At 36.3% G+C, this 72089-nt stretch overlaps 1 long non-coding RNA gene and 1 pseudogene across 1 annotated transcript; both read left to right on the top strand.

Annotated features, from left to right (window-relative positions):
* The first annotated feature begins 20445 nt into the window (after window positions 1–20445).
* On the top strand, window positions 20446–20544 carry LOC132297967 (small nucleolar RNA R71; annotated as a pseudogene).
* A 24431-nt stretch (window positions 20545–44975) lies between these two features.
* Window positions 44976–47886, top strand: LOC132288012 (uncharacterized). The gene is made up of 3 exons (XR_009473377.1): window positions 44976–45185; window positions 45956–46047; window positions 47659–47886. It is a non-coding gene; the product is annotated as an uncharacterized LOC132288012 (long non-coding RNA).
* Window positions 47887–72089: the final 24203 nt, after the last annotated feature.

Raw genomic sequence — 72089 nt, forward strand, 5'->3', positions numbered from 1 at the left:
ACACGTCCCATCTCTTGAGGGCGTTTGCATTCAGGGAGTTCTATAACTTTACTTTCGAGTAAACATTCCAAGATGCCAGGGACATCAGAATCAGGGAAGGGGTATTCCTTCTTCTCTAACTCCTTTAGCGTAGGACGCTGTCTTTCCCTCCCTTGAAATTTGCGAGGCTTTTTATCATCCTTCTTGTCATCTTTAACAGATATCTTGATTGGGGTCGTTGAGATAGCTATAGAATCTTTAACAGCGGTCCTTGATGACTTATTGCCCTTCTTCCAATCTTTCTTAACCTTGCGTGGTTCTATGGCTACGGGACTTTTGCCTTCATGGGATTTCATACTGATCTCCATCTCATGGGCACATGTTGCCAATTCTTCAAATGTGCGAGGTTTTATACCTTGCAGAATGTAAAGAAGGACCCTATGCATTCCCTGCATACACATCTCCACAACAGAAATTTATGACAATTGGTCCTTACAGTCAAGACTGAGTGCTCTCCACCGATTAATGTAGTCGATTACAGGCTCATCCTTCCATTGCTTCATGTTAGTTAACTCTATCATACTAATAGTACGACGAGTGCTATAGAACCTGTTCAAGAATTCTCATTTCATTTGGTCCCAACTATCAATTGACTCTGACTTTAGGTCAGTGTACCACTCGAACGCGTTTCCTTTAAGGGAGCAGACAAACTGTTTAACTAGTAAGTCCCCCTCTGTTCCGGCATTGTTACAAGTCTCGATAAAATGGGCAATGTGTTGCTTGGGGTTACCTTTTCTGTCAAATTGCTGAATCTTCGGAGGTTGGTATCCTACATGCATCCTCATACTGTCGATTCTCCTTGTATAGGGCTTTGAGTACATGAGAGTGCTCTGTGAGACGCCTCCATATTGGGCTCGGATTGTATTCGTTATCATATCTTGCAATTGTGTGACAGATAATGAAGAGACTGAAGAATCATGATTGGTTTGACTAGCTGCCTATTCTATCACCGGCGTCTGGTTTTGATTAGCCACCTGTTCTGTGACCGGCGTCTGTTTGGGATCCTCCATGTGAGTACCTTGCGTGGTAGAATTAAGATTCTCCGTTGGTATAGCTGTGGAAGATGTAGGATTCCCAGACGGTGGTGGTGTGAAAGTTGCACGATTTCTAGTTGGCGATGGTGTGGAAGATGCAGGGTGCCCAGATTGTACCGGTGATTCACCGAAGGTTTGAACTTCCAATTTGTTCATCAGCGTAGCGATTTGTAAGTCCTTCTCTTCAACAGTCTTTGTGAGGTTCTCAATGGCACGAGACATAGTTGCTAGTTGTTCCTCCACCGTGGCAGCTCCAATCATCATAGCAGCGACCACATCTGAGTATGATAGGCCTTGAGAGTCAACGTTTCTTGAAGTGATTGAATACTCCGAAGTCTGACGTGGTGACTCTAGGGGTGAACCGACACTAGAGCGAGCATCATGGATGGAATGAGGTGAATCTGGTGGCGGAATCTCCTCTGAAACAACGTCAGGGTTCTTGACATGTTGGGTTTTCACGTTTGCTGGCTTTGTAGGATTGGTTTTCACCAAGTCTTGCTGGTGTATGGATGAAGCCATCGCCTGAGACTTGCTACATGTCACAGGGCCCGCCAAGGTACTTTCATCACTTAATTTGGCCTTCGTGCCACTTTTCATGGTGGCTTTGGCGTCGACCTTTGTGGTAGCGATGTTCTTTTGGGCTTTCTTCTCTGTCGAAGTCTTAAGGGGAGCCATAGAGTCGGATAGAGAAAAAACTTGCTGATAGGAGAAAGAGATGAGAGGCAAAGGAAGTCCCACCGGGCGTGCCAGAAATTTGTACACACAAATTTTGTAAATCTGCAATAGAAACAAAATATGGAACAAATAATATAATTTTATTAATTTGAGAAACTGAGGTACAATCCTCTGATATATTCTTTACAAAAAGAATGGTCCTCTGATCCAATCTCCTTTTTGTTGTTGGTTGGATCCAAGAGCTGCACGAGCTTGTTCTTGAATCATCTTGGAATTTGGGTAAGGAACGGCATAATTTTATGTGCTTGTTGTTGATCACCGTGGAATTTGATGAATAACGGCACGATTTAATGTGCTTGGTGTTCTTCGCCTTTGGATTTGGATGTAGGGGATGAGAGCTTCTGTATTTCTCTTTGGAATTCTAGATCTCTGAATGTAGAATTTTTGTACCCCTTCCTTCTTCCTCCAGGCCTCTATTTATAGGCTTCTTGGATTAATAGGATGATGACACATGTCATCTCCTGATAAGGATAAAATTATAACTGGGGCGGGCCGGTTATATTGTGATAATTATCCTTAAAAATAATTACTCCAAATATATTTTATTTAAGAATAATTATTCTTTTTATTTAACCATCTGGGCTGGGCTAATTAAATAATTTAAGTGGAGCAAGTGTGGGCCAATTAAATAACTTAATTAAATATTAGGCCCATATTTAATGGGTCCATTTATCCAAATCAAAGTCCACTAAAATTTTAGTGTCTACAGAGTGAGAATGAAGCAATTGAGTGTTAGCCTCTAAAGTGCCCAAAGCATTCAAAACTTTCTCTTCAAAGGCAGGAATTCTAGTATTACCTTGGGAATAAAATTAGTTGGGAAAATGAGAATTAGTAAATTGATTCCCTTGTGATTGATAAGGTTTATAACCTTGGGATCCTTAGTTTTGAAGTGGAGGTGGAATGTACTTCCCTTGAAAACCGCCATAGGAAGGGTTTGAGCCCTCTCCTTGGTTTTTCCAAGAGAAATTCGGATGATTTCTCCAACTTGGATTGTAATGAGTACCATAAGGATTTCCTCCTCGATTCACAAAAGTTGCATTGACTTGCTCATTAGGTTCACTTTGCACTTGTCCATGAGGATAATGAGAAGTAGAATGAAGAACACTAGAACAAGTCATACAAGATTCATTGGATGCACGATGAGAATGGTTAGGAAAGGAAGATACTTGGTTCACCGAGGTTTGGTTAATCAAGAATTGATCAAACCTTTGAGATAAGGATTTCATCTCGACTGCTATCTCAATAGAATTGTCGACTTGATGTAAGCCAACACTCTTCCTACCTTGTGTATTTCTACCATTCTTTGAAGACAATGTTCTATGCAATGAATTCTCACTCATGCTTTCATAGAGACGCCACACGTCGTCCTCATGCCTATCAATGTAAGAACCACCCATGGAAGCATCAACCATGCCCTTATAATTATCCGATAAGCTTTCAAAGAAATATTGGACTAATTGCCATTTTGGCATTTCCTAAGCAATTCATTGAAGCGTTCCCATGCCTCATGGAATGTTTCCCCATCCCCATGTGTAAATTCTCTAATTAAAGTTCTCATGGCATTGGTCTTAGAAACCGGATAGTACTTCTTAAAAAACTCTTGTTGCATTTCTGCCCAAGAAGTGATTGAAAAGGGCCTAAGATTGTTAAACCAATATTTTGCCTTATCCTTAAAGGTGAATGGAAAAAGTTTAAGCCTTAAGACTTCTTCCGGCATGTCCGTGTATTTCACGGTAGAACAAACTTCAAGAAACTTATCCAAATGCTTGTAAGGTTCTTCACTTGGAAGTCCATGAAAGTTAGGAAGCATTTGAATGGTTTGTGCTTTAATTTCATAATGGTGTGCTCTAAATTCAATGCATGTGGGTGCATTATACTCATTTGGCACATAATGGTCTCTCAAAGCAAGTGGTGGGTTAGCAACTTGAGGTGCAACATGAACACCTTGATTTTGAATTCCTTGATTGATAATAGGAGGTTGTGGAGCATACATTGGCCTTGGCATTCCAAATGGAACTTGGCCTTGTTGTTGTTGAGGTTGGTGAATGTTTGGCCTTGGAATGCCTAGTGGTACTTCCATGTTCTCATTGTGCACATTAGGATGAAGGACACCTTGTTGGTCTATGTGACAAAGGTCCTCAACATGATCATCATTATGGTCATCCATTGATAGGTTGGTTCTATTTGAACTTCCTCTCCTCCTAGGATTTCTAACGATGGATTCAAGATACAAATCAAGAGCGACAAGAGTTGGTCTCAATGAACGACGTCCATGCATGCACAATGCAAAACACAACAAACACAAAGAATGACAAACACTATGCCTTCACAACAATGCAATTAGACTTCTTCTATAAACACTTAATTCGTACTCCCATGCTTTAACTACAATGATGCAAGACAATAAAAAATAAGCCTCCACGAGGGCCGACGATTTAACTAAGGGATTGAGTAAAGAAAATCTCACAAAGGTCCTTTAGCACTTCAACTCCAAATTTAAAGCTTAGCTTAGCAAATTTTCAGAATCTTTAGCTTTTTACTTTCATTGCTTGCTTGAATTGAATGCTTAATAGCTCATTTGCTTGCTTCCTCTCCAACAATGCACCTAGTTAAGTAAGAACAACACAATAAGTAACCAAAAAGAAAAATAAAAATAATGTAAAGACACGATCAAAAGAGTACTAATCCTAATCAATTCCACAAATCCGACGTTGCCTAATCTAATCAATCATTCCCCGGCAACGGCGCTAAAATCTGACAACTGGTCGTTCCGATACGTCAAAATTGATGTAGTGAATGTGCGGTTCAAGAAAAGCCTTTTAGGTCAAATTCAAATTTATAAAAACCACTACCAACATTACTACTAACATAGCAAGAGTGAGTAGGAATCGTCCCAAGGGATTGTAAATGATGCAAAATGTTGAATTGGATTGTGGAATGACAAATTGAGTTAGTAGGTCGAGTGATCAAACAATTGGTTGGTTGGCTGATTGAAGAACAACTAAATTAGACTAAGTGATAGCAAAAGAATCCAATTAAGAGTAAGTAAGAGAGAAAGAGATCTTGGGGTTTAGAGATCACCACCAAGCAATGCATTTCTATATCTTTAACAAGTGATTAATGAGGGCAAATGGTGTGTTGCAATATTGGTGTGTGTGTGTGTGTGTGTTTGGTTGATTCAACAAGCAAGGATAACTAGTTAAGCATGTATTGCCTAAACATCATGTGAAAGGCACAATATATCTAAGCAATGAAGCATATATTGTCTAAATAACATGTGAAAGGTACAATAGATCAAAACAAGTTATTAATCCTTTTATTAAGCTCACAATCCAAATACAACACAAGGATAGAGACATATACTACTTGCATTCAAACAACAAGCATAGATTGTCCTCCCATTTAACACTACACTACAACTACACTACATCTACATTACTAGCATGAAAATAAACTAGGGGGGAGGCACAATCCATCAAGAAATAAGTATGAACCATCAAGAGAATCACAAGAGCATTCCTTTAAGCAAAGCACTATGTTTTGACAATCTCCAAATCTATAGCATCAATACACATAGACATGCATCAATAACACAAAATCTAGAGACAAGCACATGAACATCTATTCTAGCATGCATAGACATATGGATAGAATGAAATGATCAATTGGAAGCATTAAACTACATAAATCATTGAATAAACAAGATCTAAGTATATCAAAGAGTCAAAACATTAATTACAACACTAATCCCTCAATGATACACAAGATTAAGATATAGAAAGCATGCTTGGGGCTAACTCTAGCCCCAAGAGGATGTCTAGCCACTCATGGTGATGATGCTCCAACCCTCAAGGGCTAATTCCATGGTTGAAATCTGCTCCTTGTTGATGAAGAACTCCAATGGTGTCTCTAGCCTCCTCTCCTCTAAACGTCCTTTCCAAGAGATGATATGAAAACAATATTGGCTCCCCTTGTAAAAAGTAATCCTTATTCTTATATAGGTAGGTCAAAATGACACCCAAAATGAGCTGAGGTAATGCACACAATATTCCCTAATGATTGGATAAAGGACAACTTTCAATGAGATGGAAATTTAACTTTTTCGCACTGGAGGAAGTTCGATCGATCGGACATTGGTCTTGGATCGATTGAACTGGCTGAGATCTATCAAACTTAGGCTGGATCGATCCAACTGGCTGAGCTTTTTGGAAAAAAAAACAAATCTGAAATATTTTGGGAGATAGTTATGGGAAAAGGACAAAAGTGGTTAGTGGGTGGTACAGTTGTGGATCGGATCAATCATTTGAATAAGGACAAAAGTGTTCGATCGATTGAAGGATGGTGTTGGATCGATCAAACTTTGGACTTCATACTTTAGGTCAAGTTTTGGATCTATCTTGAAGTGCTGAGATCGATCAGTATTCGATCGATCGAACCTTGATCTTGGATCGATCGAACTTTGCTGGTTTCCACCTTTGGCTTCATTTGCTTTATTCTTTCTCCACTTTGCTCATTTCTTTGTTTAATCCCAGAATTGCTTTAATTAAGCTCTTATTTGGCTGAGTTAGCTTATTTTCAGGATAAGTGCCTGAAAATGGAAATAATACGAAATCAATCTAAAACGGTAAAGTAAGATAGATAAAGGTACTAGAATGCCTAAGCTTAAGGGGTTTAAATACGCACTTTTCAGCGCTCATCAGATGTGCAGTGGCAAAGGGAACGAGGGTTTGAGAGGGTTGGATCGATCTTTGAATCGATTTACAAACCCTCGATTTCTATTTTTAAAAACTTCCCCGAACCAGTTCGATCGATCGAATTGAGAATTCAGATCGATCGAACTGTAATGATCTCTCCTTTGAATTTTTTTATATATATATATATATATATTTTTATGGAAAATAAAAATGACAATAAAAATTAAATAATAAAATATATATTTTTATTTTTTTGGAATTTTTGAAATTAAGAAATTAAAACAAAGTCAAAACAAAGTCAAAATTGAAAAAAAAAACAAAGAACAAAGATCGATCCCCCCAAGATCAATCTCAGAATACTTTCGATCGATCGAGAATGCAAATATTTGAAAAAATGTGTGATCGATGAGACAGAGAGGCTTTTGGATGCAGGTGATGCAGGTTCAAAATTTTCTAAGTGTTGGAACTGCAGATCGATCCAAGATAAAGTTGGATCAATCGAAGAACTAAAGATCGATCTAGGAATAAGTTCGAACGATGGGACAGAGAGTTGAAATATGCAGGTTTTGTTCGAATGATTGGACAGAGAGTGATTTGGATGCAGGTTTGATGCAGGTGGGAAGTTCGATCGATCAAACTCATTTTGAGATCGATCGAACTTATGCAAAATACTTAATTTCACCATAAAAGTACATGCAATCCTAATCACAGTTCCTAGCAATGCATATGAACCCAAAGCCAATATCTAGACTTCGTAAGAAATGAAATTAAAGATAGAAATGAGGGATGAATAGGGTTTTGACACCCTACGAAATATCTTGCTAGTCTTTAACATCTCTAGCAAGACGTTGGGCTCTTTTAGCCCGGATCAAACATCTTGTAGTGTATCCCCTCTTTGTTGGGGTGATAAGTATGTTGAACTCCACCCAACAAATGGTTCTTTAAAGAACTTGTTGGATTAAGCTCAAAAAAAGCTTTTGGTCCTCGGTCAATGCAATCTTTGGGCTTCCATGCCCTTACATAGCAAGAATTTGAAACAACGCTTTTAGAATGCAGGGTTAAAGATGAAGTATTTGAAATCTTGGTCTTACACAAAAGCTCTATTCTTTCACAATTAAGATCATGACATTTTTTTACAATATTCACTTCTCCTTCATACTTGTCAAATGAGTTGGGGGTTGGATTGAAGATATTCAACTTAACCTTCATATGGCCAATGAGATATTCATTATCCCCGTCCTACAATTGATGTTGGCATTCGCGGTTGTCAAGAAAGGACAGCTAAGGATAATGAGAATTTGGCTCTTAGGATTTGGAACCAGTTCCGTGTCAATGACAACAAAATCAACGGGAAAGAAGAATTTATCAATTTTAATCAAGACATCCTCAATGATACTGATCGGTTGGTCAATTAAACATCAACCTTCGCAATAGCACGAATCATTGTAAAATAGGGCTATTGGTCGGGTAAGTCGAACCACTGGGACTGCGCTAGTCTTAAGGCAACCTAAGTATCTAGAGTTATTTAAGAATGATAAGGTGTAATAAGGAGTTGTTGATTGGTTTGTCACTAAGCTAGTAATTAAAGTGTGCATAAAACAAGAATGCTAGTAAATGTAAAGGAAGGAGATCTAGGTAGAGAGGGCTAGGGAAGTGAATCCACTACCTATCCATAAGCATGCTAAATTTCTATTAACTTGGGAAACAATTTCACTACATGGCAATGATATGTAGTAATACTAGATTGCTACATTATCCTCAAGAAAATCATAGGATCAAGATTTAAGTATAATCCCTCAAAGAGCCACATGCTAGAACTACCTAGATTAGGGTGTAGCCATAACATGCTCACTAAGCTAGGGACCATCAAACCCCTTAATCACTATGGTAATAGCACATGAAGTCAAGATACAAGATTAATCCATCAAAAGGAAGTCTTAAGCTATGGATTAACAAATTTCTCATACAACATGCCTTTAAACCCATTTCACAATTTCATTTCCATTCTCACTATGAAGATGCAAGTTATATAATCATGAGAGGATAAAATCTAAGACAAGATAAGAACTCAACATGATCATTTATAGGCATTGAAATCCATTACAACAAGTGTAAGTGCTCTAAATCATGAAACTACCATGTACATGAATCATTCCCCAAATTAGATGAAATTAAAGCATGCTTACAAGAGAGAGCTTCATCACCTCCCTAGATGGAGGTTTAGTTATCCATGGATACAAAAATGGAAGAAGGAAGCTTGGAAGAATAAGCCATTTTCGAGTTCCCTTCCTTTGGCTTCAAGAACACACCCTCCTTGCTCTCTTCTCTCTCCTCTAATCTTGCAAAATGAAGCTCCATCATATTGTGTGGCTTCCCTCTCTTATCTTCTAGAGATAAGGCTCTAGAAACCCCCCACCAACCAACATCTCCAACCAACCATTAAAGAGGGAAATTAGAATTGAGGAACCCAAGATGCAAGTGGCTGAAAATGGGCCATTTCCGGATGCAATTCTGCCCTAAGTTCGAGCACTCGAAATAAGGGCTCGAGCACTCGAAATTGGAGCAGAATGCTCCATTCTTGCCTTGCTCTGCCCAGACCTACTTCGGTTAAACAGCCATAACTTTGCGCTCCGAACTCCGAATGATGAACCGTTTGAAGATTTAGAAAGCTGATTCAGAGCTCTAAATATTTCATGTTTGGTGGAGATCCAATTCTCAAGGATGGTTGGTCGAAAATGAAGATCAAGGCAGAATTTCATTGCTGCCAGGCAGTTCTCCGCACCTCTGGTAACAAGGCCATAACTCTCTGCTCCGAGCTCCGAATGACAAACCGTTTGAAGATTTGGAAAGCTGATTCAGAGCTCTAAATCTTTCATGTTATGAGGGAAGTCCAGTTCTCGAGTTTGGAAGGTCAAAATGGCGAGCAAAGTCCAGGTTCTACTGCTGCCAGAATTCAGCATTGGCACCTTTTGTTGCTCAAGATTCCACAAGGCCTTATTCTTGTTCCATTTTGGCCAATGAACCTGAAAATGCATAAAAACATAGAAATGAAGATAATCTACATAAATTAACATACAACGGACTTTACTAATGCAATTTAGGGCGCTTGAATATATAATATTCGGCGCTTATCAGATACCCCTAGGCTTCTTAATGGATCGGTCGGCAAGTTGCAAAACCACCGACGTCGGTTTCAAGTCTCCTAAGCCTAATTTGACATACATCGAGTATGGAAGAAGATTAACACTTGCTTCTAAATCAAAGAGAGTCCGATTAATGATATGATCACCAACGATGCATGAAGTGGTAGGTGAACCGAGGTCCTTAAACTTTGGACGAGTGTTATGTTGCAAAATTGAGCTCACTTGCTCGGTTAAGACCACTTTTCTTGGTGCTTAGCTCTTGTTCTTCCTCTTTTGGGTGCACAAGTCTTTCAAGAATTTGGCATAAGCCGGAATTTGCTTGATTGCATCCAAAAGTGGAAGATTAACTTTCACTTACCTAAACACTTCCATGATTTCATTAGCTTTGGCCTTTTGCTTGTCTTTTGAAATGGATCATTTTAAGGCATCCGGAAATAGAGCTTTTTGTTCAAACACTTTTTCAGAATTTTCCTTGGAATTCTCTTCAACACAAGAATTTTTCAAATCATTTTTCAAGTCATTTTTCAACAAATCACTTTCACAATCATTCTTCAAATCACATTTTAAAATTTTCTCATTTGCAAAATCATGTATATGCAATGAAGGCTCTTCATTAGACATACCCCCTTGGTTGTCCATAATCCTACCACTTCTCAAGGTAATCACTGCATTGACATGCTTTATTGTGTGCCCTTCCGATGAAGAATGGGTTTCCATAACACATTGTTGCTTTGGTGGGGCATTTATAGGCATTTTTCCTTTCTTTGTTGCATTTAAAGTGCTAGCTATTTGCCCTACTTAGGTTTCTAGCTTTGCAATTGATTAAGAGTGAGAGTGAAGTAATTGCGTATTTGCCTCTAAAGTGCCCAAAGTGGTCAAAACTTTCTCCTCAAATGCTGGACTTCTAGCATTTCCTTAGGAATATGATTGGTTGGGAAAATGAGAATTAGAAAATTGATTCCCTTATGATTGATACGGTCTATAACCTTGGGATCCTTGGCCTTGTAGTGGAGGTGGAATGTATTTCCCTTGAAAATCGCCTTGGGAAGGGTTTGAGCCATCCCCTTGGTTTTTCCAAGAGAAATTCGGGTGATTTCTCCAACTAGCATTGTAATGATTGCCATAAGGATTACTCCCTTGGTTCACAAAAGCTGCATTAACTTGTTCATGAGGTTCATTTTGCACATGTCCATGGGAACAATGGGAAGTAGAATGTAAAACACTTGAACAAGTCATACATGTCTCATTAGATGCATGATGAGAATGGTTAGGGAAGAAAGATACTTGATTTGCTGAGTTTTGGTTGATCAAGAATTGATCAAACCTTTGAGATAATGATTTCATCTCGGTGGCAATTTCATTGGAATGGTCGACTTGATAAAAGCCAACACTCTTCCTACCATTAGAATTTCTACCATTCTTCTAAGATAAAGTTCGATGCAAAGAATTTTCACTCATGCTCTCATAAAGACGCCACACATCATCCTCATGCCTATCAATGTAAGAGCCACCCATGGAAGCATCAACCATGCCCTTGTAATTGTCCGATAAGCTCTTGAAGAAATATTGAACTAATTGCCATTTGGGCATGTTATGATGTGGACTGACGAGCAATGGCTGTTCCTACATGCCAAAATTGATGTAGTGAATGTGCGGTTCAAGGAAAGCCTTTTTGGGTCAAGTTTAAATTTATAAAAACCACTACCAACACTACTACTAACGTAGCAAGAGTGAGTAGGGATCGTCCCAAGGGATTATGGTGATTGAGCAATGTCAGAGTTGATTGTGGAATCGTAATTAGGGCTAGTAGGTCGAGTGATCAAACAATTGGTTGGTTGGTTGCTTAAAGAGCAACTAAATTAAACTAAGTAATAGCAAAAGAGTGCAATTAAGAGTAAGTAAGAGAGAGAAGAGTCTTGGGGTTTAGAGATCACCACCAAGCAATGCATTTCTATATTATTGACAAGTGATTAATGAGGGCAATTAGGGTGTTGCGATATTGGTGTGTGCGTATTTGGTTGATTCAACAAGCAAAGATGACTAAATAAGCATGTATTGTCTAAATATCATGTGAAAGGCACAATATATCTAAGCAATAAAGAATATATTGTCTAAACAACATGTGAAAGGTACAATAAATCAAAACAAGTCATTAATCCTTTCATTAGGCTCACAATCCAAATACAACACAAGATTAGAGACATATGCTAATTGCATTCAAAAGCTTGGATCATCAAACAACAAGCATAGATTGTCCTCCCATTTAACACTACACTACAACTACATTGCATCTACACTACTAGCATGAAAATAAACTAGGGGAGAGGCACAATCCATCAAGAGATAAGCATGACCATCAAGAGAATCACAAAAGCATTCTTTTAAGCACAATGTTTTGACAATCTCTAAATATATGGCATCAATACACATAGACATGCATCAATAACACAAAATCTAGAGACAAGAACATGAACATCAATTCTAGCATACATAGACATATGAATAGAATGAAATAACCAATTGGAAGCATTAAACCACACAAATCATTAATTAAACAAGATCTATATATATCAAAGTGTCAAAACATTAATTACAACACTAATCCCTCAATAATACACAAGATTAAGATATAGAAAGCATGCTTGGGGCTACTCTAGCCCCAAGAGGATGTCTAGCCACTCATGGTAAGGATGCTCCAACCCTCAAGGGCTAACTCCATGGAAGAGGTTTGCTCCTTGCTGATGAAGATCTCCAATGGTGTCTCTAGCTCCTCATCCTCTAAGATTCCTCTCCAAGAGATGATATGAAAAAAAATAATGTTTTTTTTCTTCTTGAAAAAGCAATCCTTATCCTTATATAGGTAGGTCAAAATGACACCCAAAATGAGCTGGGGTCATGCACACAATATTCCCTAATGATTGGATAAAGGATAACTTTCAATGAGATGGAATTTTAACTTTTTCGCACTGGAGGAAGTTCGATCGATCGAAAGTAAGTGAAATCGATCAAAAGTAAGTGAGATTGATCGAACTTAGGCTGTATCGATCCAACTGGCTGAGCTTTTTGGAAAAAGACAAATCCGAGATATTTATGGGAAATATTTATGGAAAAGGACAAAAGTGGTTAGTAAATGGTACAGCTGTGGATAGGATCAATTATTTGGATAAGGACGACAAAGGTGTTCGATCGATCGAAGAATGATGTTGGATTGATCGAACTTTTGGACTTAAGTGCTTTGGGTCAAAGCTTGGATCTATCTTGAAGTGCTGAGATCGATCAATGTTCAATCGATCAAACCTTAGACTTGGATCGATCGAACTTGCTGCTTTGCTTCATTTTGCTTCTTTCTTTCTCCACTTTGCTCCTTTCTTTGTTTAATCTCATAATTGCTTCAATTAAGCTCTTATTTGGCTGAGTTAGCTTATTTTCGGGATAAGTGCCTGAAAATGGAAATAATACGAAATTAATCTAAAACGGTAAAGTAAGATAGATAAAGGTACTAGAATGCCTAAGCTTAAGGGGTTTAAATACACACTTTTCAGTGTTCATCACACCCCCAAACTTAAATATTGCCAGTCCCTTGCAATGAACTAGAAAATAAAGGAATGAAATGAACAACTATACAACTATACAACTATAAACTAGAAAACAATAAATGGATAACGCCACTTTCGTAGGGAGCACGATTACATTTAGCATATGCAATAAGCCTTTTAAACCCCTAGGTTACCCCTAGTGGACGAGTGAAGTCTTGTGAGGGTTTCCAAAAATAGTACCCACAAACATTAAACTCATTTTTTCAAAAGAGGTACCAATATTACAAACAAGCATTGGGAAAAAACTACCTCAAATATGCTATTTTTCAACCCTTTCCAAGCAATCTCCCAAAATCTCAACATTAAGCAAGCAAGTATGGTCCTCCACACATCAAGAAAATGATCATGCAAATCAAAACAACCCTAGAATTCTTTTGAGTGGACCGACATCAATGTGTTGCTATCTTAGCCAACTAAAGAATTAATCACATCCTTACCCTCAAACTAGCACACAAATCTAGTACCGATCATCAAGACAAAAAGTGGGCCTTTTATTAAAGCTTTATTGTTCTAGGTGCGCTTATTCTTTTCACTCATTTTTTTTTTTTTAGAGGATCAAAGATGGAAGCATAGTGCAATGTATTGATCTATTAAGCTTTCTAGTGATTCATGAGATCGAGCGTTAGGTCAATGACTCCCAAACTAGACGGCTTTAGGGCATTAGGTGTTCAAACACCCCTACGGACTTACAAGCTCAAATCAATTAGGTTACAAATAAAGACAACAACCATCTAATCATTTCCCACTTCTCAATTTTTGAGAGAAGTTCTCACTTTTTTTTTTTTTTTTTTTTTTTGGATTAAACAATTATTAACCTAGAGTTTGGGCCCTCCACCTTTCGGCGCGAGAAGTTCAGTGCTTGATGAGGCTAGAATCCCGGCTACTTAGTGAAAAGGGGTTGTTATCCACCTTTATCAAGAATGAAAGCTTTCAATGCACTACTAGCTCAATTGGGATATAACCAATTCAATAATTAACAAAGCATGTACCCCACAAATGAATGCTAGTGTGCGCCGGTGCTAGTGTAGAAGACTAGAGTGAATCTCAAAACAATCACAAAATCAAGATGATGTGGACCACAAGTGCGAACAAGATATCAATCTTTCGAAAATTTACTCCTAAATGGCATTCATAAGGCATACAAGGAGTATTGGCCTCTCAAGTCAAGCAATTTTTAAATTTTAAGCAATATAATCCTCAAAAGATCAAAATCATAGCTAAGTATGGACCAATCGTAGAAATATCCCTCAAATACACGAGTCATGCTAAAAGTTTGAATTTAAAACTATCACTGTAGAGCACCATTCCACCCAAACTTAAATTGTACAATGTCTTCAATGTGCAAAGAGAACAAAGGAAAGAGTATACCGGTGCAACTGAGCAAGAATGATCGGGATTGAAGTATCCGAAGTGAGTGGCATTGCCCCCCCCAAACTTAGGATGAACTATGGTCCTAAAATTGGCACTTGGATAAACTTATCAGATAACAAAATGGGATAATCAGTGCACAGTGATCATGCAAGTGTAAATGGGATAAACAGATAACGAAATGAGAGAGGTATAAGGGTGGTCCTGAAAATTGGGTAGCACTCTCTCACTGAAGTCATTGTGATGCACCTGATGAAGTCAAATATATAGATATGAGAATACAATCATATGACATCCATAGAAAAAATAGATATATAAAATAGAGAAAGTGCAGGTACAACAAAAATATCAAAGCCGACAGACCGGCTGTAAAAATAATACAGTGACAATAATAAAATGTCAAAAGGAGAGAAGGATCATAAGATAGGAAAGACTGGGAGCTTAGGAAGATAAGGAAGGATGGGCAGGTCTGGCTCCGTGGATGTCTCTGGATAAATCTCTGAACATAGTCACGACATCCTTGCGAAAGGTAGTGAACTCCGCTCTGTGGGCCGTGAGGTTAGCTCTGATGGCAACAACAGCGTCCTCGAGCGCCTGCAGATGCACTCTAAAGCCGGGGGTCAAGTCTGGTATGGATGAGGCAGAAGATAGCTCCTGGGTCTGCTCCTGCTCGTGGATAGGTGACCTGGCTGGAGAATGATGAGCTGCATCATCTGCTGAGTGCTCCAAGTCAATGTCTATATCAATGTCATCATGCTCGACAGCTAGATCGACTGGTGCATCGTCCGCTGCCGGAGCTGCTGCTGCTGGCTCTGCTGGTGCTGGGGCTGCTTGTGCTGCCGCCTCCTCCTCTAACTCCAGCTCTGCAGCCTCCAGTATGGCATAGATCTGCAGGCGAGTGATAATAGCTCTGTAGCTCTTGTCCCAGTCCTTCTTGAGGAAGTGACAGGAACCTCTCTTGGGGTCCTCCTACGGGTGGATGGGATAACGCTGGTTAATGAGAATCTGGGTGATGAGGTGGCTGAATGGAAGAGACTTGGCCCTTCCGAACGCCTCTTTGCTGACGTACTCATCGTAGAGCTTCCTCATCACATTCCAGATAAGCGCAGGAATAGACACCCAGTGGCCGATATAGAAGGCGTACAGGGCTGCTAGATAGTCGCCCCGCCTCTGAATCTTGTGTCCTGCCATGTATATGTTTTGGTATAGCACCGAATCTGTAAACCATAGGTCATCCGGCAAGAATGTCCGAGTGGCGAAGGTCTCTCCACCGGCATGGTGACCTATGAGAAAAATCGCCATATCGGCGTAAGAAGGCCTGTGGAGCCTAGGATAGGTCTCCTGAAGCTCTGGTGGGCATCGATATGGACAGCGAGTTGAACGGGCCAGAGTATCCACTGTAATGGTGATCTCATGGCCATCGATAGAGGTGATGAGCTCGGCTGTAATGTGCAGCGACGGTCGGAGGTTCTGGTAGAACAACCGTACCAGTCGCAGGTAGATCGGCTCTGTGACTGGGGCAAGAATAGTTGAGAGGCCCCGCTAAATAATGTCCTGATAGGCAGATCGAGTCAGCACCGATCTGGAGAAGAATGCGGTGTCGAATGCTGACTTGTGCTCGATAGTCATGTGTGCATATCTAGGCGCGAGCCTATCACGTTGTAGATGAGCTGGCTGAACAGGTGGAGCCGGCTAAGCTGGCTGCTCAGCACTTCTATGCGGTGGAGATGGTGATGGAGTGAATGCTGGACGAGCTGGCGACTGGGGTGGAGCAGGGTGTAATGGCTCCTCTGTATGAGAGGACTTGGGGCTAGGATCCCAGACATGAGATGGACCGGCGCCATCGTTAAGTCTGCGGCTAGAGCCGTGACGATGTCTACGTGTTACCGTCTTAACGCGAGCCATAGTCTGCAAATAGAAATTCAAGAGTTAATGCCAGCATATATAGAATATAAAGCACAATATAGAAACTTGTATGTCAAATAAGATAGACAAAACAAAATATCGCATAATTCTATGCAAGTGGCAGAATATGAAAATGCTAAACAATGTAAGTATGAAATGCATCCAATGTGGAATATCACAGTCATTGGGCGTATATAAGGTAGCTTGAACATAAGATAAGATGAATGAAGTGTGTATATGAGATCTGTGAAATTCGATCGATCAGAAAAAGAAATGAGATCCATCACAAAAGTTGAATCGATCGAAGGTTGAGTTAGATCGATCGCAAATATTCGATCGATCATAAATTTGTTTGATCGATCGAACAGTGCGACGATGAAACCTAACAGTCACAGATTTGTGACTTTTGAAGCATGGGGCCCACACGAGTGAGTTCGTGGGCCCTCCAACAACACAAATCAAGCCTAAATGCACTCCAAACGTGGCCCAAACAACCAAATCTAACAAAATCTTCAAAATCTATGCACACATATACACATATATATATATATATGGACATGGATGCTAAAGCTTTGAGAATGGAAGATTCAACATGAGAGCAATATGATTACGACATTTGAAACAAGTATTGATACATGAGAGTTCAAATCTAGGGAAGGATGTCTCGGATCTTACCTCAAGAGAGCGAGAGAATGAAGAATAAACTGAGAAGATCTGAGATGAAGAAGATGGAGATGAAGTGAGATTCGAGATGCTTGGATCTCGCCGGAGGAGTTGCCGGAGCTTGGAGAGATGATTCACAGTGAAGAGGGACGAGAGGCTAGGTTTGGTGAGTGAGATCGATCCAAATGATTGATCTTAAGACCCTTGGATCTATTTTTTAAAAACATTTCCCGACTAGTTCGATCGATCGAAGATGAGTTGTGATCGATCGAACTTTGATGAACTCCTTTCAAAGGCTTTTTTTTTTTTTTTTTTTGAATTTAATTAATCAAAAACTAAATAAATTAAAATATTTTTGAATTTTTGAAAACTTGTTAAAAATTAAAACAAAATAAAATGAGAGTGAAAATAAAAATGAAAATATTTTTGGATTTTTGAAAAGTTGAAAAGTCAAACTAAAGTTAAAATAATGAAATAAAGATTTGTGGTCGATCGAAACAAGAGTTCGATCGATCAGACAGAGAGCAAAAATATGCAGGTTTTTGGTTCAAAATTTTGGCTAAGTGTTGAAACATGAGATTGATCGAACTGGAAAGTTGGATCAATCGAAGAACTTTCAAATCAATCTTGGAATGTTTCGAATGATCAGACAGAGAGCTGAAATATGCAGGTTTATGCAGGCTCAAAAAATTTTCTAAGTGTTGGGTCCTGAGATCGATCAAACTTGGAAGTTGGATCAATCGAAGCTCTCTTGATTGATCTTGGAGTTGGTTCGAACTATGGGACAGAGAGGTGATTTGGATGCAGGTTTCTACAAGTCGAAAATTTTTCTAAGTGTTGGAGTGCAATCCACAGTTCGATCAATCGAACTCCAATGTGAGATCGATCGAACTTTGCCAAATGCTCAATTATGACATAAAAGCTTATGCAATCCTCACCAAAGTTCCTTTCACTGCATGTGAACCTAAAACAAGTATCTAGACTTCGCAAGAAACAAAATGAAAGATAGAAATGGGGGAGGAATAGGGTTTTGACACCCTACGAATGCCTTTACTAGTCTTTAACATCTCTAGCAAGACGTTGGGCTCTTTTAGCCCGGGTCAAAGATCTTGTGATGCATCCCCTCCTTGTTGGGGTGATAAATGCTTTGAACTCCACCCAACAAATGGTCCTTTGAAGAACTTGTTGGATCAAGCTCAAATGAAGCTTTTGATCATTTGTCTATGCAATTAAAACCTTTGGGCTTCCATGCCCTTTCAAAGCAAGAATTTGAAACAACACTTTGAGAATGCAAGGTTGAAGATGATCCTTTGGAAGTTTTGGTTTTACACAAAAGCTCATTTCCTTGGTAATAAAGATCATAACATTTTTCTACAACATTGACCTCTCCTTCATACTTGTCAAGTGAATTAGGTGTGGGATTAAAGATATTCAACTTTACCTTCATGTGGCCAAATGAAATCTTCATTACCCCTGTTCTGCAATTGATGTTGGCATTGGCGGTTGCCAAGAAAGGACGGCCAAGGATAACGGGAATTTGGCTCTTAAGATTGGAAACCAGTTCCGTGTAAATGACAACGAAATCAACCGAGAAGAAGAATTTATCAATCTTGATCAAAACATCCTCAATGATACCCCTAGGTTTCTTAATGGATCGGTCAGCAAGTTGCAAAACTACTGACATCGGTTTCAATTCACCTAGGCCTAATCTAACATAGACCGAATATGGAAGAAGGTTAACACTTTCTCCTAAGTCAAGAAGTGCCCGATTAATGATATGATCACCAATAATGCATGATGTAGTGGGTGAACCGGGGTCTTTAAACTTTGGAAGAGTGTTATGTTGCAAAATTGAGCTTACTTGCTCGGTCAAAACCACTTTTCTTGGTGCTTGGCTCTTGTTCTTCCGCTTTTGGGTGCACAAATCTTTCTAGAATTTAGCATAAGCCAAAATTTGCTTGATTGCATCCAATAGTGGAAGGTTAACTTTCACTTGCCTAAACATTTCCATGATTTCATTGGTTTTTGCCTTTTGCTTGTCTTTTGAAATGGATCCTTTTAAGGCATCCGGAAATGGAACCTTTGGTTCAAACACTTTTGCAGAATTTTCTTTGGAACTCTCTTTAACACAAGAAGTTTTCAAATCATTTTCAATAAAACCTTTTCAACATCATTTTTCAAACACATTTTTCAAAACTATCTCATTTGCAAGATCATGTGTATGCAATGAATGAGGAATGGGATGTGAAACGGGACGGGTGACAACTTGAGGTTGCACTGGTTCACTCTCTTCATTGGATATTTCAACTTAATTGTCCATAACTCTACCACTTCGTAAGGTAGTCACCGCATTAACATGTTCAATGGTATGCCCTTCCGATGAGGAATGGGTTTCCGCAACACATTGTTGTTTAAGTGGGGCATTAATGGGCATATTTCCCTTCTCTCTTGCATTAAGAGTGCTTGCTATTTGCCCTACTTGGGTTTCTAGCTTGGCAATGGATTGAGAGTAAGAATGAAGTAATTGTGTGTAAACCTCAAGAGTCCCCAAAGCATTTAAAACTTTTTCTTCAAAGGCGGGACTTCTAGTGTTTCCTTGGGAATAAGATTGGTTGGGAAAATAAGAATTAGCAAATTGATTCCCTTGTGATTGATAGGGTCTATAACCTTGGGATCCTTGGTTTTGAAGTGGAGGTGGAATGTATTTCCCTTGGAAACCGCCTTGGGAAGGGTTTAAGCCTTCTCCTTGGTTTTTCCAAGAGAAATTCGGATGATTCCTCCAACTTGGATTATAATAAGTACCATAAGGATTGTTCCCTTGGTTTACAAAAGCCACATTGACTTGTTCATTAGGTTCATTATGCACTTGTCCATGAGGACAATGAGAAGTAGAATGAAGAACACTAGAACAAGTCATACATGTTTCATTTGATGCACGATGAGAATGGTTAGGGAAGGAAGATACTTGGTTCACCGAGTTTTGGTTAATCAAAAATTGATCAAACCTTTGAGACAAAGACTTCATTTCGGCGGCTATTTCATTTGAATGTTTGACTTGATGCAAGCCTACACTCTTCCAACCTTGTGAATTTCTACCATTCTTGGATGATAGTGTTCTATGCAAAGAATTTTCACTCATGCTTTCATAAAGACGCCACACGTCATCCTCATGCCTATCAATGTAAGAGCCACCCATGGAAGCATCAACCATACCTTATAGTTGTCCGATAAGCTCTCAAAGAAGTATTGAACTAATTGTCATTTGGGCATGTCATGATGTGGACACTTCCTAAGCAATTCATTGAAGCGTTCCCATGCCTCATGAAATGTTTCTCCATCCCCATGTGAAAATTCTCGAATTGAGGTCCTCATGGCATTGGTCTTAGAAACCGGATAGTACTTCTTCAAGAACTCTTGTTACATTTCTGCCCAAGAAGTGATTAAAAAAGGCCTAAGATTGTTAAACCAATATTTTGCCTTGTCTTTTAAGGTGAATGGAAAAAGTTTGAGTCTTAAAACCTCTTCCGGCATGTCCGTATATTTTACGGTGGAACATACTTCAAGAAACTCATCCAAATGCTTGTAAGGTTCTTTACTAGGAAGTCCATGAAAGTTAGGAAGCATTTGAATAGTTTGTGCTTTAATTTCATAATGATGTGTTCTAAATGGTGGCAATTGAATGCATGTGGGTGCATTGTATTCATTAGGCACAAAGTGATCTCTTAAAGCAAGAGGTGGACTAGCTACTTGAGGTGCAACAAGAACACCTTGGTTATGAATTCCTTGATTAATGATGGGAGGTTGTGGAGCATACATTGGCCTTGGCATTCTATACGAAACTTGGCCTTGTTGTTGTGGTGGTTGGATGAATGGCCTTGGCATGCCTAATGGTACTTGCATGCTTTCATTATGCACATTGGGATGAAAGATACCTTGTTGGTCTATGTGACCAAGGTCCTCAATATGGTCATCCATTGATAGATTGATTCTATTTGAACTTCCTCTTCCCCTAGGATTTCTAATGATGGATTCAAGATGCAAATCAAGAGGGACAAGAGTTAGTCTCAATGAACGACGTCCATGCATGCACAATACAAAACACAACAAACACAAAGAATGACAAACACTATGCCTTCATAACAATGCAATTAGACTTCTTCCACAAACATTAAATTCATACTCCCATACTTTAACTCAATGATGCAAGACAATAAAAAATAAGCCTCCACGCGGGCCGACGATTTAACTAAGGGATTGAGTAAAGAAAACTCACAAAGGTCCTTTAGCACTTCAACTCCAAATTTTAAAGCTTAGCTTAGCTAATTTTTTTTTTTTTTTTTTAAGTTTTTAGCATTTTTCCTTTCTTTGCTTGCTTGAATTGAATGCTCAATGGCTCCTTTGCTTGCTTCCTCTCCAACAATGCACTTAGTTAAGTAAGAACAACACAATAAGTAACCAAGAAGAAAAATAAAAATAAAGTAAAAACACGATCAAAAGAGTACTAATCCTAATCAATTCCACAAATCCGACGTTACCAAATCTAATCAACAAATCCCCGGAAATGGTGCCAAAATTTGACGAGTGATAGCCGTTCCTACACGCCAAAATTGATGTAGTGAATGTGTGGTTCAAGGAAAGCCTTTTTGGGTCAAGTTTAAATTTATAAAAATCACTACCAACACTACTACTAACGTAGCAAGAGTGAGTAGGGATCGTCCCAAGGGATTGTGGGGATTGAGCAATGTCGGAGTTGATTGTGGAATCGCAATTAGGGCTAATAGGTCGAGTGATCAAACAATTGGTTGGTTGGTTGATTAAAGAGCAACTAAATTAAACTAAGTAATAGCAAAAGAGTACAATTAAGAGTAAGTAAGAGAGAGAAGAGTCTTGGGGTTTAGAGATTACCACCAAGCAATGCATTTCTATATTATTGACAAGTGATTAATGAGGACAATTAGGGTGTTGCGATATTGGTGTATGTGTATTTGGTTGATTCAACAAGCAAGGATGACTAGTTAAGCATGTATTGTCTAAACATCATGTGAAAGGCACAATATATCTAAGCAATGAAGTATATATTGTCTAAACAACATGTGAAAGGCACAATAAATCAAAACAAGTCATTAATCCATTCATTAGGCTCACAATCCAAATACAACACAAGATTAGAGATATATGCTAATTACATTCAAAAGCTTGGATCATCAAACAACAAGCATAGATTGTCCTCCCATTTAACACTACACTACATCTACACTACTAGCATGCAAATAAACTAGGGGAGAGGCACAATCCATCAAGAGATAAGCATGAACCATCAAGAGAATCACAAAAACATTCTTTTAAGCACAATGTTTTGACAATCTCTAAATCTATGGCATTAATAGACATAGACATGCATCAATAACGCAAAATCTAAAGATAAGAACATGAACATCAATTCTAGCATACATAGAAATATGAATAGAATGAAATGACCAATTGGAAGCATTAAACCACATAAATCATTGATTAAATAAGATCTATATATATCAAAGTATCAAAACATTAATTACACACTAATCCCTCAATAATACACAAGATTAAGATATAGAAAGCATGTTTGGGGCTAACTCTCGCCCCAAGAGGATGTCTAGCCTTTTATGGTAAGGATGCTCCAACCCTCAAGGGCTAACTCCATGGAAGAGGTTTGCTCCTTGTTGATGAAGATCTCCAATGGTATCTCTAGCCTCCTCCTCCTCTAAGCTTCCTCTCCGAGAGATGATATGAAAAAAAATAATGTTTTTTTTTTCTTGAAAAAGCAATCCTTATCCTTATATAGGTAGGTCAAAATGACACCCAAAATGAGCTGGGGTCGTGCACACAATATTCCCTAATGATTGGATAAAGGACAACTTTCACTGAGATGGAATTTTAACTTTTTCGCACTGGAGGAAGTTCGATCGATCGAAAGGAAGTGAGATCGATCGAAAGTAAGTGAGATCGATCAAACTTAGGCTGGATCGATCCAACTGGCTGAGCTTTTTGGAAAAAGACAAATCCAAGATATTTATGGGAAATATTTATGGGAAAAGGACAAAAGTGGTTAGTGGGTGGTATAACTGTGGATAGGATCAATCATTTGGATAAGGACAAAGGTGTTCGATCGATCAAAGAATGATGTTGGATCGATCAAACTTTTGGACTTAAGTGCTTTGGGTCAAGGCTTGGATCTATCTTGAAGTGCTGAGATCGATCAATGTTCGATCGATCGAACCTTGGACTTGGATCGATCGAACTTACTGCTTTGCTTCATTTTGCTTCTTTCTTTCTCCACTTTGCTCCTTTCTTTGTTTAATCTCATAATTGCTTCAATTAAGCTCTTATTTGGCTGAGTTAGCTTATTTTCGGGATAAGTGCCTGAAAATGAAAATAATACGAAATCAATCTAAAACGGTAAAGTAAGATAGATAAAGGTACTAGAATGCCTAAGCTTAAGGGGCTCAAATACACACTTTTCAGTGCTCATCATGAACACTTCCTAAGCAATTCATTAAAGCATTCCCATGCCTCATGAAATGTTTCCCCATCCCTATATGAAAACTCTCGAATTGAGGTTCTCATGGCATTGGTCTTAGAAACTGGATAGTACTTCTGCAAGAACTCTTGTTGCATTTCTGCCCAAGAAGTTATTGAAAAAGGCCTAAGATTGTTGAACCAATATTTTCCCTTGTCTTTTAAGGTGAATGGAAAAAGTTTAAGCCTTAAGACCTCTTCCGGCATGTCCGTATATCTTACGGTAGAACAAACTTCAAGAAACTCATCCAAATGCTTATAGGGTTCTTCATTTGGAAGTCCATGATAGTTAGGAAGCATTTGAATGGTTTGTGGCTTGATTTCATAATGATGTGCTCTAAGAGGAGGATTAACAATTTGATGTGCAACATGGGTACCTTGATTTTGATTTCCTTGAATGATGGGAGGTTGTGAAGCATACATTGGCCTTGGCATTCCAAATAGAACTTGGCCTTATTGTTGTGGTTGGTAAATGAATGGCCTTGGCATGCCTAATGGTACTTGCATGTAATCATGATGCACATTGGGATGGAGGATACCTTGTTGGTCTATGTGACCAAGGTCCTCCACATGGTCATCATTGTTCACTTCCATTGTAGAAGTAGAATGATCAAAATTACCCCTTCCCTTAGGTGTACGAACAATAGATTCTAAATTCAAATTAAGAGGGACAAGAGTAGGATTTAATGACCTACGACCATGCATGCACAAAAAGACACAACAAGCAACAAGTAATGAACAAACACTTCACCTTCACAACAAATCAATCAACAACAAACTACCTCCACATATAATGTTCCTATACTCCCATGCTTTCAAAAATATGCAAAGAACAATAAAATGCCTCCACGCGGGCTCACGATTTATCTAAGAATTGAAATACAAGCCTCCACGTGGGCCAACGATTTAACTAAAGATTGAGTAAGAAAAAGCTCACAAAGGTCCTTTAGCACTTCAACTCCAAAAAAAAAATTTAGCTTTTAGCTTAGCAATTTTTTTTTATGATTTTAACCTTTTTCCTTGCTTGCTTAGCTCCTTTGCTTGGATGCTCCTTTCCTCACCTTCTTAGCTCAATGCTCCTAGTCAAACAAGAACAAACACAATGAGTAAAGAAAAATAAAAATAAAAATAAAGTAAAGACACGATCAAAGGAGTACTAATTCTTAATTGATTCCACAAATACGACGTTGCCTTCAATCAATCCCCAGTAACGACGCCAAAAACTATGGTGCGTCGTTCACCACATAGCTTAGAGAAGTGCATTAAGGTGAGGGCCAAGTTTTACATTTATAATTGCCTCCACTACCTTTCACTAAAAATATAGTTAAGGCAAGTAGGGATCGTCCCAAGGGATTGGTAGGTTGTACAAGCTTAAGGAATCAAGATTACGGTTAGTAGGTCGAATGATCAAAATAGTGGTTGGTTGGGGAAGTTCGATCGATCGAACCTTGGACTTGGATCAAACGAACACGGCTGAGATCTATCGAACTTAGGCTAGATCAATCCTCTATGGCGGTGCCTTTTTGGATAAAAACAAACCTGAGATATTTTGAAGATATTTTTGGGAAAAGGACAAAAGTGGTTGGTAGGGTGGTACAGCTGGATAAGATCTGACATGTGGATAAAGACAAGAAAGTTCGATCAATCAGAGAATCAAGTTGGATTGATCGAACTTTGAGATCTTTGAATAAGGATAAACATGGTTCAGATCCATCTTGAAGTGCTAAGATCGATGAAAGTTGGATCGATCGAACTTTTATTGAGATCAATCGAAGTTGCTGAAATTCCACCCTTTGTTTCATTTTGCTCTACTTTGCTCCTTTCTTTGATTCATCCCAGAATTGCTTCATTTTTGCTCTTATTTGGCTCAGTTAGCTTATTTTGGGAATAAGTACCTGAAAATGGAAATAACACGAAATCAATGTGAAGCGGAAAAATAAGATAGATAAAGGTTCTAGAATATCTAAGCTTAAGGGGTTTAAATGCACACTTTTCAGCGCTCATCAGATACCTTGGCTAGATCTACAGCTATCCCCTTCTTTGACACCACGTGACCTAGAAACTTTACCTCTCATTGCCAAAATTCACACTTCTCAAACTTGGCATACAACTAATGTTCACGAAGCGTCTACAACACTATGAGAAGATGTCTAGCATGATCATCCTCTGACTTTGAATGGACCAAAATATCATTAATGAATACGATGACAAACTGGTCTAAATAAGCCCTAAAAACCCTGTTCATCAAATCTGTCAACCCAAAAGGCATGACACGGAACTCATAAGAACCATATCTAGTGAGAAACGTTGTCTTAAGGACATCTTGCTCCCTAACTCATAGTTAATGATAGGCAAAACGTAAATCAATCTTAGAGAAATAAGTAGCTCCCCTCAACTGATTAAAAAGATCATCAATCCTAGGCAAATGATACGTGTTATAAATAGTAACTTTGTTCAACTCTCTGTAATCTATACATAAGCGAAGTGAATCATCATTTTTCTTCACAACCAAAACTAGCATTCCCCAAGGCGAAATACTCCTGTGAATAAAACCCAGACTAAGTAATTGCTTAATTTGGTCCTTCAGCTCTCGTATCTCCATTGGTTCCATCCTGTATGGTGCCTTAGCAATAGGTGTAGTGCTTGAAGCTAAGTCAATCACAAAGTTTATCTCTTGACTCGGTGGCAACCCTGGAATCTCTTGAAATACGTCTAGAAATTTATGCTGAATTTGTATACTATCCAACGCTACAGTAGTTTCCTCCTTAAACTCCTCCTCAATATAGAATAAATGAGTATTAGATCCCCCGTTAGAATGTGGCATAGCAATAACATACATATCCTAACCTAGTATAGTAAACACAATAGACCTATCATAACAATTAACCTAGGCATGGTAGTGAGATAACCAATCCATCCTAAGTATCACATCATAAGAATGCATGTCCAGGACCAATAGATTGGCTAGAAATCTAAGTCTAGCAATATCTAGTGTCACAGACTCATCACTTTCATGCAAAATAGAAGTATCACTTATAGGTGTAAGAATACTATGAGGTTTATCACATAACCGCGTAGTCATCCCAGATAATGCAATAAATGAACTAGACACGAATAAATGTGTAACACCCGTATCAAATAAAACACGACCATATCTACCATGTATAGGAAACATACCCTAAATAGCCTGAGGTGCCTGAACGTCCTGTAGTATGTGATTATACACCCTTCCATAATGCAACTGCTGCGATGTCTGTCCCTGTAGCGGCTGTGGCACTAGTAAAGCTGGGAATGTCTATCCCTGAATACGTGGAATCTGTGGAACAGGTAAAGGTAATGGTGTCCTTTGTCCCTACTGCACCTGATGTCCTTATCTGGTCTTAGGACACTGCCTGGAAGTGTGTCGAAGCTCTCCATAATTATAGTAATTACCCCTGAAGGTACCAAACTGCCTTCTCTACTGGTTAGCCTGTGGCTGACCCTGTTCTACCGATAGTCCCCCATTCTGTTGTCTCTGAATAGGTGTCCCATCTTTCTAAGCATTTGAACCACCCTTATGCTTCTTCTAAGGCTACTGTCCCTAGAATCTGCCATTGTCACTGTCTATGCCCATTGTCACCCCTTTCTCAGCTGACTGATTAGCTAAGTCTAGTTGACTGAAATACTATGGCAGATATGATGTTTTATATTTTGGATAGGATATGGATTTATATATATAGATATGTGCCATGATATGAGCTATAGTTCTCAGGATCGGTGGTTAGGGAACGTATATTACCCTAGGGATGCATAACTGGATATAGTGGATTGTTGTGTACCCTGGTAGATTCATGGTACTTATTATTACCAACGGGTTTTGCATGTTACCTATTATCTAGTGCAGTCCGCCCTATAGTCTAGTGAAAGTCCTTTAATGTGTATCTATATGTATGCGGACTATGTAGCTACCGCATAAGTTAACTAGGATGTATTCGTTCCATAGGTCTTTGTGAGATGTAGTAGAAAGAACTTGTTTGTGGGCCTGACCCACTATTTATTTTTCAGATCTATGTTAGTACCAGGTGTAGATTTTGTTCGTGTAGAGCAGAGACCAGTCATCATCATTCTTCCGGTTATCTAGATAGGATTTCAGTTTATGTTTCAATATTCAGATGTAGATAGTTGTTATTGTTATTTATTTCAGTTTGGGATTTTCTAGGGGTCTATATAGTATGAATTCTCGAGTTGTATTCTAGAGGACTATTGGTATCAGAGGAGATTATTATTTAATAAAAGTACGTTTGAGGATTTAATTATTATTTTAGTTTTCTTTCAATATTTTATTTATTCTTTATTTATCTTTTTGTAATCTATGTTCGTTTATTGCCATAATGTTTCTGATATCCCCAGGTATTCGAGAGTGGGCCTAGCCAACCCGTATTCAGAAATTCTGGGGTATTACATTGGTCCTCCTCCTAAAACAAAGGCAATTATTGCTCCTTTCCAAACTGCTAACGTCGTAAGAGATTCTACTATCTACGCGTCACTCTCCTTTGTTGCCTTGTTCTCCTGATCTGCTTTCTTTCCCGTCTTCTTCCAGCGTTAACCATTTTGTTAACATAGAAAGATAGACGTCAATATGATTTTTAATAGACCTTAAAAGAATACAATGAATCCTAAACTTAAGCTTAAGTAAAAGAGTACCCAACGCAGAAGTCTTATAATGAAATAACGTACCCTAGAGACACTTGAACCTGGAGTGTTCTGAAACCAACTATGATACCCCTCGATTCTGGAACACAGGTTGATCAGGTTCACGCACAAAACCGAGGGAAATATCAAATAATTAATATTTTAAATCAAACACAGAATATAAAAAGATAAATAAATAAAGAAATAACAACGTTGAAGGGAAAACTAATAAATAAATAAATAAATCTCCTCCAATAAAACCCATTAATCCTTAAAAGTAAATAATAAAATCTTAATAGAAATAATTCTCCAAAAGAATACAACTCGGGAATCTTCATATATGGACCCCTAATAAAATCCCATAACTAAAAATAAATAACTGTCTAAAAATTGAAATAACTAATCAGAAAGTAGAATCCTATGCCGATGACACAGAAATAGTGATGATGCCAACTCTCTGATCTGTAAAAAAAAAAAAAAAAAAAAAAAAAAAAAAAAAAAAAAAAACACTAATTCTGTTACTGAGAGGACCTGAAAAAATATAACAAATGTGGGTCAAAACTCACAAACAAGTCATTTCTACGATAACCCAAACAGATACCTGAAGAAATTACACATATATAGCTAACTCATGCAATAGCTGCATAGTCGATATGTATAAATATACACACTAAAGACTCTCACTGGACTAAGGCAGACTTAACCGGATAGTGAGTATGTATCTCATGCAAAGCGCACACAAAGGTGCTCTTAAGTCCTCCTTCTACCAAGGCACTTACATCCCTAAATCCAACCACCCATCTCAATTGGCAATATACGCCTTGATAAGCGCTAGATATTGCATATTCGAGCCCCTCAATATACGTATGTTAAGACCTAAAATGATACATCTATCCTGTTTTATACTGATTGATGTTTATTTCATATTTTTAGGTGTTATCCCAAAGAAGTAGTTAAAACCGGGCCTTTATGATGAAAGAATGGTAATGAAGTTTACCGCATCATTGCCGGTCATCCGAAATAAGCCGGGAGTCAAAATGGTGAATTTTGGAAGAGTTCAAGTTCAGAAGCTCGAGCCTCAGTTCTGTGGCTCGAGCACAACAGATAAAAACAAGAAATTCCACCAAGACAAGAAAGCTCGAGGTTTGAACTACCAAGCTCGAGCCTGACCACAGGGTGCTCGAGCCTTTGCCTAAGAGCTCGAGCACATAATGCGTCAGAATTAAAAAGTTGATCTAAGCTCCCAAGACCTCGTGCCAAGCCTCGGGGATCGAGCACTAGTACCTAAAGCTCAAGCCCACATCCACAGAGCTCGAGCCCACACCTTAGTATCGAGCACCATGAAGAGAGGATTGAGCACCATCAATAAAAAGATGTTTCAGAAAAATTTTGCTTCCAGAGCTCGAGACCAACTCAGAAAGCTCAAGCACAACCACTCGGGGCTCGAGCATTGCTGAAAATTCTGGACCTACTTCAATATTTTGGGCATAACTTTTGACTCGAAACTCCAAATTGAGCAAACTTAGTGGCTATGGAAAGAAGACTCGAAGCCCAATGTTTTTGGTTCTAATAGTAATCTTGAGATTTACGCTCTAAATGGGTCAAAATCACATTACAACATCAGAACAAGTTGCTGACAGGTTAAGCTTGAGCCCTGACTCCAGAGCTCGAGCTCTGGCATCCTGGAGGTTAAAAATACATGCTGGAATTACCTAAAATCATTCCGCTTTGTTTCTTTATGGGCCCATTTGTTACCAAAAGCTGTAAAACCAATTCAAAAGGGATTGTGACTTGTTCTCCACTATAAAAGAAGAGGAGAAGGCACATTAAAGGATCCATCCATCAATCTCTCTCTCACGGCGGCTTTTAGGGTTTTGAAGAAGAAGATCCAAAAGGAGTTTTAGCAGTCCATGGCGATGAAGACCATAACAATACAGATGATATCTTGCGTCGTCATGAGTAGTTAATTCCTCTCTTAGGGCATTGATGTAGCCCGAATCCGAATATTATGGTTTGATTGTTATGTACTTTGGGAATTTAATATATTATATATTTTGATTGCATGATTATGGGCAATTGACTTAATTTAATTGGTTTTTAATGATTAAATAGTTTTTGAATGATTAATACCTTGTCTTAAATTTAATTGTTCTTAAATTATTATCAATCCATTCTTATTGGACGATATCTGGCGGAGCCCTGTCAGACATAAGAATGGACATCATGTAATGGTGTTCAAACATTTTTCTTAAATGTACTCTTTCATAATCTATGCTTAGGGAAGACGTCATACTGTAACATTAGTTAGAAGTAGGTAGGCGAATAATTCGTGCCAACTTTTGATAGGTTATAGTTAGCTAAGTTCAATGAAACATCTTTCTTCAAAACTGAATTAAATGAATGTTATTGAGTTTAATTCATATGGTATATAAATTGTTGAAATCCCAAGGTTGAACAGTTAACCATAGTAGGCGGATCGTGGTGCAGTCAACCCCTAAGTGTCTCTATCTCTGATCTCAATCCCTTTACTTATTTATTTTCTGTTTATGTTATTGCACTACAACAAATCAAATCATCTTTCTAAATTAAAATAGTATTAATTGAAGACTCAGTAAACCACTACAGTCCTTGAGATTCGACACCCTCAACATAACCCTATCCTACAAGGATTCGCTCTATTGCGAGTGGTATTTTATTATTGATAAGTAAAAAACACACATCAAGCCTCCACTCTAACCACTGATTACGAGACTTCAATCTCGTATCATGATAACCATAATATCACTATAGATATAACTAACCATATACTGACAATGGTATACTATCACAATGACCATACCCATATCCTAACAATGGGTTGAAAAATATATTTATAAATATATAATAGCCATATCCTAACAATGATATGTCGTCCATATGTTAACAATGGCATGACATAGAACCACATTCTGACAATAGTCCTCAAATAATCCAAACATATATATATATATATATATATATATATATATATATATTTAAGATCATAAAATACAGATATACACTTAATTAAAATCATAATATATCATAACAGTAAATAACATACAATTTCATGTTATTAAATCACAAGAATAACTTATATTCATTTAAAACTTCCTATATCAATTATCTCAACATAATCTGAACCCTACGCATACTGATAATTTATATTTACAGCCAATTAAGAGTTCCACAAACATATCTCATGCTAAACATTTAATCTCAACTGTTAAAACAATTTATAAGATTAAATTCACAAATTCATAATTAAATAAATTCTAATTGCATGCATCATTATTATTATGCCTGTTTATATTCACATATCACCTTTCCTAAGTCCCTATACATTATTCAGGACCTTAAATAATTAAATCGGCCTTAAAAACTCCTTTTTATCTAATCTGCTACAGTAGTGCTCAAGCACTAACCAATAGCGCTTGAGCGTTGTTGCCCAAAAATAGCGTTGTAACACAGTGCTCAAGCGTTGTTTCAGGAAATAGCTCGAGAATACCTGTTTTTAGCCCTGTTCTCCATAGTTAAGGGCCCTAAAGTGTGTTACTAAGTCCCATACCCATTAATGCACAAATTTACATCAATATAACATGTAAAAATTCATTTAAATCATATATAGGCATTTAATTTAACAAATCATTCGACAAGAACAATTATGAACATAAATTCACAAAACCTATGTTCTATATCAATTTAAACGGGGATACAGATTTTATTAATCTTTTAATCATCCCTAAAGTTATACTAGAGACATATAGATCATAGGCATAAGGGAGAAATGTAGAACAGAGGACTTACCTTAAACTTTTGGATCGAAAGCTAAACTCCTTCTTCCTTTTTCTTTTCAATTCTCTAACGCTGGTAGCCTTCGGGTTACGTATCGTTGTCCACTCCACTGATCCGATCTACCTACGAACGGATCTCTTCCTCTTCTTCTTCTTACTCAGGCTTTCTCTCTCTCTCTTTCTCACGCCTTTTCTCTCTCTCGCCCTCTTTGTTTCTTTTCTCTTTTCTTTTCTCTTCTAGATCTATAATATATGTATATATATAAATAAATATATACTACATATATCCTAGTCCTAACAAACGTTTGACAACTTAAAATAACTAATTATAATAATAAATAATTATTTTAATAAAACATAACATTATATATATATACTAATCTCCATAGGTCAATATCCAACCCATTTAGGATCCCTTCCAAATAGTCCAGGACCCATCTAGTTGGTCCAAGGACTACAACCTAAATCCATAACCTTTAAAATCAAATAAACAATCATTTAACTAGAACAATTAAGCATTTAAAGCAAATTAATTAAATAAACACATCATACATGAAATCAATTAAAAGAATGCACATATACAATTAGCCAAAACAATTAAATTAAATTAACCAAAATAAAACAATCAAATAAACACACAATTAAATACAAAAACAAATAATCAAATAGGTATATAATTAAATAAAAATACAATTAAAATAATTAAATAAATCTCCAAAAATTAAGGATATTACACTTACCTAGCTAGTTGCCATGCATACCTACACATATCTAGTTACATGTATAAATGACTTGATCATCACTTAACTATCCCCAAATATTCTCCTATAGGGCCTTTATGTACTCTTCATTAATTCAATGTATAATATTTATTCATATATTTAGCATTATGTTTTCAAAAAGTCTCAACTAATTATCCAATTATAAGGTTTCTAATTTCTATCTAATTAAAATACTAAATAAGGAATAATAGTGAGTTCCTTTTAATAATTTTGAAAATATTTTCAATGGCAAACATTTGAGATCCTTTTATGCTTCTTTCATCCTAATATTTGTTTAGTGACCCAAGTGATCCTTTGTTATCTAAGACCATCTTTAATGCTAAAAGTCATTTTCACATGCCAAATTTATATTTTGACAGTTGCTGCAGTGTCAAAATGTTACATTTTAGCAATTCTGCTCCAATAGTGAATTTCATGCAAAATGCTATTTCAACTAACATTCCCACCATTCATATGTGCATAAATAATATTAATATTAAACACATTCCAAGTCAAGTTGTAGACTTTAAAAGGAAACTAAAATTAAACCTAATTAAAAAGAAGCAAAAATCTAAAATATCAGGTCAAAAAAGAACCAAAAAAAAAAAAAAAGAAAAAAAAAAAGAAAAAAAGAGAGATAAAACAAAATAATATATATATTTGAAAAAAAAAATTCGGGAATTTATATATGTATATATATTATATTTGATTATATTATTATTAAAAAATAAAATATTTTAATAATTATTATTTCAGCCTCCCCAATCGCCTCCTTCTCTATTCTCGTTCTCGACTCTAAACAGAGTGTTTGTATTTTTTTTTAGCTTGTTTGCCTTATTAAAAATAAATAAAAATATTTGACCTTTTTTTTTTTATTATGCATGGCTCTTCCTTCAACCAGATTATCTTGCCACGGTTTATGTAACTTATGTTCACAAATTACTATATTACTATATATTTTTGTTTTATTTTTACTGAGAACTAAGAAAGATCCAAAGAGAGTAGTACTATAGAAGAGCCAAGGTTTGGCGTTAAGCCACTGATTTGTTTGTTTTTCTTTGTATAAACAATAACTCGGCAGGGTAGTTATATACAATTTGAGAGTTCGAAATGCTTTGTACAGAGCCTCAATAATAATGTAACTGCTCACAATTATATTTTTGTGCAAATAATGAGGAAAAAAAAATGGTCTTAATCACTCTGTTCCTGCTAGTATTCTAGATTAATATCAACATGAAAATACACTGAGCATGATTGTTTTTTTCAATTTCATATTATTGAAAATGTTGTTTAATAATTTTACCTCATTATTTGTTCAATTTCATATTATATGTTTAGACATTTCAAGTACAAATACATATATTCAAAAGGTATATATATCCAATATTTAAGAGGCCTAGAAGGCCAGGGATATCACAAGATGCTTTGGAGATCAGTACTATTCAGTAATTTCTAACTTGTAGGTTATATATATACATATATATATATAACTTTTTTGAAAGAAAAAAAATTTACCCATTTGATAGCTATTCTATGCAAGCAACATACATGGTGTAAAATTGGAGCCAGTCCCATCTTTTTTGCAGCCCTAGCCCATATAGCAATTGCTATTTGTTTTGCTACAATTGGCATAAGAAATAGCAAAGTTTAAAACTAGCAGCACAAATAGCATTGCATTGGAGAGCCCATTTTTAAGCCCACTTGCTATATTTTGAATTGGCAGCCCAAATGAAAGCCCCATTGGAAATGCTCTAACTTCGTTATTAGCATTGTCAAATTTTGACAATCCAGTGTTGTCGCGTCAGCATTTTTCTAAGAGTTATATAAGACTTAAAAAAAGTCACCTCAACGTTTTTAACTCTTCAAATTTTAGCTATCGCATATGCTCCAATGATGCGTTTATGTTCTTCAAAAATATTAATATTTTATTTTAATTTTTTTCTTTTTTTCAAGGGCTATATTTAAAATGGTTATATTAAAAAGAAATTAAACAATATGATATCCATTATGAAATAAAAGAAATTAAACAATTATTTTTATAAAAATAAAAATGGGTGCCTAACCGCTGTGTAATCTCAATTGTTCAAGGAAAAAAAAAAAGCCAAAAAATACTTAAAAAAAACTTATTTTTGGCATATTTCTTAGCCAAACCAGCCTTCTTTTTTTTTTTTTTTTTTTTTTGGATACTCACACATACATGTTTTCATGGAAATTCAAATCTGTAATTTCTCTTTGAGAAGTAGAAATTTGGTATCACTAGATCACTGACCTGTTAGTGCTAAACAAGTCCTTGATAACCTTTGAACAATGTCGGGACATTAAAAAAAAAAAAAAAACGCGCACACACAATTAGAAGCAAGCCCACGGTCACCAAAATTGATGACATATAGCGATTATGAATATTTGGTCCAATTTTGACGACCCCATTGGAGTGGGTTAGGTCGCCAGAACTGGACTGGCCTGGCGATGCTGTTAAGAGAAATAAAAAAGAGAAATGGGGGTAGCTAGACTTTACGTGGCAGGCTTAGTTCTGATGTGCTTGCTATATACCAGACAAAGCCATAAAGGTTGTCTGAAGGAATTGGTCACAAGAAATCTACTCTCTGTCACAAAATCCTGATTTAAGCTATGACCCAGTCTAACATCAGTTCCTAAAAATTGATACTACAGATTCGGCTGTATCAACCAACTGTTTGTGGTGGCTTATAACTTTGGTGTCTGCAAATCTCAATTGTATCGTGGAAAGTGTGAAGTAGGTTACATCTCTAGTTTCAGGCCTAATTGGTGGCTACTACCTACAAAATAATTAATGGTCTCCACTAGTAGTACTACTGTGCTGTTAACGAGCTACATGTGCCAAGGACTATTTATTTACTCCTATTTTTTGCTGTAAATTATAACAAGATTTATTATCTACCAATGTATATATATATATATATATACAGTGACGGACCCAGAAAATTTGGTGAGGGGGGGCGAATTTTTAATTTGTGGGTACAAAATTATATGATGAATTTATTTTTGTAATTTTAGTAGGGTTTTTTTCATAAATTTTAAAAAAATTTAAGTATAAAATGAAAAAAAAAAAAATCAGTGGGGCAAATTATAATTATAGTGGGGCATCTTCATAAATTATCAAAATTTGAAGTATAAAATCCTAAAAAAAAAAGAATCCAGTGGGGGCGAATTGTAATTTTAGGGGGGGCATTTTTATAAATTTTAAAAACATTAGGGTATAAAATGAAAATATTAAAAATTCAGGGGGGGCATCTGCCCCCCCTAGTCCCCTGCTGGGTCCGTCCTTGTATATATATATATATATATATATATATATATATTACCAAGAATCAAATTCTAATTTTTAGGGCAACTAGAGTGGGCAAAAATCCGTATAACACTTGTGGTTAATGGATTAAATTTGACCGTCATTCAATGAGTATATTTACGCTCCTTCTAAACCCGTAGGGATTGATTTAGTTGAATAGAGACATGAGATAGATGCTAAAGAGAGGAGTCCCTAAGTGCGATACTCAAAAGGCGCATTAAAGACAACATTTTTTAACGCACCATCTAAACTCGTGGGGGTTGATTTAGTTAAGTAAAAACATGAGATAGATGCTAAGGAGAGGAGTCCTGAATCTGACACTCGAAAAGCGTATTAAAGACAATATTTTTTTGAATTGTTCTTGACTTATTCAGAAGTTGATGTTCTTGTTTGGACGATATCAAGTTATTTATCTTTTAAGTAGGAATCCAAAGGGCTATTAAAAAAAAAAAAACTCACTTTCTCCAAAGGGTTATTAAAAAAAAAAAACTCACTTTCTTTCATGTTCCATTTAAAGGTGTGCCTTAAATCTCTTTTGAACCACATAATTACTACTAGGTGAAGACTAAGGAGGACCGCATCACAAAATTCTAGAAAATCATACTATAAACAAAGGTCCTCAGATTTGGAATACCAAAAAGATTTAAAATGCAGTCCACGAAAATTTTAAAAGAATCTCAATTTAGTTTTTTATTTTTTTTTGGTAGGTTTTATATTTGAAAACTTACATTGAATAAAAAATTAAAAATTTCAAATTGAGTAATGATATATCTTTCGACTTTATTTGTCGACTCTTCTTTCGAATACAATATAATTAAAAATAAGTCGAAAAGAAAGAATATTTATGAATTTTTTTTTTTAAATTTAACGTGATTCAATCACATTATATTCAAAAAAAAAAAATTCATAATTGAGATCGAAAGACTTACCATTTCTCTTCCAAATTATATAATACCTACACCCTTTAGTTTACTTCAATTTACTTTTAATTAATAATCTTCTTACATATATTTTCTCAAAATTCTATTAATAAAATTTTTAAAATTTATCTTTATAGTACTAGTAATTCGGCCCTAGAAAATAAAATTTTATAGGCCCACCTTGGCAGTTGAGGACATAAATTCAGGTATGAATGCTCTCACGATTTGATAATAATTTTCTTTTTCATTTTGGATCGAATGTGTTGGGACAATGAATTGAGTGAATAATGCCCATCAACAATTCCTTGGACATATGCCCATCAACAATTGAGAATGCTCTCACGAATTGACCAAAAAAAACAACGAACAAGATAAATGAAAAAAAAAAAATAAAGAAATTAATCGTGTGTGACAGAGAATGAAAGAGAGAGAAACCGAGAATATATATATATATATATATATACATATATATTTCCCTGTAATTCATTAGATCGAAACCAAATATAGTACACGATAGGTGTAAGTGATGCATCCCTAGTAGCAATACAAACTTTTCCAATGACCCGACATGCGTCTTCTAAACTCATATATAAATATAATAAAAACCCAACATATATATAAATATATATATATATATATGACGTCTGTGTATATATAACTTCAAGCTACCTCGTATGCATCTCTTACATTGGAGTAAGAAAATGGCAAAGACGTAAATAAGTCATAGTACCCAGGTTAAACATGGACTTTAAAGACCTAACCTAAGCTAAATTCGGACCGCTCCCCTCAATTCCCCGCAATGAAATAATGTCTCTCCCGATTCTACCCCTTCTAAATTGCAAAGCTTTGTAATTTTGTGGTTGCTTCTTTTGCCGTCAGCTTAAAAAACCCTCCGTCTCCGCCTCCGCCTCCGGCCGCTACCACCGTTATCACCACCGGCGGAATCAACGAACCACCGCCGGTGACGACCTACCATCGTGTGAGGTTACAAAGTGAAGTGAATGTTGTTGAATTACACTAGATGCAAATTAAACTAAAGTAAACAATAATGCAATAAAGAGAATAAAAGAGAGAGAGAGATCTTGGGGTTTAGAGATCACTACTAAGCATACTTTTCTACACCCTTAATGAATGATTAATGAGGGGAAACATATATTGCAATATAGTGTGTGTGTGTGGTTGTTTCAACAAGCAAGAATGAAAAATTAAGCATATATTGTCTAAGCAACATGGTGGATAGCATAATATATCAAACTAAGCCATTAATCCTTTCATTAAGCTCACAATCCAAACACATCACAAGGTCAGAGACATATGCTACATGCATTCATAAGCATGGAATATCAAATAACAAGCATGTATTGTCCTCCCATTTAACATCTAAACTACAACTATACTACAATTAAGCTAAAGAAATGAAATTAAACTAATTAAACTAAAGGAGAGGCACAATCCATCAAGAAATGAGTATGAACCATCAAATAAACCACAAGAGCATTCTATTAAGCACTATGTCTTGACAATCTCTAGATCCATAGCATTAATACACATAAACATGCATCAATAACAAAAAATCTAGAGACAAACACATGAACATCTATTCTAGCATAAATAGACATATGGATAGAATGAAATGGTCAATTAGAAGCATTAAACCACACAAATCATTGAATAAACAAGATCTATGTATAAATAAATGCCAAAACATATATCACTATACAAATCCCTCAATAATACACAAATCAAGATGTAGAAAGCATGCTTAGGGCTAACTCTAGTCCCAAAAGGATGTCTAGCCACTCATAGATGATGTCTTCCAACCCTCAAGGGCAAGCTCCATGGAAGAAATCTGCTCCTTGGTTAATGAAGAACCTCCAATGGTGTCTCTAGCCTCCTCTTTTCCTTTGCTTCCTCACTAAGAATTCTCTAAAAATCTCTCCCTATGGTTGTGTGTGAATCCTCCCACAAAAGTTGCTCAAATCCCCCCTTTTTGGTAGGTTAGGTGACACCCAAAAATGATCTGGCATGTACTCCAATATTCTCCCAATGATTGGATAAGGATAACTTTTTATGAGCTGGCAATTTAACTTTTTCGCACTGGTCAATGGCTGGCCAAACTTGGCTAGTTAACAGAAAAGAGAGACAAAAAGGAAGTGAACATACTAGGTCTAAGAGGGGACGTGATGGGTCGTATATAAAGGCAAGATTGTAGCTTTTGCTTTAATGTGGAGATATTATTACCTGTTCCCGAGGATAGTTTACTTGATGGTACACTGTAATCAAAATTGGTTTACAAGCAGACACTTATCACTCTAACCGAATAAAAAGGTTCGGCTAAGAGTTGCGACAGTACTACTTAGTTAAAAGCTGAGTTCGTATTCATTTGTTTAATAAACAAACCAAATTCAAATTGAATTTAACTCATTTATTATAAAATAAAAAATATATACAACATATTTACAAATAAAAAAATAAAATTTAATTTTTATTTTACGTCAAAACAAATAAAGTTATAATTATACTTTAAATTTAAACTATTTGTCATATTTGACATAACTGAGACTCGAACCTTCACATTATCAGCTGGATTAAAGCACTGCTTTGTTTTAGTGCCAATTTGGCAAAATTTTATGTTATTACAATATATAATATAGTAATTAACTTTTGTTAATCCGAAAATTATAATTAGATTAGACAACATGGTCAACCCCCTTCTAATAATTTATGTTGAACTTGTGTATACATTTGATTCATACATATAGAGATATGGTAATTTGTTGTGACTGGAATTTATTTTGTATACATTTGATTCATACATATAGAGATATAAGTAATGGTAATTAGTTGTATATAGGTGTGTTGAAATTCTTGATCCAATATAGTTAAGGGCAGGATAAGGATTCTCTCCTGCGCTGGAGAGGTCCTGCATCAAATCCAACCATGTGCAGGACCTCTCCAGTGCAGGAGAGGATTCTTGTCCTTAAGGGCATGTTAGTGAGAAATGAAAAGAACTCCACTAGCTCTGTTTTTTGAGGCTCCTCGAATTTTCATACTATTGAGTAGACGAAAGTGGCCTAGGGTTGGGTTTGTTGCTAAGTTGCATAATATTCTTAATAGATGTCGTTTACGTTTCGAGCATGTTTCTATTTTTGTTCAAATTTTTATTATTTATTATTTAATTCTGTCACTCTCTTGTTTTCACTCTCAAATTCATTCTCACTCCCGCTCTCACTTTATGTAATTTAGATTTATTATTATTATTATTATTTTTTGGTATATTACAAAAAAAAAAAAAAAAAATTGGACTTTTGTAGTCTATTTATTTAAAAGACTGAGTCAAACTCAACACTTTTTAAAGTCAACATTTTGACCAAAGTTTAATGTATGACATGAATTTTTAAGTGCGCATTTCTTTTTGTTCAATTAAAATCTTTTAACTACCCCTTTATAATTTTATTTCATGAGTACCATATTTGTACTTTGAGGTCCTACTTTTGTGTCACTAGGTACCACTTTCTGCAAATATGGGTACCAATTCTGTACACAATATAATTTTATTTTTTTATTTTTTTATTTTGTACATTTAATGGTATTGTAAAGTAGGTGACATGATATATATTACGTTGCATGAGTGTTGCATCTCGTGAAGAAGTTGCAATTCATTGTCACTTATTATACGCTTAGGTATCACATTTGTGCACGTATGTGCCACATTTGTGCAGCTTAGTACCATCTTTGTATAACTTGGACCAATATTTTGTGCACAACAATTTTAATACTAGTGACCAAGAAGAGAACTAATATTTTGATAACCTGTTATACTATAAATGCATGTTAGCACGTAGGAGTCTCACTATGACAACAGCTGTATGTCAGTATGTAAAAGTCTCATTATGACAACCGCTGATAAAAATTTACACATCCTTTTGATAATCGAGTGTTGAAACACGTAGTAGTACATTTGTACAATTAAGTACCACTTTTGTTCAACTAAGTACCATTTTTTCTACACGTGGGTATCACATTTGTAAAAAGAGGGCTAGTTAAGGGATTTTAGTTGAACAAAAAGAGGTACATTTAAGGAAATAACTAGTGCAAATTTATATCCATGTCAAGCTTTTGTCTAGGGGTGGCAATATTTGACACGGCAATGCTAACATAACACGAAATAAGAGGGTTTGGATTTAGGCTAATCGTGTTCATGTCGTAATCGTGTTGACACAGATTGACTTGTTAACTAAACATGTCGTGTTCGTGTTTGACCCTACTAACACGATTATGACACAATTAACTTGATTAACTAAACGTGTCATATTTGTGTAGAAAATGACCTATACATTTAGCTAAACGTGTAGAATAAATTAATGTGTCATGTTTATGTCAAAAATGACTTAAACGTGTCATTTCGTGTTGTATCAAGTCTTGACCCATTTATTAAATGGGTTACGCGTGTTATGTCATGTTACACGTATAATAATCATGTCGTATTCGTGTCAAGGGGTCTTGACACGATTAATAATTGTGTCAAGTTTGTGTCAACTCTAATCGTGTTGACACGAACACGACTCGTCAATACGAATTGCCACCCCTACTTTTGTCAAAGTCCATGACTTAAAAAAAGTGTTGCCTTTTACTTCATCTCTAGGTAAATAGACTCCCAAAATTTCACTTTTTTGTAATGATAGACATCCTATTTTTGCCCTCCCTTTTCAATACACCAACCTTTTAGACACTACAAAATAATGGCATTTCCATCTCCCGAGACCTTTTCTAAGTAGGACCCACTTATGATAGAAAACTGAAAACAGACAATCAGATCGTCCGATTGGATATTAGACTTCTCCATTACACTTATGACATCACATAACGACACAAAACACTTCGATCGACCTTGTCACATGTTTTCCGGCACCCAACTCGTTTGGTTTTGGATCACCCCATCCAAATGACTGGGATAAGTTATTCCACTTAGTATTTCTACCAAATTAAAAACCAACAGTATACTTATGAAATAGAATGTCGAGTTCTATTCGATCGAGCACGAATATTTATAATTATGAATACCAATAAATTTATATTTCCTATAGATTACATAGATCAGAATCCCATGATTTAACCAATATAGTATTATCAATATTATATGAATATCTTTTTTTTTTCCTCGCAAACATATAACATATTATAAAAATATAAAAGCAATACATGAGTCATCCCTTGCTAAGTCATGCAAGGCGGTGATCCTGACCACATACAAACTTATCAAAGTACAACTAAGCATACCCCCACAACATAATATGAAAAGGCAAATCCTTTATATTGTAGACCAACATTGTACTGACTAAGTAGAATGCCATGGATCTAGAAAAGGCAGAAAGCTAGGTACACGTGAACAAATAGTAACCCTAAAAGCATTGTTTGTCTATCACTCAAAATTGACCAAGTCATAAGTGCCTTTGACAAGTGCACAATACTTCTCATTGATAGAAGACAAGAAATGATCGCCAAAACCCAAGATGACAAGGACATGTTCGCTAGCGATACTTGAGCAGTGGAGACACCTATGGCTACAACAAACCGCCGCCAATCCCAGAAAGCATCAAAAATTCCATAAACCAAAAGCTTGCCCATTGTTGAAAGGTTTCTTATAACACCCATCTGTAGTTCACACTCCATGGTTTGGGAAGGAGACACATCACTATCTAGCAGTAGATCCGTTATGGAAACCCATAGAGAGGAAACACTCGGATGGAAAGAAACAAAGGAAGTTGGCAAGACCCACAACAACACAAATTGCAATTTAGCACCAAAAAGGAGAATAAAACAACCGTAACAATACCTGGATCAAAATGAAAGAAAGGCAAAGATGAACTTGCTGAAATTGCCGATGATAAAAATCGAGTAACGACACAACCCCCAGTAGAAAGTTAGTACCGGTGTAACCAAGCCGGTAAACCGATTTGATCTTCTATAGGTACATTGATGATAATAGGAGAAAACATGGAACCCAAACCAGAGAACTTGAGACTAGAGAAGGATAGAAAAACAAACTTGAAGTCCCAAAACGCGAGAAAACTCTGCACTTGCAGAGAAGCCTCTACACAAAGAGGAAACTAGTTAAACAAAGCCAACCACTTTTTTTTTTTTTTTTTTTTTAATATATGAATATCAATAAATTAGAATCTATAATAAATGTCATTAATGACTTTGTAGGCATATAACCCTAATAGAGATTAACTCCGGCGAACTAACAGTGAGTTCCAAGTCGTTGCTTGCAAACTCTGGTGACGGTGTGAACAACTCTAGACTTTGGCGAGCTCCTACCTAATGGTGAACAGAGAGAGAGAGCTTTGGTTTTCTAGGTAGATTTCAAAAGTCAGCAAAGCTTGGCCAAACCAGTATACAAAGCTACATGACACATCGACCTAACTTTAACAGCGAACTAACAGTAAGCTCCATGTTCATGCAACTCTGGTGACGACAACTGAATAGTGAAGTTCTACCATATAACACATGCACGCTTCTTTAGTGACAACTCAGTAAGCTCCGAGACCTGCATGTGACTTTGGCCAAACTAATCCTCAACAAGAAAGCTTATTCATCAGGGCAGCTAAGTTTAGACTGACCATTTTTCATTCCTACATACAAAGTTCAGGTGACCAAACTAGTGAACCTCTGTCCAAACTAGTTACAATTTGAGTGTTATTATTTGCCTATAAGCTGTGAAGACCCATTTGGAGTGCCTAGCAATAAAAAGCTGGCAATCTGAAGGTTTAACGAAAAGACTTCAGTTCTCAGGCTCAAACAGTGTGCATCATTGAAGACCAAGCACTGAGCATCATGGAAGATTGAGAATAGTATTACACTGTTCATCAAGTAAGGGATGTGAAGCTTCCTGTAATAACCCGGATTTTCCCGGATAATTCTTTTTCGTTGTCTTTTCCTTTTTGGGTTCGGTTTTTCATCACTTGATGTCGTCTCGAGTGCTCTGGAATGATTTCCGAGACTCTTTTCCTTGGATTGACAACTTCTTTTAGGGATTGTGTCATTTCTATATTTTATTTTTCTGAACACTATTCACATTTTGTCTTTTTCTCGTTTATCCTTTTTCCTTTCACAACTTCACTTTTTGTAGTCGGATTTGATTCCGGTTTTGCATGCATTCATGATATTTGATTTCCATGACAGTGGTATTTTTACTTTTCTAGAAAAGCATATTGATTTCTTACTTCCTTCATAAAGGGGCATTAATGTATACTTTAGTGTAATTCTTCTTAACTTGTGGGGTTTTAGTGTAATTAAATAAAGTAATTACTTTTCATCTTGGGGACCATTTTGTAATTAAATTTAGAAGATATTTTCAAAAAGGACCTTTTTACAATTTTTGAAAAGTGTGACAAGTGTCACACTCTCATTGGTCCACTTGTTGACATTTGTGTGGAAACACTTTGATGCATTGGATGATGACATTTGGAGGGTGAGGATTCACCCACTTGTTGGCCTAGGATTGGTGCACTTGTTGGCTTGGATGGTTGACAAGTGTAGGTGTGGGATTAAGCCTAGGAAGGAGCCATTGATTAGTGACAAGTGTAGGTTCACAATTTAGTCTTGCAAATATCTTTGAGCCACTTTGGGATTATGGTTTTAAAGGAGGGTATTTGTGCAATTGACCATAAATGTGTGTGTTGACCATGGTGTAGGATCACACAGTGAGTGGAAGATTTCTATTTACTCCACTCACATATTTTCACATTTCATATCTTTCTTCCTCACCACAAAACCTAGCCTCCATGGATGAAGCTTGAAGCTTTAGGCATTGACCTTGATCTTTGAGGCCCTTCCACTTACTTTAGACCATAAAGTTTGGAATACTTTTTGTTTCCCTCATCCTCCTCTTCAAAACCTTGAAGGATCTAGCCTAACTCCTAGTTTTGCTTTGGTATCTAGGGATTCAAAACTCTAGTGAGGTATTGATCTATTATTTTGAAGTATTTTTATGTCATTATTGAGTGTTTTACATGCATAGAAGAGAAAGACTTGTATTCTGCCCTTAAACTGTTTTAACTTGAAATAAATCTTGTCAAATTAAATATATAACATGAAAATATAATCAATTAGCCTCCATTTAGTTTTGGTTTCATGTAATTTGGATTTAAAATGAATTAGTTATGAATTTTTGAAGTTGTAAGCTAATTGCTGGAAATTTAAATATTTTCTTATCCGGTCCGGAAACGAATTTTTATATGGAGTTGTGGTGCTTCAATTACCTTGAAATTTTACTGGAACTTTCCCCATGGATTTTACACTACTTAGAATTTTTTCACAATTTTAGAGCATTTCTAAATTTTTTTAAAAATCTGAGACTATCTGCTGTCCATGTTTTTATTGTAGCTGGAAAACATATTTTTAGATGATTTATTTGACTAACCTTTAGACATTGGATCATGACTTAAATTTCCAGTTTTACACTCTCATATGTTTACTTCCAAAATAAATTAGGTTTGCCCAATTTGGATGTGAAATGAATTTTTCATGAATTTTCAAAGTTGGAAGTTACAGGCTGAAAATGTGTTTTCTGGGCAGAATTTGTTTCAAAGTTGTGGGTCAAAACTGTTTCAATTGGGAAAATATTTTGTTAAACTAAATTGATATTATCAAATTACAATGTTTAACCTTTCATTGAGCTTTAGATTCATTCAATTTGGATTAGAATTGAATTTTTTATGAATTTCCTAAGTTGAAGGTAACAAGCTGAAATATCTGTCTTGCGGACCAAAAATTTAGGGCGATTTCATTTCGGTGGTAATTGGGATTTTCATTCCAACTGAGGTAGGAAATGTTTTAGGATTTATATGTGTTGTATTGAATGTTTCTCATGATTATACAACTTATATGTATGCCTTGTATCAAATTTAGAAAGTTGATAATTTTTATTTCTTTGTATAAGATTTAAAATTCATGATGATATATAACTTTGATTTGAATTGTGGCATGCTAGAAAATCATGTTTTAATATGTTTGTTAACATATATTAAATTGGTATTGATTGAATAAAAATTGCATATTTTATTTAATATTTATCTTTTGTGAAAGATTAAATCCCATAGTCGTACCTTGCATGAAATTGACTTGTGATATGCTTTTAAATTATGTCTTGGCATGTTGTTTAACATACTTTAATTTGAGAGCATTTAGACAAGTATAAAAATCTAGAGATTTTAATTAAAATGATTAATTAAAATCTAATTAAGGGTTCCATTGGCTTAATTAAGTTTTTAACTTGATATTTATGATAACTATAACTTATGTTCTAGCATATGTTAATTTGGAACCATTTGATGTTGTTTTAGAAGTTAGAGATTTGATTATCATGATTTAATTAAATTTCACTTTATTGTTCTTATGGCCTAATCGAGTTTTGATGTGATGTATGTAATGACCATGCTATACTGTTTATCATGTATTAATTGGAGGCCATTTGATTGAGATTTGAAACCTAGGGAATTTAATTAGTTTATAGATTAAATTTCGTTTCTATGGTATTATTGATTAACTCATGTATTTGACATTGATAGTATGTTTAAAGCATGATTTTTGACTTATAATGAATTTATGAGTTTATGTTTTCAATATTGGATTATATTGTTATAGAGTGTAACGAATCGCACTTTGAAGATTCGACATTGTCATCCTATAGTAGTTGTGGATTTAGAGCATGTGTTGTATGGATACAATCTATTTGTGTATGGAAGGTGACTTAGTGCATTATATAAATTACGTATAAGTTGTGAACTTATTTGATTATTTTGGAGTCTTGGGACATTGGTACTGTGATATAGCTAAAGTTTGGCTTTAGTGCGGGAGGTATGAGTTCTCCCCAATTGAGATAGTGCGCATTAGGGTGGTCTTCCCAGCGGGTTAATGCCCGGAATAACCAATTTATTCTTGGTTTAGTCCGAGACGTGATGTCCAAGTCTTCCACTATTTGTTTTCGCATTCAATTCCAAGTTATCAATCATGTTTCTATTGTGACTGTGGTTTTAGCTATTGGCGATTTGATGTTGTTAAGTACATCCATACTAAATTGTTATATTTAGTTGATTTAGCATTTAGATTTCAAGTTGATAACTTTGAGAATCTATATGTAGTTGCTTTATGTAAGCGTGTTTCTATCTGGTTGCTTTGTGTAAGCATGTTATATCTTGTTGCTATGTGTAGCATGCTCTTGTGTTGTTGAAATTGCATAAAGGATGTGTTTTATGCTAGAAATGATCTTAGGTAGCTAGGATGCTTCCTGAGTCTCACCTTTGACATATACGTTAGGTGGAATGAACCACAATGATTAAATCAGGTACACTTGTAAAACGTAGGTCGATACATGCTCATTTCTTACGAGTAGCTTTATGTTACTCACCCCTACGATACTGGGGCATATTTCAGGTACAGGATACAAGATTGGAGATTGCAATTGCTTGGGTGATTTGCTAAGTTGAGCTTCTTTAGAAACATTCTTGTTCACATGCAAGTGTTAGCATGTTCATGATTTGTCTATGAAATGTAATTTTTCTAACTTGGAGGTCTGACATGTCAAATGTTGTAAATGAGTTGTAATAAGGCCATGGGCCATTGTAGCATGTTTAAAATATCATTTTACACTTGCGTGTATGTTCACATCATCACACAATAGCATATAATGCAATTTGATCATGCCATGGGGAGTCATTTTGATGCCTTAGGGATGACGTACATCTCTAGTGGCCACTTAGTTTCCTTCGTTTCTGCATTTCGGATCCGTTATCGGGTCATTCTTTTGGTTTATCACAGGACACACTGGGTTGAAAAATCTAGGGTCGTCATACTTCCTCTTTAGTTATAGGGATTTTTACATATAAATGTGCTTAGGGCTCCATATTTACTAAGTGGTTGAGTCAAAGTACCATAGTTTTAAAAAATGAGGTTGACTAAATTGATTATATGGCAGATGAATTTTTACTGTTTAAAATTTGTATTACCTAAAATGCCCTTCTTCCTATTTCCTGTGTTGCCTAAAATACTCTTGTCCATGTTCCAATACATTACCTATTGGAGCCCTAACCTCACCGAAATCTTATTCGTGCAAGAGCCATCTCTGTCTCTCTCCCTGCCCTAACCCTCACTCAAATCTCATTCGTGAAGAGCCCTTTCTCTCTCCCTCTCTCTCTGTAACAGCCATTTCACCCTCATTCATGCGCCCTCTCTCTCCCCCTCTCTGTAACAACGATTAACCCTTATTGGTGTGCCCTCTCTTTCCCCCTCTCTGTAACCCAGCGAAGCACTTTTCCCCTTCTCCCATTCATTTATTGTTGTTCTAGCATTGGTAAGTACTCTCTCTCTCTATGTCATTTATTTTTTAGATGATTAGTGTTATAATTTTTTATTTTTTTTCCCAATTGGATGTTTGATTTTTCATCTAGGGGTTTTTTTTTTTTTTTTTTTTTTTTTTTTTTTTTTTAAAGAGACAAGAGCTATATTATGCCCTCTAATTCTATATGTTTTTACTCTTTCTATACCAAATTTTTGATTCCACCACTCAAATATGCAGGTATTCTTTTAGCATTGTACCACAACAAAAATTCAAATTTTTTTTATTTATAATTTTTAATTATTAAACATACAGCTTTGTTGTCAAGGCCTTGATTCTCCTCTGGACTATATTCATCTGAACTTATGTCAACAAACTTGATTGATCCGTAGCGCTCATTCCGCTCCCTTAACATGTTGACTTGGTAATAGAATTAGGACAATACTTAGCTACTCATCGGTAAATAGCTCCACCCTACTCACTCCTTAGGTGTTCCAATAATAAAATAACACGCCACCTTTAAAAATAAAATCAGTAAAATAATAATAATAAAAAAAAAAGTCGGATTGACTCGTTTTAATTGGGTAATCACCCTTTCTCTTTTCTCTCTTTCTCTCTCATACTTCCCAAACCCATGCCCTCCTTTCACTTCATTGTACATGCCTGGTAGCTCCCCCGATTGGGATTGCTTTCTTGAATTGATTATTTTTTAGATGATTGGTTCATTTTTGTCATGGGATTGAAAATCGGTACACCCACTACCGTGATGAAAGAAAGAGAATGATTGGTTGACTCTGGTTTAGATTGGCTACGATCGAAGGTGGATAGGGTTTCTTTAGTCAAGCTGTCTGAAAGGTGGTTATCCCCCCTATAGGCACTTTTCTTAACTACCATGAATGAATTGATGATCTTTCTCTAGAAGGCCAAGAAGCAGACCTATACCTTTCATCGAGGGCGAGGGTTTGGGAAGTATGAAAGAGAGAGGGAGGAGAGAAAGGGTAAGTAAAACGGGTCGATCCAACATTTTTCTTTTTTATTTATTTATTTTTTATTTTGCTGATTTTATTTTTAAAATTAACGTGTAATTTTGTTATTAGAACACCTAAGGAGTGAGTAGGGTGAAGCTACTCACCGTTGAGTAGCTAAGCATTGTTCATATAATTATATAAATATTTTTTCAAATTAACACCAATTCATGAATAACAGTAAGATGGAATCAAATTAAAAACTTGAAAATAAAATGTAAAATGCAAACCTCGCGCATGCAAAATGGGCAATCACAGTCATAAAACATCTTAACCTTCCAATTTGGAGACGATTGTTCATCATCATCTTCTTTCTTGGGAGCTACAACTTCCACAGTTGGTTCATGTATTGCGCGAATTGAATATTTATATTCTGCAACAAGGAAACAAAAAAACTCAATAGCCCCAATATAAAGCAAAATTCATATTATTCTTTCCCTACTAGAATTAAAAGCTAATTTTAAAAATATTAATATCATAATACCAAATACATTTATCAAAACCACAAAACAACATATTTAATACCAAATCACTAGAATTAGAGTGAGTAATGTAGAGAAAATATAGAAATGAATATATATATATATATATATATATATATATATATATATATGACACAATTGTAACCTAAAATGAAAATTATAGGTGTAGTATATATGTGTGTGTGTATTACCTATTTGGAAATTGGGATTATATGAGAGGCTTCTATGAAGAAGAGGGTGTGAAGAAGAGGCATGGTGTCTAGTTCTGAGATAGCGAGGGATAGAGAGAAGAATTGGGTTTGCTTGTCTTCCAATTGAGGCTAACCCTCTCAATGCCATTCTGTTGAATCTAGAGAGAGAGAGAGTGGTGTGTTTCTAACTTTTTGTTATAAACGGTTCTGTATACGTGGCAGCACAGTTTTCACCCAAAATAAAAAAATAATAAAAATCATTAAACAAAAATTCAACCGATACAAATCACTTAATATTTCTGGTTTTGTGTATTGATTATGTTCACAATTATAATTGAATTATACCTAAATAATCTTCTATTCAGGGATAGTTGTGGTGCTTTCATGTTGGAGTTAATGGAGAAATGGGATGGTTCACTCGATCAACCAAAAGAGAAGGTGAAATGGAAAAATCTATTTTTTACGTGGGTCTTATTTATTTTTTTAAATGATGTTTCTGATTTTGAATCTTAATAAAAAAGAAATAAATAAAATAAAAATCCCATTTTTTTCTTTAACAACTAAATGTGCTTCATGAAATGTCAAGTCAGTAAGCCACAATCTTTTAAGCCAGGGTCTGAGTAAATATGATTGTACATTGATAGATGCTACTTATGAGTTAAAGGTCATTGGAGATTGACTAAACCTGGAAAAGAAAAATGATCAATTTTTTGGAATTGATATGACAATTATTGAGAGAAATAAATTATATTCTTCACAATAACCATCTGCTAAAATTTGATCCATTAAAATGGAGTTTTTTTAGAACTTGACAAGGCTCTTAATGGCCTTGTGGTGGTCAAGATTTTTCTCAAAATACGTCTACACACCAACAATCTCTTTCCCGAAACATCACACTAAAATGGAGTTTTTTTAGAGAGGGAAGATCTTTGGCTTTCATCAATGGTTATTCTATTTTACTAGGTTGTTACTCTCATATTATTCATCTTGTTTTCCCTTATAAATTATTATGTGCTTGGTTTAATGAATTCTATTTAATCATGTTAATTTTTTCATGTTAATGTACCCTTTTAAGAATTCCTCTTTTTTCCATTTAAATGATTACGATGTTGTTTGGCACAAACATATTTTAGTCTTCTGATAATTAATCAAGGATGTTTTATGGTTATTTTCTGAAACTTCTAGGTTTAAAAGCATCAAGATATATATGGCTTAAATTTGCTTTAGTGACACTTTGATTAAGATTTAAGGGTATGTTTTGACATAGGACTATAGTTAAATGTGAATCTAAACTTTAGGAGTGTGGAAATGACGGAATATTAAAAACTGACAGCGTGGAGATATCGAACAGTGACCGTTTTGTAATCTAAATTAGTCATTACTAAGGGAAGAGGGGAATCTTAAATTTGCATTTGGAATGTTTGCATTTGAAAACATACCCTTAAAGCATCAAGATATATATGGCTTAAATTTGCTTTCATGACACTTTAATTAAGATTTAAGGGTACGTTTTCACATAAGACTATAGTTAAATGTGAATCTAAACTTTATTGTGTGGAAATGAAGGAATACTGAAAACTGACAGCATGGAAATATCAAATAGTGACCGTTTTGCAATCCTAAATTAGTCATTACTACGAGAAGGGGGGAATCTTAAATTTGCAATTGGAATGTTTGCATTTGAAAACATACCAATATGCATCCAGTACTCGACAATCAACCAATGTGCACACATTTTTTGTTCTATTAAAATGCAGTGTCTTGCTCAATCTAGCACTAAGGCTATGTACAAAGCTCTCTCCTATGTCCCACGTGAATCTCCTAAGTATTGTGTGATTATTTCCCAGCACCCATTTGCTGTATATTGACAATATGGGGGCCATTTAATTGGCTGCTACAATATTCATACACATACAAATCATATAGAGGTATTCCACAAACTGTCCCACACTAGTTGTCTCTCTGTCCTTTCTGGAATATCCCAAAATAATGTTTACTTTCAAAATAATAAATGACTTTACAAAATTTTCCTTAGAATTAAAAATTCCTTATGGTTTGAAAATTACTTTCGGAATTTTAGAAAAAAAAAGATGCGTGCCCTATAAAAGCTTGGAATCACTAAAAAGGGACAACTATTTTGGGACATGGAGTTCTTTGCTATTATTAGATTTGTTATTGCTTTGTTTATGTTCTGTCTCTGTGCTCATCTGACTAAATTGCTGACATATTTACCAAGGATGAAGCTACCTGTGTATGCAATATTTCACATATAAAAGTTTAGTATCACCAAGATTTTGTCTAATTTCAATATTGTGTAACGGTGGTGAAAAAGTTTTCTTTAACAAATATATAATTTCTGCACCACTAGATTCCTATTTACACTTATATATATTCACGTATGAAGTTCATTTCCCTATCCTATACTTATGAAAAGAAATTACCTGATTTATTGTACAAGTGGACGTTGACAGGTTTTTTTTCCTATTTAGTACTCACACACACTTGTCTCTTTTGAGAATTGAACCCCTAACCTCCTTTTGGGAAGTAAGAGGCTGACACTGCTAGGCCACTAGCCCATTGGTGATGTTGACAGGTTACGTGCAACTTTCACTTCAAGTTTGCTTTTAGATGACAATAACAGATTCAAGGATTATGTAAAGACCCAAGTACGTGATATATGATATTTGTGGTAGCTAAAGAGGTAGCCATGTGAATGAAGAAAAAGCCAAATTATGTAAGACAGCCTTGGGCCATGCCAAATTATGTAAGACAGCCTTGGGCCATGCCAAATTATGTAAGACAACCTTAGTGTTGAAAGTTGTTATAAATATTTGATTGTTATCACGAGGTGTATTATTGGTATCCCTATTTATAAGTGCAATTTATTTATCTAATGTTTTTATTTTGGTTTTATTTTAACAAAACTATTATAATGTTAATTTCTTTTTGAAATATATTTCTAAGTGCACTTTGATTATCTAGTATCTTTATTTTGATTCTATTTGATCTAGGGGTGGCAAAAGTTGACACGACCTGCTAACACGACTCGAACATGATACGAATTAAATGGGTTTGGGTTTACCTTAAACGGGTTCAGGTCATAAATGGGTTGACACGATTAACACGTTTAATTAATAGTGTCGTGTTTGGGTTGAGGGGTTCAACCCATGTAACCCGTTTAACTATATATATCATAAAAAAATTACTATTTAAGCTCGAAAATTACTGTATAAACTCGTATCTTATAATTTAATCTTTTGCAAACTAGAAACTATTTAGTAATTTGGTTAATTAAAGCTTATATATTTTTTAGTATTTATTATTATATTGATTATTATTAATAATTTAAATAATATATATATATATATATATATATATATATATATTTGTAAATAGGTCAATAAACAGGTTATACGTGTAACCCATTAAATAAACAGGTCGTGTTAGTGTTGAGAGTTGTTAACATGATTATTAAATAGGTCATGTTTGTATTGAGCTTTTTAGTATAATACCCTTAAGTTGACACGACATGATTACGATCCGCGAACACGAATTGCCACCCCTAATTTGATCAAAGCTACTATAATTTTTTTTTTTTTTTTCCAAATACATTTGTAAGTGCACTTTGATTATCCAATGTCTTTATTTAGATTCTATTTGATCAAAGTTATTATAATGTTATTTTTTTCACATAGATTTGTAAGTGCACTTTGATTATGTAATTTTTGAATTTTGATAATGTTAATTTTTTGTAGATAGTTGATGGGAGGACGAAGATACTATGTTGCTTTCATTGGCCGAAATGTTAGAATGTACACAAACCGGGATGAGTGTAATGCATAGACACGCAATTTTTCGTATGGGACGTATTATGTTTACAATAGCAAAACGGAGGTTACAGAAGCGCTCAATAGATGGAAAAATTGAAATTTTAGTGATGGGTTAAACAAGAATGAGAAAGTAGAGGATGTTCCTATTCAACCTCCATCTCTAATTGTGAACCTTGAAAATAATTTGAGGTATAAGAAATTAACAGAGCAAAATAGTATTATGCAGTATTTTTATGAAATGCATGAATCTTTATTTTAGCTTTGATAGTATTTAGAAGAGTCTATGGAAACACAATGACTTATTTTACCTTGAGCAAATCTCAATATACACTTAAACATATCGAAATATTACACACTTAAAGTTATAAAAAAAAAAAAAAAAAAAAACAATCCAACTAATTACAAGAAGGTTCCCCAGAATGATAAGAAGGGCCAGGAGAAGGAGACGATGATTACATGATTGGCATCATTAAATAAAAAAAATGAACCATCGATACGAGGAGTTAAAAATGGAATAGTTTTGAAAACCATTGAGAATGTATAACAACTACTTTCAATCCATGCATCTTTTAACGAGTACTTTCGCTTTATATACTTTCGCTCCATACATCAACAACTGAGATTTATTAGTGCTAATGTTATGGTTTTGTGCATGTCTCATATATCATTTATAGAGCCTAATTCACAGACATGTGAATGAATTTAGCGCCATGTGATGATTTGACAACACCTTACACATCTCTCTCATAAAAGGGGTGTTTTTCATAATAGTTTACATGTTTATGCACCTAGCACCACTATTTTTAACTTTAGCCATGTGATGATTTGATAATACCTCACATATCTCTCTATATCATAAAATTATATCATGCTGAAGTCTAAGACAACCTGTAGGTTCTGTCTTTAACATGTGTGTCATCATATGTCTTCTAATTTAGAGCCCAATTCACAGACATGTGAATGAATTTTACCCATGTGATGATTTAACCACATCTTACATATCTCTCTCTTTGGCATGAAAGGGGTGTCTTTCATAATTTTTCACTGTTTATACACCTTTAGCCATGTGATGATTTGACATATCCTCACATATCTCTCTATATCATAAAATCATATGTTAGTTTTATCTTTAACATGTATCATCATATCTTTTCTAATACCATTCACTAATATTCCTTCCATAATCATTCTAGTTTCCTCCTATAAATTATTTCATCCATCACTTTTTCAAGTTGTGCTTTAATGTGTCTAGCTATCACTACAAGAAAAAAATTCATTTTACAATTCAAAACTTCATCATTTATCAATGTTCCAAAACAATTCACCATTTATTAATATTCCAAAATAGGAACTAAATCCATTTGTCAAGAAAATCATAAATTTCCTAGCACTGCTGTTGAAAAATTTATAAACCTTCTACCACTTGACTTTCAGTCTACACTTGAAAAAAAACCACCTAATTGTCCATGGTACAAAATCCAAGCAAGTAGTTGCAGCACACAAGTCTCAAATTCAGTATGCTAATAACAAAAGGGAAAGAAACAAGATTATCATTTATGAATCAATGGAAATCATTATCATCCGCAACAATTTCTCGACCTCCATTTATGCACAATAAATGGTCACTTAACGCACGTGACCCCCATACACCGTAAAAAAATGGTCACTTAAGGCACGTGACCCCTATGTAAATGCATATATAGCTGTATTTATGTACTATTTTTATGAAATGTATGAATCTTTATTTTAGCTTTGATAATCTGATTCCTTATGTTTTAAGAAGCTAGTTCTCTTATAAACAATATAAACCACAGTTTTTCCACTATTCTAATTACATATTATGAAGTTGCTTTTTCAATTAAAGTCGCTACAATAATACAAAGTTTTCCATTGGCCATCCTGTGTTCGACAAAAGTCTGAGCTACATATCCGGCCGCATTTCCACCCCCTACTATCACAAACATATAATAACCAAATGACAACTCTAGCTACTAAATATATTTCGAAGGGAAATAAGTCAACAAAACACTACAATAGGTCAAAACCTAGAAAATAAGAGGCATAAATTGAGCTGGAATGATCGCCGGTCGCTAGTCTTCTAAGTTCTCATAAGCATTGTCTATATAGTCCATTTTTAAATCTCATCTATTCCAGTTTAATGGTGATAAAATAATTCAAAAAGTTGATATTGTGCATTTTCAACTTACCTATTATTTTGCTACAATATCACTAGACAAAATTTTTATAATAAATAAGTCTTAAATCTTAATATTCTTGGTTCAGGAAGTAAACTTCAGGTTCAGAAACTGTTGACACCCATTTTGGTATTTGGGCCTTGGATAGTATTTGGGCCATAAATGATGTTTGGATTATGGACTTATATGTGGGCTATAGGTGGAGAAACGATGACGTGGTTGCAGCAATTAAGTTGGGCTGAAAATCATTAATGTTTTACATAGACATGGGCTACAGGTGAAGGAGTAATGATGTGGCAGAAGCAAAGCTATATGCAAGGGCAACACAGATCGGATAGACTAGTTTTTAAACTTTAAATATGATAGATAAGGGTTATGTGTAGTATTTATCCTTTATTTGAATTTAGTTAAGAATTAGTATTTAGTTAGGATTAGTTTGATTTGAATAATTTTTCAGTTGTATTACAGAGTTACAATACAATTAGAATGCTTGTATTTAGAAAGTTGTTTTGTAGTTTATTCTATAAATAAACAAAGGGATATGCTGAGATAGAGGTCCAGCACCCTCATAATCTTTAATTTATTTGTTTGCTCTCTTAAGCTCTTTCCCAAAATAGCATCCTTGCTATTTTTCTCTATCTTATCTCTTTTATTCTCGTTCTATTTTTCTCCCTCTAAATCTTTCTCTCTCTCTGTTCTTTCTATATCTACTTTTCTCACCTTTCTATTGTCTTAACTGTTACTATAAATTACTCATTTTAAAGTCCTTTTAACTAAGGCAATTAGAACTCATTAAGGAGTATACTTGTTCTCTTTCTCTTATAATCGCCTGATAGTCAATTTTCTCAAAGTGACTGTAAGTTGACAACTCACACTCGAACCATATAGTTGGTTCTGGCACACCCGCACAATATCAATTTAGAATTGGATCTTAGGAGCTGATTTTAGCATTAACATTCTTGGCATGCCCGGTGGGACCCATCAGGTAAGTAAATTATAGTAAATATGCCTCCCAGGCTAAGAAATTCGAAAAGTGTGACTACAGGTGACAACACTAATGAAGAGAACCAACAACTTGGCATAGGCGATGAAGTCGATTCATCCGCTCCATCCGATGTTCCTTTAGGACGAGTATTGGAATCGATTATGCAGAAAATTGATGCCCAACAAGCACAAATCGGTGAGGTAAGTTCCCAAATGGGGGAATCAAATCAGATTTTGGTTTCTCAAATACATAAGATGAGGTCGATGACCAGGGAGTTAAATCAGATGATGTATGCTCAAATGGAGAAAATGAGTCAGAAACTTGAAACTAGTATATTGGCTAATCAAAGCCGACATGAACAAGCCGAGGCATCTCATGTCAATGAGTCCATACTTCAGCGTATGTCGGCACCATTGATGCATATATCCTAAGGGCCTCGAACAGCATCAACAGGCATCATACCGCCAAGCATAACACTCGGCATTACAATCGGCAATGTGCTGAATCCTACTCTCGGCATGACGATTGATAATCTACCAATATTGTCAGATTCGCCGGTAATAACTACTGTGCTGGTGTATTAGCCGCCAGTGAATAATCAACGTAATCAAAATGTGCAGCGTCCACAGGTGCAGCCAATTCCTCTAGTGAGAGATCAGAAGGAGGTGGTGGGCAACCAAAACCAAGGTAGGGCTAATCTATTGATACCTCCGGCGGCTGCCGGGGGGCATATAAATGCAAATCCACAATGAGAGTGGGTTAACCCATTTGTTCTGCTTCCGCCCAAATGATCCTCCGGGTCAAAATACGGGGATCAATAGGGCTCATATTTTCGCTTTAATATAGGCCAAAGTTGCATAGGGACGTAGACGAGCTTGGCCAGTATACAGAAAGCCCTATCCTGATCATGTCGATACCCATGAGTTTCCTAGAAATTATCAGTATCCTGATTTTTCTATGTACAGTGGTGAAGAGAATTTTTCTACAGTGCAACATATTGCAAGGTTCACAGCACAATGTGGGGAAGCAGGTCCTAGTCCTTAGTTGAGGATGAGGTTATTCTCTAGCTCTCTTACCGGGGCAGCGTTTGAATGGTACAACAACTTACCAACCAATTCTATTCAAACATGGGATGAAATAGAGGAAGCTTTCCATACCCAATTCTACCGAACAGAGACAGAAGCTACGCTGGTAGATATATTCCATTTATCTCAGTTGCCGAACGAATTGGTTTAGACTTTTGTTGCCAGGTTCAGAAAAGCTAAACTCAAATGCTGAGTAAGTTTGCCAGAACCAGAATATATCAAGTTGGCATTAAATGGTTTAGACATTGAACATCGCAAGAGGTTTGATGGGGTTGAGTTTCAAGATCTCTTCGATTTAGCAGACAGGTCTTCCAGGTGTGAGGAGATACTTAAAGAAGAGAAAGAGAGGAAGAATTCTTCTAAGGGTACTTATTATAAGGACCTTAACTATGAGGTATTCTTGGCAGAAGTTGGAGATGAATTAGAAGTTAACGTTGCAGAGGTCAATATCAAGAAGCCATACATCTGTTAGGCATTGGTTAAACCTAAGCCGGCCACGGGGGGCAATGCAACATCAACATCAACATCGGCAGCAAGGAAATGAGCTGCCGATACCTGGAAAAGCTATTATTTTGATTTGTCAAAAATAGATCAAATCTTTGATCACTTGATGGCCAATAAAATGGTATCTTTGCCTAAAGGGCATAAGATTCCATCGGCAAGTGACCTGAAAGGAAAAGAGTCATGTAAGTATCATAACTCTTAGAACCATGCTACTAATGATTGTATTGTTCTACGAGGTATATTACAGAAAGCTATTGATGAAGCTACTTTGAAGTTCCCGGAGAAAACTCTAGAGACCATGAAGGGGGATCCATTCCCTATAATCGCATCTAATAATGTGATAAGCTTAGCCAAGCGAGAAAATCGGTAGGAGGCTGAGAAGGTGTCGGTTGAATCCCTTTCATTAAATGTGACACTTGAAAAGATGGAAGAACTGCAGATATAATTAAGGGAGGCTCAATTGGCCCTAATAGACCAGGGTTATTGCCCAAATTACAAAGGAAAGTAGAAACTTAAGGAAGATCAACCAAAGAAGAAAAGAATTCTTGAGAGGCTTACCTTCTCAATTAAGCTTGGTGAAGAGTCTCGGGAGGATAATTCTAGCAGCAGTCATGTGAAGGCAGAAAAGAAAAATTGGCAAGTATATATATCTACCCGATTCCATCCTTAAAATTGGTATCCTAGTTTTAAAAGGCGGTCGCCAGTTCAATCAGAAATTTGGGTGCAAAAAGGAGCCGATTCATATAAAGTGCGAACTGTAAAACCAAAGACAAACTCAGTGGAGGATAGATGAACTCGAGTCAATCACCCAAAATTCCCTAAAGTTTAACAATATCAGAATGAAGGCCTTACTCGATCTCAGAAATGTAGGGAACAAAGGAGAAGGGATGAGGAGAAAAGGAAAGCTGAAAAGGTAGGTAAAGAAGAGTTGGCTGAGGAGGTCAGTATTCTAGATAAAGATCAACCGAATGAGGTAGAGGAGCATCAACTGACATGGCTCAGATGAAAAAATGAGTTCAGAATTTAGTTTGGCAGTTTCCCAGATGAAATGTCATGTAATATGGCATTTGTATTACCAGCAATGTTCCAGGTTCCATCGTCATCAAATGTAAGTACTGAAACAGAAGATAAAAGTAAAACCAAGGAGAAGAGAACTCAGCCGATTCAGAATTTATCAATTCTTTCTTCAGAATCTGCAGAAAAACTAGTCTTTGAGAAACCTTTGTTAGCAATGACTCAACAACTAAGGCCTTTGTATGTCAAGGTATGGGTAGAAGGCCAACCTATTAATCGAGTCTTGGTTGACAATGGCTCGGTGTTAAATGTTATTCCAGCTAACACTCTGAAGAAACTCGGTCAGAGTATGGAAGATGTTATTCCCACTGATGTAACAATTTGTGGGTTTAACGGTGGTTCTACTAGCACAAAATGGATTCTTCCTTTAGAGGTTGAAGTTGGAGGGAGAACATCATTCACAGCATTTTTTATTATTGAATCGATGGCCTTATATAATTTATTGTTAGGTCATGATTGGATTCATCCAACTATGTGCATCCCATCATCATTACACCAGATGTTGATATTTTGGGATGGAGATACGGTAAAGATAGTGAATGCTGATGATAAGCCATTTATGGCAAAAGTGTATTCGGCAGATGCTGTTTTGTATGACGAAGAGTGTATTCTTATTCGATTTATGGGAACAGGAGCCGATGGAAGACTAACATCGGCAGCCATGAGAAGAAGTCTTGCTGATTGTGAAATCGGTGAGTTACAGCAGGAAAATTCTAAGCCGAAGGTAGAACTCCCTCGGCTTACTATAATTGAAGAAGAAGTTGTTAATGGAGGTGAAACTTGAAAGAGAAGTAGCTCGGCAGTAGGCCTATAGGGCCTCTTACTTTAGGTTACAAGCATACATAGATGAAAAATGACTGGAAAAGGAAGCAAAAATAGAACCAGGGCTATTGGCAAGTATTGCTGAAGTTTATCAAATTGATAATGAAAAGTTGGATGCTATTCAACTAGAAGACTTGGAATTGGCACTAGCCAAGCTTGATGATCTTAAGGCGGAAACTCAAGATCCATTGAAAGAAGTGAATTTAGGTACTGATACAGAGCCCAGATCTACTTACATCAGTGCACTGTTGGAACCAGAATTTTAAGCCGAGGTGATAAACATGTTGAAAGAATACAATGATTTTTTTGCTTAGAATTATGAGGAAATGCCGGGTTTATCTAAAGATCTGGTGGAACATCGGTTACCTATTAAAGATGGGTATAAGCCATATAAACAGCCGCCTCGTCGAATGTCTCAAGAAGTGGTAGATAAAATCAAGGTGGAAATTGAACGATTGTTGGATGCTGGTTTCATTTGAACTACAAGGTATATTGAATGGCTTTCAAATGTAGTTCCTGTTATTAAGAAGAATGAAAAATTACGAATATGTGTTGACTTTAGGAACATAAACTCGGCAACACCAAAAGATGAGTATCCTATGCCGATAGCCGATTAATTAATTGATGCGGCTGCTAAGCATGAAATCATGTCTTTTATGGATGGATACTCAGGCTATAATTAAATTTATATAGCCGAGAAGGATATTCCAAAGACAGTTTTCAGATGTCCAGGATCGATTGGAACTTTTGAGTGGGTGGTAATGCCTTTTGGGTTGAAGAATGCAAGTGCTGCATATCAGCAAGCTATGAATTCTATTTTTCATGATATGCTCGGCAAGTTTATGGAAGTATATATTGATGATGTAGTAGTGAAATCGGTAAGAAAAAAGGAACACTTAGTTCATCTCAAAACATCTTTTGAGAGAATAAGGGCTCATAAGTTAAAGATGAATCCAATAAAGTGTGCTTTTGGAATATCGACAGGAAATGTTTTGGGATTCTTGGTACACCAAAGGGGTATAGAGATCGATAGGAATAAAGCTAAGGTAATTATTGATGCTAGTGCACCAAGAAGTAAGAAACAATTGCAGAGGTTACTTGGTCAAGTGAACTATCTCAGGCGATTTATTGCAAATACAGATGGTAAGTTACATGTGTTTTCCCCTTTACTCAAGTTGAAGCCGATAGAAGAATTCAAATGGGATGATACACACCAAAGGGCATTTGACCAGATTAAGAAATACTTGTCGAGTCCTCCGGTCATTATCGGCTGTTGAAGAATCCATTAGAGCTATGCTGGTAAAAATTGGAGTATTTGATAAAGTATTGCAACTTTTATTTAATAATTCTCTTTAGTGAAAGTTTAATTCTCAGGGCCATACCTTGCATGGAAGTTTGATTTCGAGCAGGAGAGGTATTACAACTCGGCCGCAATATGCAAGCGAAAATGATGACTTCAACACCCTACTATGCTCAAGGCAATGGTCAAGCAGAAACTTCAATTAAAGTTGTGATTGAAATTATTGAGAAGATGATAAAGGATAAGCTAAGACGTTGGCATGAAACCCTTTCAGAAGCCTTGTGGGCATATAAAAATTCAAAGCGAACAAGTACTGGAACTACTCTATATCGGTTAACATTTGGCCATGATGTTGTGTTGCTGATGGAGTTAAATGTAAAATCGGCAAGAGTAGCTTTGCAACACAATCTAATACCTACCGATTACAATGAAGTTATGCTTGCCAAGTTGGAAGACTTAGATGAAGTTTAGAAAATTACTTTAGACCACCTTATGGTCCATAAAGCAAAAGTAATGAAGGCTTACAATAAAAGAGTGAAGTTCAAATCATTTGTAGAGGGTGATATGGTATGGCAAACAATCCTTCCACTTAGAAAAGTGGATAGAACTTATGGCAAATGGTCACCTACGTGAAAAGGACCATTTGTGGTTCACCAAGTGTTGCATGAAGGAGCTTACAAGTTGAAAGATTTAGATAGTGAAATTCATGAGAGGCCAATAAATGGAAGGTACCTTAAAAAATATAAACCAACTATTTTTGAACTTATGGAAGAAAAGAAAATCTCCAATAAGTCAAAATAGTGTGGATTATATTTGTTTTTTTGCAATTTATGTAAAGTTAGGGTAGGTCCGTTTATAAAATATTTGCATATTTTAAAGATCAAAATATCATTGTAGTAAGATTGTTAAAAAACAATATTACATCCCCAAAATGCAAGATTGTTCATAAAACCATAAATATTCTAGACTGCTTAAAGCTTTGGTGAAAATCTTCAAATTTGGCCTTCATATTTGTCCATGAGGCCTTGGTTTTGGTGAACTTGATTTTCGCTTGTTGTTTGGACTGCTCCAACCTCAGCATTTGACCTTGTAATACTTTAAACTTGGGGGCAGCAACTTTTGCTTGTTTCTTTAATTCTGCCACTTTGTTGCCGAGTTGGGATTTATCTTGTTGAAGCTGAGCTAATTTAGCATAAAGTTTTTTCTCTCTAGCATCTAGTTCGGCAGCTTCTCTCTTCAAGGACAAATGCAATTGTTTTCCACGTTTCAAAGTTTAGGAAATCAATTCTTTTTCTTGGCTTTGAACAGCACATTGGTTGATGGTTTGAGTTGATTCAGCATAGGCAGTGATCATGGAGGGAACTTGAAGTTGGAAACTCTTGAAAAAGGATTGATCCTTCAAAGAAAATCCTGGGTAGCTACTCAGAAAGGAAACAGTCTCGGTAAGTTCTTCCTTGAAGGAAGGGATTAAGGACAAGTCCTATTGTAACATTTGAAGTAATATCTACACAGCCTTAACCACTTCTAGTAAAATTTCAGTGGTATTCTCGGTTGGGATTGCAAGAGGTTCAGGATCTAGGGAGTCAAACATAGAATCAAATAATAAGTCAAGGGTTACAAAAGGAGAACTTGGTTTAGCACTGGCAGGCATGCTAGGCGTAGTCGAATCTCTCTTTACCTGAAATATTTTGGGTTAGTCTTAGTCATTACAAGTTTACAAGAACAGGTTATAAAAACACACAACTTATTTCCTCAGAGTCTCCAATTTTCTCATTCATTGAAGATGTAGCCAGGTGGTTAGAAGAAGCTGGAGAAATTATCTTCTCAGAGGACCCTTGTTCTGGTCCTATTGACTTTTTCAATCTTTTCTTTTGCAATACTGTCCACAGCAATTTCTTGACTTACTTTTTGCTCTGAAGAAGGTGGAGTTTCCTAAAAATAATGCCGATTTAGTTATACTATTTGAATAAAACTGTAATCATGCATCAAGGAATTTTACCATGAGAGTTTCAGTGGCAGATTTCCTTTTCTTGGACATAACTTCATCTTCATCTACATCATCAATCAAGACAAAGTGTCTTTTGGCTCTTGATTTTCTAGCAGGTTTCTTTCCCACAGTTTTCTTCCTTATTTTTCTCTTGGACAAAAGGGTTAGCAGGAAAAATGGTATGTATCAAAAGAATGGTTACGGTTTAATCATAAGTGTTACCTGGGTAACAGTTACATGAGGTATGCTTTGAAGAGGAATGTAGGGATCAGGTGGGGTTGATTCTAACAAAGTTGGGTTTGTTCCTTCTGGTGTAAAGGGTGGAGCACCTGCAGTTTTAAATAATAACAAATATATACTGAAGTGTAGATATAATTATTGATAAGATAAAATGAGGACCGCAACTTACTCTACCGAGAGCATAATCTAGTTCTACCTGTTGGAGTTGTAGGTAGGGCATGACTGGTAGATTTAATAGACTTATTCTCTGGCATAGGAGCCGTGGCAAGAACAACAGATGGGGTGGTTTCTCCTCCTTGGAAAGAGAAATAAATAAACTTATAGGATCCAAGAAGAGTATTGACAAGTTACGTGGCTTCTTTTGACCTAGTAAAGCCAATATATATGAAGACCACCATTCTTCAAAGTTTGGGTCAGTGGCTGGTAATTCTGAAAATTCTTTGTATTGAAAATTACTCAGGAGTGTCTAGAATTTGTTGGTAACATCCCGGACTTGATCACTGTCGGATAGTTTCACTCTCTTATGATAATTCCTGTTATACGAAAAATGAAGAGGTACATGAATTAGTTGAGTCAATCTGAATTGTCTGGCAAATTGTGTAGGGTTATAAAACTCTACTCTAGTTTGACTTTTTCCATGGTGAGGTGCAACGGTATTGCAAGAAATATCCCTTGCAGTCAAAAAATGGCCCCAAGCAGTTTTGTATAGTTCAATTTGTTCTGTCGAAGAATCGGCAGTGGGAGGAAGCAACCACGAAGGGGCTAATTGACAGCCGACAAAGGGACGAAATTGAGAATGAGTACAAAAGGTACATTGGTTATAGAAGAATTGAAAACAGTCAAGGAATGATTGTTCTTTGGGTTTAGCTCTGGCATATCCAAAAGAAATTAAAGGATCATTTGCTGAGAAATGGATTTTGGGGGATAACTCAGGGAAATACGTATGTAACCAAAACTGGTAGAGCCAAAAAGGGTCCTCCAGACCTAGAAAAGCTTGAAACAGTAAGGTCTGATAAACTTCTGTATAAAAATGCCAAAAGAAATGAAGCTAAAGCCATGGGTTTTCCTTTAAACAATGCTATGGCTAATTGGGTAAGATCTTTGGTGACTTCGATTACAGGAGCACAAAGGAAATGACGACATAACCACAATAACAGAAAACCTATGTGTTCTTATTCACTAACATCAGTCTTATATTCTCTAATCATTTCCTTTAGAAACGTGATGTTTGAGGCCGTCTTGTTTAGGAAAGTTAAAGTTTGTTTCTGGGTCCTGAAGAAGGTAATTGATGTCTTCTCCTCCAGGTTTCAAACCAGTTAGAAAATAAACATCCCTAAGGGTAGGGGCCATCATTCTATAGAACAAATGTAATGAATTGGTGGTGGGTGACCAAAAGTGTAAAGATGCAAAAAACAGTGGCTTTTCTAGAATAAAAGAAAGCTTACTGAGTTGGATGATGTCAAAGATGCCCATGCGCTTCTATAGATCACCTTTAGCCATAGACACACAATCTACCCACTCATTCTATTGGAGCATGGGGGGATGCCAATTCCTGATTAACAGTGATAGCCTTTCACCTTCAGCAGTTTGGTACACAGGTTTGAGAAATGGAAGTTGGGCTTCCCCTTGAGGATAAAAAGGGGACAGTGATGGAGGAAATTGGTTGATAAATGCTGGACCAAGGCCCTTAGTGTTGGTTGCCAGATCGATGAGTGTTGTGTTGTTCAATTTAGAAGATGGTAGGGTTTTGAGTGCAATCTTTGTCATTTGGGTATGAGATGTTGATTCTGGTGTTGGAGATTCCAAATTAAGACCAGGGTGTTGCTTTTGAGCTTGGGAAGATATATTGAAAAGGAAATGAGGGTTTTTGATTTTGATGGAGACGAAAGATTGTTGTGAGATGAGTTTAATACAGAGGTCAAATGATCATTTTGATGCAAATGAGGCATGTATGATAATTAAAAGAAGCGATTACGGCAGTAGTAATGATGGATTACATGGGTAATGTAAATCGACAATTTTAGGAACTAAAACCATGATGAGATTTAGAATTTATATGGTGTATGCGATATTATGTTACAATGGGTGATAGTTCAAATTTTAGAAACCTAAGTGCCAAACGACTACCAAAACTTGGGGGGCATTGTTGACACCTATTCTGGTATTTGGGCCTTGGATGGTATTTGGGCCATAAATGATGTTTGGATTATGGACTTATATGTGGTCTATAGGTGGAGAAACAATGACGTGGTTGTAGCAATTAAGTTGGGCTGAAAATCACCAATGTTTTACATAGACATGGGCTACAGGTGAAGGAGTAATGATGTGGCAGAAGTAAAGCTATATGCAAGGGCAACACAGATCGGATAGACTAGTTTTTGAACTTTAAATATGATAGATAAGGGTTATTTGTAGTGTCGGGTGTGTCGCCGCACCACAAGCTTAAAGAGTGTGCATTAAGGTGAAGGCCAAGTTTTACATTTATAGAAGCCACTACTACCTTCACTAAAAATATAGTTAGGGTGAGTAGGGATCGTCCCAAGGGATTGGAGTCATACTTGGTTGTGTAATTGCTATTAGGGTTAGTAGGTCGAGTGATCAAACAAATGGTTGGTTGGTTGATTAAACTAGAGAGCAAATTAAACTAAATAATTGAATGCAATAAAGAGTAAGAAAGAGAGAGAGAGATCTTGGGGTTTAGAGGTCACCACCTAGCAATGCTTTTCTACACCCTTAATAAGTGACTAATGAGGGAAATGTGTGTTGTAATATTGGTGTGTGTGTGTGTTTGGTTAATTCAACTAGTAAGGGTGACCAATTAAGTATACATTGTCTAATTAACATGTGAAAAGCATAATACATCTAACAATTAAGTATATATTGTCTAAATAGCATGTGAAAAGCACAATATATCTAACAAGTCATTAATTCTTTCATTAAGCTCATAAGCCAAACACACCACAAGGTTAGAGACATATGCTTCTCGCATTCAAAAGTATGGAACATCAAACAACAAGCATGGATTGTCCTCCCATCTAACAACTATGCTACCACTACACTACAATTAAGCTAAAGACATGAAATTAAACTAATTAAGCTAAGGGAGAGGCACAATCCATCAAGAAATGAGCATGGACCATCTAGAAAATTACAAGAGCATTCCATTAAGCACAATGTTTTGACAATCTCTAGATCTATAGCATCAATACACATAGACATGCATCAATAACATAAGAAATAGGGACAAACACATGAACATCTATTCTAGCATACATAGACATATGGATAGAATGAAATGATCAATTGGAAGCATTAAACCACATAAATCATTGAATAAATAAGATCTATATATATAAAAGTGTTAAAACATGTATTACAATACTAATCCCTCACTAATACACAAAATCAAGATGTAGAAAGCATGCTTGGGGCTAACTCTAGCCCCAAGAGGATGTCTAGCCACTCATGGTAGTGCTCCTCCAACCCTCAAGGGCTAACTCCATGGTAGAGATTTGCTCCTTGGTTGATGAAGAGTCTCCAATGGTGTCTCTAGCCTCCTTCTGCTTTAAGCTTACTCTCCAAGAGATGATATGATATGATATGTTATGAGATTAGGTCCTCCTTGTAAAAAGCAATCCTTATCCTTATATAGGTAGGTCAAATGACACCCAAAATGAGCTAGGTGCACACAATATTCCCTAATGATTGGATAAAGGACAACTTTCAATGAGCTAGAAATTTAACTTTTTCGCACCGGTGGAAGTTCGATCGATCGAACATTGGACTTGGATCGATCGAACTTGGCTGAGATCCATTGAACTTAGGCTGGATCGATCTTCATTGGTGGCGCTTTTTAGATAAAGACAAATCTGAGATATTTTGAAGATATTTTTGGGAAAAGGACAAAAGTGGTTGGTAGGGTGGTACAACTAGATAAGATCAATCATTTGGATAAGGACAAAGCAGTTCGATCAATCGAAGAATGATGTTGGATCGATCGAACTTTTGGGATCTCTGAAAATATCATCATGGCTTTGATACATCTTGAAGTGCTGAGATCGATCATGTTGGATTGATCGAACTTTGATCTGAGATCGATCAAAGATGTTGATTTCTACCTTTTTCTTCCTTTTACTTCCACTTGGCTCCTTTCTTTGATTTATCCCAGAATTGCTTCATTTCTTCTCTTATTTGGCTGAGTTAGCTTATTTTTGGGATAAGTGCCTAAAAATGAAAATAATACGAAATCAATCTAAAACAGTAAAGTAAGATAGATAAAGGTACTAGAATGCCTAAGCTTAAGGGGTTTAAATACGCACTTTTCAGCGCTCATCACACCCCTAAACTTAAATATTGCTAGTCCTTAGCAATGAACTAGAAAATAAAGGAATGAAATGAACAACTATACAAGTATGAACTAGAAAGTAATAAATGGATAACGTTACTTTCGTAGGGAACACGATTGCACTTAGCACATGCAACAAGCCTTTTAAACCCCTAGGTTACCCCTAGTGGACGAGTGAAGTCTCGTGAGGGTTTCCAGAAATGGTACCCACAAACATTAAGCTCATTCTTTCTAAAGAGGCACCAATATTACAAACAAGCATTGGGAGAAAACTACCTCAAGTATACAATTTTTCAAACATCTCTAAGCAATCTCCCAAAATCTCAACATCAAGTAAGCAAGTATGGTTCTCCACACATCAAGAAAATGATCATGCAAATCAAAACAACTCTAGAATCCTTTTGAGTGGACCGAAATCAAATGTGTTGCTATCTTAGCCAACTAAAGAATTAATCACATCTTTACCCTCAGACTAGCACACAAATCTAGAACCGATTATCAAGACAAAAAGTGGACCTTTTATTAAAGCTTTATTGTTCTAGGTGCGTTTATTCTTTTCACTCGATTTGTTTTTTATTTTTTTATTTTTATTTTTATAGGATCAAAGATGGAAGCATGGTACAATGTGTTGATCTATTAAGCTTTCTAGCGATTCATGAGGTCGAGCATTAGGTCAATGACTCCCAAACCAGACGGCTTTAGGGCATTAGGTGTTCAAACACCCCTATGGACTTACAAGCTCAAATCAACTAGGCTACAAATCAAGACAACCTCCATCTAAACATTTCCCACTTCTCACTATTTGGGAGAAGTCCTCACTTTTTATTGTTTTTGCTTTTGCTCTTTTTTTTTTTTTTTTTTTTTAATAAACAATTATTAACCTATAGTTTGGGCCCTCCACCTTTTGGCGCGAGAAGTTCAGTGCTTGATGAGGCTAGAATCCCGACTACTTAGTGAAAAGGGGTTGTTATCCACCTTTATCAAGAATGAAAGCTTTCAATGCACTACTAGCTCAATTGGGATATAACCAATTCAATAATCAACAAAGCATGTACCCCATAAATGAATGCTAGTGTGCGCCTGTTCTAGTGTGGAATCCTAAAGTGAATATCAAAACAATCACAAAATCAAGATGATGTGGACCACAAGTGCAAGCAAGATATCAATCTTTCAAAAAATTTACTCCTAAATGGCTTCCACAAGGCATACAAGGAGTATTGGACTCTCAAGTCAAGCAATTTTTAAATTTTAAGCAATATAGTCCTCAAAAGATCAAAATCATAGTTAGAAATGGACCAATCATAGAAAATCTCTCAAATACACAAGTCATGCTCAAAATTTTGAATTTAAAGTTAACACTGTAAAGCACACCATTACCCCCAAACTTAAACGGCACAATGTCCTCAATGTGCAAAGAGAACAAAGGAAAGAGTATACCGGTGCAATTAAGGCATAGAATGATCGGGACTGAAGTATCTAAATTAGGTGGCATGGTCCCCCCAAACTTGGGATTAACTGTGGTCCTGAAATTTGGCACTCGTATAAACTCATCAGATAAAAAAAAGAGATAATCAGTGCACAGTGGACATGCAAGTGTAAATGAAATTAAGCAGTGAGAGGTATAAGGGTGGTCCTGAAAATCGGGTAGGATTCTCTCACTGTAGTCACTGTGATGCACCTGATGGAGTCAAGCAGACAGATATAAGAATATAACACATGACATCTATAACAAAAGCATATATAAAGAAAATAAAGTATAGAGTACATCAAAAGATCAAAGCCGATATATTCGGCTGCAAATAATATACAGTGACAAAAATGAAGTATAGAGCACAGAGGTGTAGTTTAAAAAGATAGAAGAAACTAGAAATCTCAGGTGGATGAGGCAGGACGGGCAGTGCGAGCTCCGCGGATATCCCTCGATAAATCTCGGAATATAGTCGTGATATCCATGCGGAGTGCAGCAAAATCAGCTCGGTGGGCCACAACATCGGCTCGAATGGCAGCAGTATCAACTTTGATAGCAACCACTGCATCCTCAAGAGCCTAAAGACGCTCTCCAAAGCCGAGGGTCTGACTAGGAGCTTTAGGTATGGATGAATCAAAAAAAAGATCCTGAGTCTGCTCCTCCTCGTATACTGGCGACCCAGCTGGAGAGTGCTGCTCTGCGTCATCTGCAGGTCACTCTAAATCAATGTCCATACGCTCGACAGCCTGATCAACTGGTGCGTCGTCCGCTACAGGATCTATTGCTACTGCCTCAGCTGCTGGCTCTGCCTCCTCAGCCTCAAGCTCCTCTACAGCCAATACTACGTGGTCATGTAATCTAGTGATAATAGCATTGTAGCTCTTATCCGAGTCCTTTTTCAAGAAGTGACAGGAACCTTTCTCAGGGTACTCCCGAGGATGAAAATGATAGCGCTGATCAATAAGTATCTGGGTGATAAGGTGGCCAAATGGGATAGACTTAGCCCTTCCGGGCTTCTTCTTGCTGATATACTCGTCGAAGAGCTTCCTTATCATGCTCTAGATGAGCGTGGGGATAGATACCCAGTGGCCTGTATAAAATGCGTAGAGGGCTGTCAGATAGTCTCCTCGCCGCTGAATCTTATGCCCGGCCATATATATATTCCGAAAAAGAATGGAATCAACAAACCATAGGTCATCTGGAAGAAAGGTGTGGGTGGCGAAAGTCTCGCCATCGGTATGGTGACCTGTAAGAAATATTGCCATGTTGGCATAAGAAGGCCTATATAGCCTCGGATATAGTTCCTGTAGCTCCGGAGGGCATCGGTGTGGACAATGGAAAACGCGGGCTAGCGTGTCCACAGTAATCATAATTTGATGGCCATCTATAGTAGTGACCAGCTCTGCTGTGGTATGCAGGGGCGGTTGGAGGTTTTGGAAGAACATCCATACTAGCTGTGGGTAGACTGGCTCAGTAACTGGGGCAAGGATAGCTGCAAGGCCCCTCTGGATAATATTATGATAAGCTGATCGGGTCAGCACCGATCTGGAGAAAAAATCTGTGTCGAACACAGACTCATAATCCACTGTCATGTGCACATATCTAGGCGCGGGCCTATCATGCTCTCGAGCTGGCTAGTGTGGTGGAGATAGTAATGGGGAATGCTCAGCTCTAGCATATGATGGAGATGGTGATGGTGTAAACGTAGCCTGAGCCTGAGAAGAAGATGGAATATGATCATCCTCAGGCTCATGAGCAGGTGACTATGCTGGAGTAGGCTGTAATGGCCCCTTCTGTGCAGGGTCATGGTCATGAGAAGGACCGGTCTCGGCATCAAAAGTGTGCCTGCTTCGGCGGTGATAGTAACCTCGGGCTACAGTCTTGCGCTTAGTCATGGCCTGAAAAATAATTTAAAAACTTGCAAGGGAAGTCAGTGCCAGAATAAAGAATTTAAAGCACAAAATAGAAACATGCATGTCAAATAAGATAGACAAATC

The sequence above is a fragment of the Cornus florida genome, unplaced genomic scaffold (genome assembly GCF_030987335.1).
Source record: "Cornus florida cultivar Cherokee Brave unplaced genomic scaffold, ASM3098733v1 CherokeeBrave_3.0.0_Hap2_Chr02, whole genome shotgun sequence".
Classification (NCBI taxonomy): Eukaryota; Viridiplantae; Streptophyta; class Magnoliopsida; order Cornales; family Cornaceae; genus Cornus; species Cornus florida.